Here is a 72,089-nt window from a genome sequence, read left to right as displayed (position 1 = left end):
GAAAATTATTAACTAGGTGAAAGAATAAATGAATTATCAATGCAAAAAATATACTGATACTATATTTGTTGCACTAAACTTTTCTTAGTATAAAAAATATAGCTTTTGATTGAGTACTTCTTAATAATAACCACGGTATAAAGTAGTTCAAAGGATTGTACAGAGATAAATGTTATAGATACATATATTGTTTTTATTTAACAGTCATTGGATATCAATCATACTTATGACATTTTAACAAGGCAATGCATTAATATGTTAAATCATTCTATTCTTGAATCTATAGAAAAATGTAAAAACAAACGTAATTGATTTATCCTTTGTTCTTAGTTAAAAGTATAATTATTTTTTATCATTATGAAAATTGCAAAATGAATGAAACAAAGATAATCATATTCTCCTTTTTTAAAAATGAGTTTATAGACTGCAAAAAGTAAAAAATGTACAAAAAAACATGACGACTCCATGCCTACACCATGCAATGTTGATTACTCTCTTCACCCTAGAGCACTGGTTTTCCAACCTGTCATCAGGCCTCCCGAACAGGCCAGGTTTTCAGGATTTCCTTGGGTGTCAGGGATTTTCTCTTCTAGGGTATATCCCTTTAAGCCATCTCTATAATCTCCCATAATCCTTCCTGATTATTTGTCAATTATTCTAGATGTGTAGCAACTCAGCAGGGTGTTACTTGCACTTATACTTTATTGACTCCCCATTGCTATTAAGAAGGTTTGCATTCTCAATGGTTCCTAAGCTGAACTTTATTGCTCTCCTACCCAGCTCAAGCAGGTTATCAGTAACCGGGACTTTACCTCTTTGCTTCAACCCAGACTTTCCGGTTTCAGCTTCCTACGGATTCTACCAGTGACTCCATCTGTTGCAGCTTATTTTCCTTACTGGGATTACATCTAACCGGAGAACCTTTACTACCCTGCCGCCTCTGCGGTCACAGCCGCAATAATATAAATCCTCCGGCTTAGGAACGCTTCGTTCAAGGAGCCGACTTTCCTCACACCTGATTGGTGCACTGTCTCACACCCCCTATCCTACGTCATAGCCGCAATTAACAAATGCACCCAGCTAAGCATCTAACTGCTCTTAAGCTATTGGTGCACGGAGCCACTCCTCCAGGATCACTTCATCCCCTACCGAAAACTACCAACCTCCGCAGAAACTGCACAACTGTTTCTACAGCACATAGTAAGGTTACACGGGCTTCCCTCCATCATCATTACTGACAGGGGGTCCCAATTCACCTCTAAGTTTTGGAAGGCGTTGTGTAAGGTTTTGCACGTTGAACAACGCTACAGCACAGCATTCCATCCTCAGACAAACGGGCAAACCAAAAGAGTCAACCAATGGCTGTAACAGTATATAAGATGTTACTGTTCTTTCCACCAGGATCAATGGTATGACAACATTCCAACAGCTGAATACGCCTACAATAACTCATATAATGCCTCCACCAAGACAACTCCGTTCTTATCCAATTATGGGTATCACCCTACCTTCCAAATATACCCACAACTTAATACCACATCACCCTTGGTTGATGAAACAAGCAATGCTTTAGCTGAATCTTTCTCCTCTCTGAGGGAACATATTAAAGAAGCCCAATTAAGACAGAAGAAATACTACGACGCCAAAAGAAGGATTCCATCCACTTACTCCGTAGGTGACAAGGTTTGGCTCTCCACAAGATATCTGAAACTTAAGACACCCTGTAAGAAATTCTCCCAACTTTTTATTGGCCTTTCCAAATTTCGAAGGTCGTGAATGAAAACGCTGTATCCCTTCATCTACCTCCCATATATCGGATACACCCGAAGTTCCATGTATCCCTACTAAAACCCTATACACCTACTAGAGCACAATCCGATCTCTCCCAGATACGTCCTACTCCGATTACGGAAGACATTTATGAGATAAGTTCTATCCATGATTCCAGGCTCCTGCATGGACAGCTCCAGTATTTAATCCACTGGAAAGTTTACAGTCCTGAAGATTTGTGGGAACCTGTTGCTAACATCAATGCTGCACGTCTGGTGGCAGCATTCCACCGAGCAAATCCGGACAGCTCCTTTGACTGGGGGACATGTCAGGGATTTTCTCTTCTAGGGTATATTCCCTTTAAGCCATCTCTATAAATTCCCATAATCCTCCCTGATTATTTGTAAATTATTCTTGATGTGTAGCAACTCAGCAGTGTGTTACTTGCACTTATACTTTATTGACTCTTCATTGCTATTAAGAAGGTTTGCATTCTCAAGGCTTCCTAAACTGAACTTTATTGCTTTCCTACCCAGCTCAAGCAGGTTATCAGTAACCGGGACTTTACCTGTTTGCTTCAACCCAGACTTTCTGATTTCAGCTTCCTACGGATTCTACCAGTGACTCCATCTGTTGCAGCTTATTTTCCTTACTTGGATTACATCTAACCGGAGAACCTTTACTACCCTGACGTCTCTGCGGTCACAGCCGCAATAATATAAATCCTCCAGCTTAGGAACACTTCGTTCAAGGAGCCGACTTTCCTCGCACCTTATTGGTGCACTATCTCACCCCCCCATCCTACGTCATAGCCGCAACGAACAAACGCACCCGGCTAAGCATCTAACTTCTCCTAAGCTGCCGACTTTCATCACACTTGATTGGTGCACGGAGCCACTCCTCCAGGATCACTTCAACCACAAACGAACTGTTACATTTGCCTGTTCTACCAGGAGTAAGGGTACATTTAAGAAATATTCTCAGTTTGCATTTCAATCCCCATATTTGCTACAGCTAAACCTGAATCTAATAAATACTGTCAGTTTGACTCCTTCCCACCGGATTCCCCACAGTAAGGCAACCTGCTCATTGCACTCTGATTCCTCCTACTGCAGCAACCTCTTACAGGAGTCTGAAAAACTCTCCTGTAACCAACTAAAAAAAAGAACACTCTTAAAGGGACATTCCATTTCTTACGTAACCAAGATTTGATCCATAGGTGTTAACCTGCAGTTTTGATCCAATACTTCACAGTAGCTTGAGTGAATTCCAGCTGCATTACATTGGGTGAGAGCAGGTAAAATAACCATGTTTACTAATTCGCTGATTATTTCACCTGTGCTCCAGTTCTCATATCCTCAAAATCTGGCCTGTTAGGGAGACTTGATGACAGGGTTGAAAGCCAGTGACCTAGAAAAATGCATTTTCTTGGACATTGCCACACTTTTTCGGACACCCTCGGATTTAAATAATTCAGCTAACACAAAATGTATGCTCATTATTGAAATATTGAAAAAGCTGGTACAATACATCTAAATGTTATTTATAAATGAAAAAAATAACATTATGTGCATTGAAGCTTAGCTTAGATGTATGCATTTATTTCTTAAAATATAAATTAAAAACAAAAAGTTTTATTTGTTGGTAAATGGACACTGTATCTATCTATCTATCTATCTATCTATCTATCTATCTATCTATCTATCTATCTATCTATCTATCTATCTATATACTGTATATATATATATATATATATATATATATATATATATATATATATATATATATATATATAGAATATATATATATATATATATATATATATATATATATATTAAATTTAGAAAAGCATACATTTCTAAACAATTCCAATTTACTTCTATTTTCAATTTTGCTTTATTCTCTTGGTTTCCTTTATCGAAGGAGCAGCAACATGCTACTGTGAGCTATCTGAAAACATTGGTTAGCCAATAAAATGAGGCATGTATGTGCTACCACCTATCAGCAGCTAGCTTCCAGCCCCTGAGTCTACTTAGATATACTTTTAAACAAAAGATAACAAGAAAACTGACCGCTAGATTTGGAGTGTTGTCGGTAACGACCCGAAAAACTAACGCCGGCTTTTTTCTGGCCGCACCATAAAAATAACTCTGGTATTGAGAGTCTACAGAATGGCTGCGTTAGGCTCCAAAAAAGGAGCGTAGAGCATATTTAACGCAGCTTCAACTCTCGATACCAGAGTTGCTTACGCAAACGGCCAGCCTCAAAAACGTGCTCATGCACGATTCCCCAATAGAAAACAATGGGGCTGTTTGAGCTGAAAAAAAACCAAACACCTGCAAAAAAGCCGCGTTCAGCTCCTAACGCAGCCCCATTGTTTGCTATGCGGTAACCCTTCCTACGTCTGCACTTAACACTCTAACATGTACCCCGAGTCTAAACACCCCTAACCTTACACTTATTAACCCCTAATCTGCCGCCCCCGCTATCGCTGACCCCTGCATATTATTATTAACCCCTAATCTGCCGCTCCGTAAAACGCTGCTACTTACATTATCCCTATGTACCCCTAATCTGCTTCCCTAACATTGCCGACCCCTATATTATATTTATTAACCCCTAATCTGCCCCCCACAACGTTGCCTCCACCTGCCTACACTTATTAACCCCTAATCTGCCGAGCGGACCTGAGCGCTACTATAATAAAGTTATTAACCCCTAATCCGCCTCACTAACCCTATAATAAATAGTATTAACCCCTAATCTGCCCTCCCTAACATCGCCGACACCTAACTTCAATTATTAACCCCTAATCTGCCGACTGGAGCTCACCGCTACTCTAATAAATGTATTAACCCCTAAAGCTAAGTCTAACCCTAACACTAACACCCCCCTAAGTTAAATATAATTTACATCTAACAAAATTAATTAACTCTTATTAAATAAATTATTCCTATTTAAAACTAAATACTTACCTGTAAAATAAATCCTAATATAGCTACAATATAAATTATAATTGTATTATAGCTATTTTAGGATTTATATTTATTTTACAGGTAACTTTGTATTTATTTTAACCAGGTACAATAGCTATTAAATAGTTAAGAACTATTTAATAGCTAAAATAGTTAAAATAATTACAAAATTACCTGTAAAATAAATACTAACCTAAGTTACAATTAAACCTAACACTACACTATCAATAAATTAATTAAATAAACTACCTACAATTACCTACAATTAACCTAACACTACACTATCAATAAATTAATTAAATACAATTCCTACAAATAAATACAATTAAATAAGCTAGCTAAAGTACAAAAAATAAAAAAGAACTAAGTTACAAAAAATAAAAAAATATTTACAAACATAAGAAAAATATTACAACAATTTTAAACTAATTACACCTACTCTAAGCCCCCTAATAAAATAACAAAGCCCCCCAAAATAAAAAAATGCCCTACCCTATTCTAAATTACTAAAGTTCAAAGCTCTTTAACCTTACCAGCCCTGAACAGGGCCCTTTGCGTGGCATGCCCCAAGAAGTTCAGCTCTTTTGCCTGTAAAAAAAAACATACAATACCCCCCCCAACATTACAACCCACCACCCACATACCCCTAATCTAACCCAAACCCCCCTTAAATAAATCTAACACTAAGCCCCTGAAGATCTTCCTACCTTATCTTCACCCTGCCAGGTTCACCGATCCGTCCTGAAGAGTTCCTCCGATGTCCTGATCCAAGCCCAAGCGGGGGGCTGAAGAGGTCCATGATCCGGCTGAAGTCTTCATCCAAGCGGGAGCTGAAGAGGTCCATGATCCGGATGAAGTCTTCTATCAACTGCATCTTCAATCTTCTTTCTTCCGGATCCATCTTGCAGACCTCAGACGCGGAACATCCTCTTCTCCCGACTCCTACTAGCCGAATGACGGTTCCTTTAAGGGACGTCATCCAAGATGGCGTCCCTCGAATTCCGATTGGCTGATAGGATTCTATCAGCCAATCGGAATTAAGGTAGGAATATTCTGATTGGCTGATGGAATCAGCCAATCAGAATCAAGTTCAATCCGATTGGCTGATCCAATCAGCCAATCAGATTGAGCTCGCATTCTATTGGCTGTTCCGATCAGCCAATAGAATGCGAGCTCAATCTGATTGGCTGATTGGATCAGCCAATCGGATTGAACTTGATTCTGATTGGCTAATTCCATCAGCCAATCAGAATATTCCTACCTTAATTCCGATTGGCTGATAGAATCCTATCAGCCAATCGGAATTCGAGGGACGCCATCTTGGATGACGTCCCTTAAAGGAACCGTCATTCGGCTAGTAGGCGTCGGGAGAAGAGGATGTTCCGCGTCGCAGGTCTGCAAGATGGATCCGGAAGAAAGAAGATTGAAGATGCAGTTGATAGAAGACTTCATCCGGATCATGGACTTCTTCAGCTCCCGCTTGGATGAAGACTTCATCCGGATCATGGACCTCTTCAGCCCCCCGCTTGGGCTTGGATCAGGACATCGGAGGAGCTCTTCAGGATGGATCGGTGAACCTGGCAGGGTGAAGATAAGGTAGGAAGATCTTCAGGGGCTTAGTGTTAGGTTTATTTAAGGGGGGTTTGGGTTAGATTAGGGGTATGTGGGTGGTGGGTTGTAATGTTGGGGGGGGTATTGTATGTTTTTTTTTACAGGCAAAAGAGCTGAACTTCTTGGGGCATGCCCCGCAAAGGGCCCTGTTCAGGGATGGTAAGGTTAAAGAGCTTTGAACTTTAGTAATTTAGAATAGGGTAGGGCATTTTTTTATTTTGGGGGGCTTTGTTATTTTATTAGGGGGCTTAGAGTAGGTGTAATTAGTTTAAAATTGTTGTAATATTTTTCTTATGTTTGTAAATATTTTTTTATTTTTTGTAACTTAGTTCTTTTTTATTTTTTGTACTTTAGCTAGTTTATTTAATTGTATTTATTTGTAGGAATTGTATTTAATTAATTTATTGATAGTGTAGTGTTAGGTTAATTGTAGGTAGTTTATTTAATTAATTTATTGATAGTGTAGTGTTAGGTTTTATTGTAACTTAGGTTAGTATTTATTTTACAGGTAATTTTGTAATTATTTTAACTATTTTAGCTATTAAATAGTTCTTAACTATTTAATAGCTATTGTACCTGGTTAAAATAAATATAAAGTTATCTGTAAAATAAATATAAATCCTAAAATAGCTATAATATAATTATAATTTATATTGTAGCTATATTAGGATTTATTTTACAGGTAAGTATTTATCTTTAAATAGGAATAATTTATTTAATAAGAGTTAATTAATTTTGTTAGATGTAAATTATATTTAACTTAGGGGGGTGTTAGTGTTAGGGTTAGACTTAGCTTTAGGGGTTAATACATTTATTAGAGTAGCGGTGAGCTCCAGTCGGCAGATTAGGGGTTAATAATTGAAGTTAGGTGTCGGCGATGTTAGGGAGGGCAGATTAGGGGTTAATACTATTTATTATAGGGATAGTGAGGCGGATTAGGGGTTAATAACTTTATTATAGTAGCGCTCAGGTCCGCTCGGCAGATTAGGGGTTAATAAGTGTAGGCAGGTGGATGCGACGTTGAGGGGGGCAGATTAGGGGTTAATAAATATAATATAGGGGTCGGCGGTGTTAGGGGGAGCAGATTAGGGGTACATAAGGATAACGTAGGTGGCGGTCGGCAGATTAGGGGTTAAAAAAAATTATTTGAGTGTCGGCGATGTGGGGGGACCTCGGTTTAGGGGTACATAGGTAGTTTATGGGTGTTAGTGTACTTTAGAGCACAGTAGTTAAGAGCTTTATAAACCGGCGTTAGCCCAGAAAGCTCTTAACTACTGACTTTTTTCCTGCGGCTGGAGTTTTGTCGTTAGATGTCTAACGCTCACTTCAGAAACGACTCTAAATACCGGAGTTAGAAAAATACCATTGAAAAGATAGGATACGCAATTGACGTAAGGGGATCTGCGGTATGGAAAAGTCGCGGCTGAAAAGTGAGCGTTAGACCCTATTTTGAGTGACTCCAAATACCGGCGGTAGCCTAAAACCAGCGTTAGGAGCCTCTAACCCTGGTTTTCACGGCTAACGCCAAACTCCAAATCTAGGTCTGAGCAAATTAGATAATAGAAGTAAATTGAAAAGTTGTTTAAAACTGTATTTTCTATCTGATTCATGAAATAAATTTTTTGGGGTTTCATATCTCTTTAATTGTATTCAAAGGTACTGCAGGAACACTCTTTCAAATTAATTGGGCTCTCTATCACCTTCTACTGATAGGATGAGATTTTTCTACTGCCTCTTGTTTACATGGATTTTCTTAATTGCAGTTTTCAGTATAGGTGGTGGTTTCAACAGACAAGACAGCTATTTCAGATAACAAAATAAAGGTAAAGGTAAACAATTTACAATATATTTTACTTAAAGGGAAAGTAAACTAAAAATGTAATTCCACATAGAAATTATCAAGTTGCCCTGCAAACAGCCTTGCTTACTGTATGTAGTGCAGTAGATGTGTAGGAGTAGCTTTATTACCCTGGTAAGCTCTGAATGGTTCCTTCTGTGTTGATATAAAATAGTTTTGTTTCCCTTTTCATTGCTAAAACGTACAATTCATCTACTGCGTCTGTGCATACTGTAATTATGGATGCATATCATCACAATGGTTATTTTAAATTCGCCTGAGATTTTGTAAGTTTCTTGAAACTGCTTTAGTTTTGTAAAAATAGCCTTGAATATATTGTATTGTGTTCCTTCTTTAAACACTTACTTATTAGTTTGGGCTTTTGAAATTGAGAAATTGCCTTAGGCTGTAAGAAATAAATAACAAAGTAATTATATAAATGGAACACAGTTCAGACCTACACACAAACTGCATACACAAAATTTAAATAAGCATTTTGCAGGGTGCTAATACTCTGGGTCTTCCCCAAACCCTGATATAATGCAGTAAAAAGTAGAGGTAACACTCCAATACTGTGACCAAAAGTGAAGAACTTTATTGTAGCATACATCAACGTTTCTGGGCTTCAAGCTTATAAACTGAGAGTTTATTTAAATTCTGAAGATTTTTGGGAGCGTGGAGGATCCTCTTCATACGATCTCCGCCATACACTGAATAGGAATTCAAGGTACGCGATTAAAAATGCTGTCCCTTGAATTCCTATTGGCTGATTTGAGCCTTCAAATTCAAATCAGCCAATCGGATGAGAACTACTGTAATTCTATTGGCTAATTTGAATAGCCAATAGAATAAGAGCTAATGACATTCTATTGGCTGATTTGAATAGCCAATAGAATTACCCCCTTGTGCCGAAACCTGCGCCGTATATAGGATCGCGCCCATGGTGTCTGTAATCAATGTGAACAATGTAGAGAATGCTTATCTTTCAACATCACTTTTGTAAAGAATATCATTCTTATTTTGTCAATGGCTAAAATCCATTAAAAGATGGACTACGGGGTAATATATATATATATACAGAGTATATATATATATATATATATATATATATATATATATATATATATATATATATATATATATATACACCATGTTTTGTTTTGTTTTTTTACTACTCCACTACTTATGTCGTTTTGGTTGCAAAATTTTGTTAAATCTGTAGTACCAATGCAGACAGTTATAATGATCACAGCATGGTTTTCAGATTAAAAAAAAAATCACCATTTTCTTTCTTTTATCTTATTTTAGGTAAAACTTTAAGAACACCTAATCAGATCCTTCATCTTTCTTTAATAATGCAATAAAAAGAATAGCATAGCTTCATTCACCTGAGGTTAATAAAACTGTCTGAATAAATTGGAATATGATAGCAAGTGAATGTAATTTCCTATAACTATGGTGTAAAAGGCAATATACAAAGGACTTAGTAGACAAAAAGGTGAAGTTAAAGTGAATACCATTTTACCACCAATTAATTTTTCAGCAAAATGTTTTTCTTCCATTTTTACAGTTGATAAAATGAAGTTCTGATTTTAGCTATGTGAAAATGTGAGTGTGTTATTAAACACGTTTTGTAAATGAGTCAGATATGAAGATGCTTTGTCCTCCTTGTTTAATACAATATATCATTTAGTGACGTATCAAAATATTCTTGAAGTACAAAGGGATAAATCTTAAAATACATACATAGGGATCAATTTATCAATTGCCGGATGGACATGATTCGCTGTAGCTGTAGCTTTAACGCTTGTGCAGTGTTGCCCCATGCACATTCGCGGCCAATCGTCCGCTAGTAGGGGGTGTCAATCATCCCGATCGGATCGGGATGATTGCAGTTCGCCACCTAAAAGGTTGCGGATAAGTTAAGGGGCAGCCGTCTTACGACCGTTGCTTCTTAACTTAGGTTTCAGGTGGATCTGAATCTTCAGGCGTAGAAAGCAGCATCTGCTGCTTAATAAATCTACCCCATAGAATGCACTAAAAAAGTGTTATTCTTTCTTAATGGGACATTAATTTACATGTTTTAAATACATTGTACATACCACCTATTAAACCTTGCATTACAAAATGTTCTGCATACAAAATAAATGTTGTTTAAAGTATTTACTATTCTGCAGTTAGGGGATGTCACGGATACCAGACCACCCTCTTACATGGCTCACTCCCTGTTACATTAGATGTAGCCATTTCATGGTTTATGGGATCTCCCAGATGCCTGGAATGTGTAGTTTTGCTGTGTACACTTGGTCATGGAAGAGCTGATATATGACCCGGAAAAACCCTCCTAGGATGGCCGGGCTCCTTGAACTCCTGGTCGGCCACCACCCAACGGACACCCGCTAACCCCTCTAAGACTGGCCGGTCTCCTGGAACTCCCAGTCAGCCACAGAACATCAGGGCACCCACTAACTTTACCCCTGGTTGCTCCAGTGACCCTTTGCTCCAGAGCTCCGTTCTTTTGGGGATTGGTAGCCCCTAAGGAGTAAAAGAGGTGGGGGAATTACTGGAGGGGAGCTCCTTTGGGAACCAGGGGTTTATGACACCCCTACCCCCATAATTTCAATGGACTGTATCTCTGGTCTCCAGTAACGAATCATGCAGCTTTTTGGACTGTGGCATCTGGGGACCGAGACCTTTCAAATGACACCCTGGAAGTGCCACTGCTCCACCAGGATCACCCCAAAACCATCACCCCTTGGTCCTAGGATTCTGTAGGACTATGGCTGCTATGGAGGCGCCAGGCTGTCTGGAGGGGTGGGAATGGTGGGAGAATTGTGGGATTGTCCAGTGTCTTATCAAGATAAGCTTTGTGTATAAAAGAAGAGTGTGCTTTCCAATAAAATCAGTTCCTGTTTCACCTGAATGCTAGTGTGTCTAGTTATTTGGGTGGGCTCCTGCTAAAAATACCTTTCCTGGGCTACATAGCAGCCTGTTCCAGGCAGAGGAAGGACATTCTGGCAGAGCTACCTAGTCTGGGTAGCCAGAGTCTGCCACAGGGTGGGACCCTGAATACTGATTTTTTTCGGGCATCAGGGGTGGCTACAGGCTGTGGTCACTTGCCAGCTACATAGCTGTAGTCGGCAGGAAGGAAGCAGGACCCATTTGGCGGAGCTACCCAGTCAGGGTAGCCAGGGTATCCGTCACATGGCTGGCAGTTGTGCGATCTACTTCTTTCACACAGTTTCTGCTAACAGAGGAGACGTGTCACAGTAGCTGGTAACTATGGGAACCGAGCTCCTAAGGAGAGTACTGGAGGAGCTGGCCCAGTAACAACCCTTCCCCCTGATGACAAAGATTACTAGCTCCAGGGGAAGTTATGAGTACCTTGCCTGGGAGGACAGCCCAGGGAGGAACGGCTGTCTGAATTGGATAGATTGGTCCAGGATGAGATGGTGCTGGATGACAGCTACAGGGCCCTCCGATGGTATGCTATGCAAGTGTGTCCATAGCTGTGTGATGGCATCCCCACAGTAGGCTTTGGCTACAGTGGCCCTGGATTACTATTTGAACTAATGGCAGAGGACCCAGATTTTGGGAATCCGGCGGAGTGGAGACTTAAGGACATTTGTGAGTACCGCGGGAACATGCTGAGTCTCTCAGGGGTACCCTGGCTGCAAGCCGATTTGGATTATATATGTGGCCAGGAATTGGAGATGGAACAGAGATACAAAAGACTGCTATATTGCGTTAAACAGCATGCCACAGAGCCTGCAGGGAGCTATGATACAGCAGTCTGGGAATCATGGAGGTTGGCCTCCGGGGAGTGGCAACAGAGCATAAGTGACAATGAGCTGCTAGATACAGATCAGCAGCCTGGACCTAAGCTTATGGACTTGGACAAGGGAGCCACCCCTGCAGAAGCACTGGCAACAGGGCAGAGAGCCGCCGGCCTCTGCCTAGCCCCTGCAGCAGCCCCGGGAAACCAGGGAGAGAAGGTAGTCGTCCTCTCTCCCCTTACACAGAACCTCTTCTTGGGAGAGGAGACAATCGGTCTCTCTCCCCAGTGGCAGAGCCAGGTACGGGGAGAGGAGACAGTTGGTCTCTCTCCTAGTGGCAGAGCCATCCCCTGGGAGCGGAGGTAGTCGTCCTCCCTCCCCGAAAGCAGAACCCCTTCCTGGGAGAGGAGAAAGTCGGTATCTCTCCCAGCGGCAGAGCCAGGAGCAGGGAGAGGAGACAGTTGATCTCTCTCCCAGCAGCAGAGCCATCCCCTGGGAGCAGAGGTAGTCGTCCTCCCTCCTCGAAAGCAGAACCCCTTCCTGGGAGAGGAGACAGTTAGTCTCTCTCCCTAGCGGCAGAGCCAGGAGCATGGAGAGGAGACAGTTGGTCTCTCTCACCAGTGGCAGAGCCATCCCATGGGAGCGGAGGTAGTCTTCCTCCCTCCCCTTACACAGAACCCCTTTCTGGGAGAGGAGACAGTCAGTCTATCTCCCCAGTGGTAGAGCCATCCCCTGGGAGTGAAGGTAGTCATCCTCCCTCCCCGTAGGCAGAACCCCTTGCCGGGTGAGACAGATATCGATATCTCTCCCCAGAGGCAGAACCCCTTGCAGGGAGCAGAGACAGCCAGTCTCCATCCCCAGCAGCAGTATCCCTTCCAGGGAGCGGAGACAGCCGGTCTCCCTCCCCAGTGGCAGCACAGTTTCTCAGGGAGGAAAGGTAGCCGGCTTCCCTCCCCAGCAGCAAATCCCCTTCCCAGGAGGAGAGACACCAAGGTACATTTGAAATCAAAAACTTTATTTTATAGTGCTTGATGTTATTATACTGATGCAGATACCACTGATCCTATAACCAGCCCTCCTCTGGCTATACCCATGAGCCAGTGTCACTACTGTGTCATTATAAAGTGCTTGATGTTATTATACTGATGCAGATACCACTGATCCTATAACCAGCCCTCCTCTGGCTATACCCATGAGCCAGTGTCACTACTGTGTCATTATATAGTGCTGGGTGTTATTATACTGATGCAGATACCACTGATCCTATAACAAGCCCTCCTCTGGCTATACCCATGTGCCAGTGTCACTACTGTGTCATTATATAGCGCTGGGTGTTATTATACTGATGCAGAAACCACTGATCCTATAACCAGCCCTCCTCTGGCTATACCCATGAGCCAGTGTCACTACTGTGTCATTATATAGTGCTGGGTGTTATTATACTGATGCAGAAACCACTGATCCTATAACCAGCCCTCCTCTGGCTATACCCATGAGCCAGTGTCACTACTGTGTCTTTGTATAGTAATTGGTGTTATTATATGAATACAGATACCACTGATCCTATAATTATTAACCAGCCCTCCTCTGGCTATACCCATGTGCCAGTGTCACTACTGTGTCATTATATAGCGCTGGTTTTTATTATACTGATGCAGATACCACTGACCCTATAACCAGAGCTTGTCTGGCTATATGCTTGTTCCAGTGTCACTACTGTGTCTTTGTTTAGAGCTGGGTGTTATTATACAGATGCTGATACACATCCAGTATTTCACTCAGGCTTTATTTATTCCATAACTTATCACCCAATATCGCTAGCAGTCTCTTGACAAGCCACTAACTTTATTCACACTACATATTTTTTTTTATTCCTATTATTTAATCAGAAAGAAAAAATATACTAAGATTGTGGCGGACACTGCAAGGGCTAGTAACGGACACCAGTGTCCGTGTATGGACACCTTGCCTATCCCTCAACACAATGCCAAACCTATAAATAATAGGAGAATATAATTAATCCTAATAAAAGACAGAACTCTATTTATCAAGCCTGTCCACCTGGGCTCAGGGCAAGCAGGCAGCATTTAACACTGCACAAGCAAATGCTTTTGCAGCTACACCCCTGCTCTCAGGCAAGCAATTATGCAAAATCAGAACTTAGTCATCCTGGATAAATCAGTCCAGGATGATTTCAAATCACCACCTCTGAAGTGAAGACCTATGACCGCTGTTTATACCTCATGGGCTCCAAGCTGCATCAGCAGGTTGATAAATAGAGTTCACAGTGTTATTGTACACATAGAAAAGGATATGAATATATTGATTTGTTAAAATAGAATACATTTTTTTTTATTCATCAGTCAAGCAACGGATTGGTATTGCTGCTCACACATATAAGGGGCAAACTTATATACACACACAGATTCACAATTCATTCAATTCACATGCATAAGCACACATCTCATCAAAACATACTCAGGGTTACATACAAAGGATTATACTTACATGCGATAACATAAAATCAGGTACTCACAATAAAATATGCAACCACTTACAGGGAAGCACACACACAGAATTACATTCATACAGAGACACTCAAAGTGAAATTCACTCACATATTGGGTAACTGTCAGCTCAGCACCATTTTAATTCTATAAAGCAAAAAAAAAAAAAAAAACCAGAAGAGAAGTAAATGCATAAAAATGGCTTAGGGTTATTGCACAATAAAGCCCCTGACACATTCCCTCTCTAGCTCTTTGCCATTTGCAGGACCCAGCTTTGTAAATCTAGCCCAAGGTCTGACCTCCTGATACTGTTGCAAAAAGTCAGTTTTCTGGTGATGAGGCAAGGCTGTGTAAATATACACACTAGTGGGTCAATTTATTATTGTGCGGACGGACATGATACGATTTAGCGTATCATGTCCGCCGCACATCGATAAATCTCTACAGCATACGCTGTCAGCATTTATCATTACACCAGCAGTTCTGGTGAACTGCTGGTGCAATACCACCCCCTGCAGATTCACCCTCGGCCGCTAGCAGGGGGTGTTAATCAACCCGATCTTATTTGATTGGGCTGATTGCTGTCGGCCACCTCAGAGGTGGCGGACAAGTTTAGGAGCAGTGGTCTTAGCTGATTCTTAACTTCCGCTGCTTCATAAATTGACCCCTAAGAGGCTGGGTAACAGGCTAATACTTCACTTACCTTTCTCTCCTGCTCTCTCTCGCTCCACATCAGATGTCACATGATCGCACAGGAATTTGGATGTTCGGCTGCATCAGGGAGTGGGGTTTGGTTTAAAAAGTACCTTTCTTGCTTAGTATCAACAGTTCAGCCTACATAATAAGATTCCTAGCAGGGTTTTTAAGTTCAGTGTTCAGCCCTTATGTTAGCCTTAACAATGCCCTGGGAGTGCCGCAGTCTTGCAGGGACACCCCTGCGGCCTCAGCTGGCTTCACAGACTTACAAAAGTTGAATGCCTAGGAAAGCCACTCTTTCAGACTCCCAGCGCAGAATAAGGGGACGGCTGCACAAGGAAAGAACCTGTGCAGTACAGGGTCATCATTTTTAGGTGTTTTTGCTTTTAAAGTACTCTATCTGCAGATCTTAAGGCAGTAAAAATGTAACTCTTCTGGGTGGCCCTGATTAAACCCCAGTGATGTCGGTCTTTTGAGCAATTGCCATCCTTCTCCCTGGCCCAGTCCGTCCTGGCAAAGTTACCCACTACTAGTAATCATGGGTGTTCAGTTTCCCTAATTTAAAACATGTTCACTCGCACATTGATAAATGTGGGCCATAGTGCCTATTTGTTTTAATTCACTTTTCAAAGAGGATGAAATAAATGTAATATTGTCAGCCAAATAACATTCCATGCTGAAAATACCAATTAGTCCTCCTCTGAATAGGGAAATCATTGTACTATATCAATCTAACCTTGTCTCAAAGAACCAGCCAGGAGTGACGTATCAGTCGATTCTTCTCTACACAAGGGAGCATAATATCATGTTGTATCACAGCAAAATCCCATATTAAAAAAAAACATATTCCCTTCTGAGTAATTCATACTTTGAACATATTTTAATGACAGATCAACCTAACCAATCTCTTTAGTGAAAAATCTTAGAAAAATTAAATTTTAAACTACATATTTGTTTCCATGGTGCACCCACTTACCCATTTTTTTAGATCAACACAGATAAGAGAAACTTTCATCTCTACCTGAGCAAGATAATCTTTATTGTCTCATATTTCAGCTTGTGAATGGGCATTATGAGGATGTGTTGAATTCATCTGAGCTGCATCCAAATATGGATGACATGACCATCGACTGCTACAGGATTCATAACTGACAAACAGGACAGAAAATTACTTTCTCTTGACAAAAAATCCATATAAACATCAGTCTGGAGATTAAAAAAGCTATCATTAATCTTATGTCTGTTTCATAAAAATGCTTAATCAGTTTGAAAATATAGCCATAGAAACCTTACAGAAAAAAATCATAACTATGGAAATCACTAAATGTAAGATATTTCTAAGATCTTTCTTGTTTTATCTGTCAACTTCTGTGTTTACCAATCTATCAATGTTATTGTCTTGTCTGTTTGTTTGTATTTGTTTTTGTTCTTTCTTTCTTTGGGACTTAAAACTAAAAATGTATTTATCCATTAAAAAAAAAACATATTTCACTATTCATTTTGCATACTTTTTTTGGTAATGTAGTTATGATTTCCTTCTTAACCCCTTAATGACCACATCACTTTTCCATTTTCTGTCCGTTTGGGACCAAGGCTATTTTTACATTTTTGCGGTGTTTGTGTTTGGCTGTAATTTTCCTCTTACTCATTTACTGTACCCACACATATTATATACTTTTTTCTCGCCATTAAATGGACTTTCTAAAGATACCATTATTTTCATCATATCTTATAATTTACTATAAAAAATTATAAAATATCAGAAAAAAATGGAAAAAAACACACTTTTTCTAACTTTGACCCCCAAAATATGTTACACATCTAAAACCACCAAAAAACACCCATGCTAAATAGTTTCTAAATTTTGTCCTGAGTTTAGAAATACCCAATGTTTACATGTTCTTTGCTTTTTTTGCAAGTTATAGGGCCATAAATACAAGTAGCACTTTGCTATTTTCAAACCATTTTTTTTTTTCAAAATTAGCGCTAGTTATTTTTTTTTTAGTAGACATCCCAAAGTATTGATCTAGGCCAATTTTGGTATATTTCATGCCACCATTTCACCGCCAAATGCGATCAAATCCAAATTTTTTTTCACTTTTTCACAAATTTTTTCACAAACTTTCGGTTTCTCACTGAAATTATTTACAAACAGCTTGTGCAATTATGGCATAAATGATTGTAAATTTTTCTCTGGGATCCCCTTTGTTCAGAAATAGCAGACATATATGGCTTTGGCGTTGCTTTTTGGTAATTAGAAGGCCGCTAAATGCCACTGTGCACCACACGTGTATTATGCCCAGCACTGAAGGGGTTAATTAGGGAGCATGTAGGGAGCTTTTTGGGGTAATTTTAGCTTTAGTGTAGTGTAGTAGACAACCCCAAGTATTGATCTAGGCCCATTTTGGTATATTTCATGCCACCATTTCACCGCCAAATGCGATCAAATAAAAACAGACGTTAAATTTTTCACAATTTTAGGTTTCTCACTGAAATCATTTACAAACAACTTGTGCAATTATGGCACAAATGGTTGTAAATGCTTCTCTGGGATCCCCTTTGTTCAGAAATAGCAGACATATATGGCTTTGGCGTTGCTTTTTGGTACTTAGAAGGCCGCTAAATGCCGCTGCGCATCACACGTGTATTATGGCTAGCAGTGAAGGGGTTAATTAGGTAGCTTGTAGGGAGCTTGCAGGGTTAATTTTAGCTTTAGTTTAGAGCTCAGCCTCCCACCTGAAACATCAGATCCTCTGATCCCTCCCAAACAGCTCTCTTCCATCCCCCACCCCACAATTGTCCCCGCCATCTTAAGTACTGGCAGCAACTCTGCCAGTACTAAAATAAAAGGTATATTTAGGCTTTTTTTTGGGGGGGGGGTTTAAGCATATTTACACATGCTGCTGTTTAGGACCCCCCTTAGCCCCCAACTTGACTGATTCCCCCACCAAAACAGCTCTCTAACCCTCCCCCTCTGCCTTAATGGGCGCCATCTTGGGTACTGGCAGCTGTCTGCCAGTACCCAGTTTAGAATAAAATTGTTGCTTTTTTAATTTTTCCCCTTTTCTTTAGTGTAGCTCCCCCCCACCAAAGACCAACCCCCCACCCCCTCCTAGATACCTTCGATTTATTTTTAAAAAAAAATTAAAATACCCCTTTCTCCCACTTTTACAACAAAATATTTTCTGTAGTGTAGCAGTTCCCACCCGCTCCCGCCCCGTGCACGCGCCCGCTGCCCCCGTGCGAGCCCCCATCGGCCCGCTCCGATCCCGCCCCCCTCAACATTACCCGGCCCATCGATGGCAGCCCACCCGCCTCCCAAGTCGGCTCCCACCCACCAACGATACCGGCCATCGATGTCCGGTGCAGAGAGGGCCACAGAGTGGCTCTCTCTGCATCGGATGGCCAAGGGGTGTTATTGCAGGATGCCTCGATATCGAGGAGGATCACTTCTAGCCGCTTTAAACTCCTAATTTCGTACAGGGTACGTCTCTGGTCTTTTAAGACCAGGTTGTGTGCGACGTACCCTGTATGACATGCGTCGTTAAGGGGTTAATATGAGGAGAGTCCACGGCTTCATTCCTTACTTGTGGGAATACAGAACCTGACCAACAAGGAGGAGGCAAAGACACCCCAGCCGAAGGCTTAAATACCTTTGCCTTTCATCACAGGAGGTTGGCAGAGAAGTGTCAGAAGATTCGGGGTAGTTCCTTATGAAGGGTATCTACCCTTTCGAAATGGGACTGGAATTTTAAGTAGTCTTGTCAGCCTCTCAGTGAGAGCATTAACAAAAGTTAGAGTCTGGAGATGCAGGGAGAGTCTTTCTGTGAACCCATCCAGACTTGTATTAACAGCTCCTAAGCAATCAGTGTTGACGAGTTTCACTGCCTGCTTCCATCACTCAAGTCCATGTCAGGAGTGATGCTACAAGACTGTCAAACTTGAGAGGCTGTGTTTCTGTTCCACGGCATAGATTCCGGTAAGATTGTTTAATTTATTTATACGCACATGATAACACAAGGGTCACAGTGTGGCTCCTTTTATCTGTATGGAATCAAGGGTTAATATCTCTTAAAGGGGGGGGATTATTGAACAGTGGGGATTAATCTCATACATTTTTATTTCATTATACTACGTTATGTGTGAGATGTTTTCTGAGGCTCATAGGCTGAGGTTAGAACATACAGGTTACTTTAAAGGTGCAGCTTTACAAGCTTGGCACACTTTTCCTTAGCGGAGGCAGTCCTAGGTTGCGCTCCATGTGACTGGGTGTGGTCGTAGCTTCACTTCCTACTCTCTGACCGCGCTGGTTATCGGAGAGAATCATTTTTCGACATGTTATATTAGGACATAGAAAAAGTATTTTTCCAGCCACCAGTTAAACTTTAAAAAGACCTTTATTCGTTTCTTACAGGGTCCATCATATCAACAACAACGTTTCAAACCTATGCCAGGTTCTTAATCATGTCTACTGAATAGTATACAGGTGTGTCTTTTATACCTGTCCAATTTTTATCAGATTGCACAATAGTGCCATCTTGTGGTTAAAATTTAAAATTACATGTGACAAATTATCTAAAGGAATTTACTATTAATTCTTATATTTTAAGTTGGTTTCTTCATTACTTATATATGTTTGTCACATGGAAATTTAAAACCAAATTTATATACATATAATTAAAACCTATACACATTATAGTATCAGAATCAAACATGCTGCTACAGGTATATGCTATCATAGTCAAAAAAATAATGACCATTCAAAATCTTTATTTAAGCCTTCAGGTATCATTGTGTTTAATCTGTTTATCCAAAACATCTCCCTTCTTTTAAGCATCTGGTCTCTGTCACCTCCCCTCCTGGGTCTGTCAACTTGTTCAATGACTTGAAATCTAAGTTGACTGATGTTGTGACCCATGGAGAGGAAGTGACAGGAAACAGGAGCCTCCATATTTTTGTTTCTAATGTTAGATTTATGTTCTGTGATTCTTGTTCTTACTTCCCTACTCGTTTCTCCTATATAAATCCTGGCACACGGACATTTGATGAGATAAATAGCATATGTGCTTCTACATGTTAGATATTTCTTTATAGGGTATTTGGTTCCCTTAATGGGGTGAAAAAAATCTTTCCCTTTTATTATTGAACTACAGTGACTGCAATGAAGGCAGGGATAACACCCTCTATTATCAGATCCCATTGTTGTTTGTAAAGTCTTCCTATTACTACCTATATCTGCCCTTACTAATTCATCTCTCAAATTTTTGGTTTTCTTATAAGCTACCATAGGAATATGTTTGAAGTCCTCCACTTGGGGATTACAGTCTCTCAGTATGTGCCAGTGTCTATTTATGATATGTGATATTTTTGTTCCTAGGGAGTTGTATTGGGTAACAAATATCATTCTGTTTTCTTTTGTTTTGTTTTTAGTGTTATCAGTTTCTTTATTTTTGAAGTATTCCAACTGTTTTGTAATTAGATCTTCTGGATACCCTCTTCTTTTGAATTTATCTGCCATTTCATTTAGTCTTATGTCACATCTCCTTTCATCAGTCACTATTCTTTTTACTCTTTTAAATTGACCTTGGGGTATTGCTTCTATTGTTCTTTTTGAATGGAAACTGTCATATTGTAATACTTTATTTTTATCTGTGGGTTTCACATACAAGTCAGTTTTTAAGAAGCCTTGTTCTTTATATACAAAAGTGTCTAAGAATGCTACTCCTGTTTCCTCCATATTGAGTGTAAATTTGAGCCCAGCTACTGATGTGTTAAGGTGTTGAACAAATTGCAGTAGGCTACCAGTGTCTCCCCACCATATGCCAAATATGTCATCCACAAATCTCCACCATGCTGCACCATATTTTAAAAATAATGGATGTGAATATATGAATTTGTACACATTACCGGAAGAATGGCGACAGAGAAACAGCAGCCAAAGACCCCCTAACGCAGAAATCAGAGATCGGAGGAGAGAGTCAAGGAAACGCCCGGCTCAGGATGACATCAGCGGTAGTGGTTCAGAATCGTCTGCCGGTTTTTTAACCGAGGATTCAGACGTAGATCACACCGCGCCGGGCGCAAGCATCGGAAGAGGCGCACGTCATTTGACGTCACAACCAGAGCGCCAGAGAGCCCGACGAACGGGAGGATACCAGCGGGGGCAATACCACTATTGAGCGGAGCGGAGCCATACAACACATTAGAGAAAGAGGACGAAGAGAAAGAGCAGGAAAAACTTACAAGACAGCATAATAAAGGTGGAGAAACGGGATCCGAAAATCTAAGACTTTTTTCGTTACCTATCGACAAACAGCAAATAGAACACAGTACCAACAGGACACAAGATGAAGCAGCAAATCTGGGTAAAGTAAATGTACTTAAACAGACTGTGCATAGACTTTCAAAAGGTACAATTCACCAGAGAGATGATGGACAAAATAGCGAAATGGACAATGTAATTAAAGATTCACAATATTGTACAACTTTAAAAACTAGTAGTAGTAACAAGGGCACCAAAATGCAAAATTCCCTCTTGAATGTTAATAATGAAATAAGTATTGCAAACCATAGCACTTTGGAAAGTAATGAAATGAGTACTGCAAACTATAGCACCTTGGGAAGTAATGAAGTAGAAAACACATGCACTTTAGAATTAAATAACACTTCAGTCAACGATAGTATTAATATGGTAAAAGGAAGCACTTTAAATATTGAACACTTATGCACTTTACAATTGGACACCATGATGATTTATGAAGATATTTACAAAAGAAACAGTGCCACAAACACATGCACTTTAGAAACGAATAGCACTTTAGTGAATTACACTAGCACTTTAAATAAAGAAAACACCACCAATTTGAGTTCAAGAGAAAGCAAATCAACAACAAATACTACACATAAAACTAACCATTTTCAATCCAATGAAATACATACTAATTCTAATACCTTTGTAAGCAAAAATACTGAATTACATTGTAATACAGAAAATAAAGAAGATGATTTAGTCCACAACATCTCTAATTACACCTTATCAGAAACAGAATATATGATATTGAATAAAGGTTTATCATACTGCCTACCTAACACACATGATGAATTCATCATAGAACAAGACTTAGAGAGATTTTTTAGGAAATTGAAACTTAAGGTTCATTTCTCCACACTAAAAGGCATGACAGAGACACCAGTAACAAGCAAGACTGATGCTAAGAAAAAGGACATTAAGTTTAATGATCCTAAAACATTTGGTATTAAAGGCAAAAGTAAATTCAGCCCACCAACACAACATAGTGTAGCTACATTTGCAAAATTAGTCCAAAAAGAAGTAAAAAATCTTTTAAAGAGAAACAAAAAGAGAGAACTAGTGCACATTGATAGGAAGCAACAAGATACCATTAACAAGCTAAAAAATAACAATGAAATCATAATAAAGGAAGCGGATAAGGGCGGAGCAGTGGTGCTATTAAATAAAATTGATTATGTGAAAGAGATACAGAGGCAACTCAATGACACCACAGTATATGAAGCCTTGATTAGAGATCCCACAATTCAAATAGGGAAAGAAATAGAACACATCACCAATGCAGCAGTCAAAAATGGTATTATTACAAATGAATTCAAAGAATGTCTCATTGAAAAAAACCCAGTAAGACCAGTTATATACATCTCACCAAAAATACACAAAGATAAATATCAACCACCAGGACGCCCAATAGTGGCAGGAGTTAATTCCATTTTTTCAAAAATTGCAATATTTTTAGACAAAGTATTACAGCCATATCTATTAGACACTTCTTCATATTTGAAAGACACTAATGACTTTCTTGCTAAATTAAAAGACATTGGACAGATTGGAGATAAATGCATATTGTATACATTAGATGTCACTAGCTTATATACATCAATCAAACACACCAGTGGCATTGAAGCAGTAACTAACACATTGAAAACTAACAACAAATATAATGAAGATGAAATACAATTCCTAATAGATCTATTATCCGTTATATTATACCACAATTATTTTTTATTTCAAGACACTTTTTTTCTACAAAAGCAAGGCACTGCAATGGGCTCCAGTGTAGCCCCAACATATGCCAACATTTTTATGTCCCACATAGAAGAGAAATTCATATATTCACATCCATTATTTTTAAAATATGGTGCAGCATGGTGGAGATTTGTGGATGACATATTTGGCATATGGTGGGGAGACACTGGTAGCCTACTGCAATTTGTTCAACACCTTAACACATCAGTAGCTGGGCTCAAATTTACACTCAATATGGAGGAAACAGGAGTAGCATTCTTAGACACTTTTGTATATAAAGAACAAGGCTTCTTAAAAACTGACTTGTATGTGAAACCCACAGATAAAAATAAAGTATTACAATATGACAGTTTCCATTCAAAAAGAACAATAGAAGCAATACCCCAAGGTCAATTTAAAAGAGTAAAAAGAATAGTGACTGATGAAAGGAGATGTGACATAAGACTAAATGAAATGGCAGATAAATTCAAAAGAAGAGGGTATCCAGAAGATCTAATTACAAAACAGTTGGAATACTTCAAAAATAAAGAAACTGATAACACTAAAAACAAAACAAAAGAAAACAGAATGATATTTGTTACCCAATACAACTCCCTAGGAACAAAAATATCACATATCATAAATAGACACTGGCACATACTGAGAGACTGTAATCCCCAAGTGGAGGACTTCAAACATATTCCTATGGTAGCTTATAAGAAAACCAAAAATTTGAGAGATGAATTAGTAAGGGCAGATATAGGTAGTAATAGGAAGACTTTACAAACAACAATGGGATCTGATAATAGAGGGTGTTATCCCTGCCTTCATTGCAGTCACTGTAGTTCAATAATAAAAGGGAAAGATTTTTTTCACCCCATTAAGGGAACCAAATACCCTATAAAGAAATATCTAACATGTAGAAGCACATATGCTATTTATCTCATCAAATGTCCGTGTGCCAGGATTTATATAGGAGAAACGAGTAGGGAAGTAAGAACAAGAATCACAGAACATAAATCTAACATTAGAAACAAAAATATGGAGGCTCCTGTTTCCTGTCACTTCCTCTCCATGGGTCACAACATCAGTCAACTTAGATTTCAAGTCATTGAACAAGTTGACAGACCCAGGAGGGGAGGTGACAGAGACCAGATGCTTAAAAGAAGGGAGATGTTTTGGATAAACAGATTAAACACAATGATACCTGAAGGCTTAAATAAAGATTTTGAATGGTCATTATTTTTTTGACTATGATAGCATATACCTGTAGCAGCATGTTTGATTCTGATACTATAATGTGTATAGGTTTTAATTATATGTATATAAATTTGGTTTTAAATTTCCATGTGACAAACATATATAAGTAATGAAGAAACCAACTTAAAATATAAGAATTAATAGTAAATTCCTTTAGATAATTTGTCACATGTAATTTTAAATTTTAACCACAAGATGGCACTATTGTGCAATCTGATAAAAATTGGACAGGTATAAAAGACACACCTGTATACTATTCAGTAGACATGATTAAGAACCTGGCATAGGTTTGAAACGTTGTTGTTGATATGATGGACCCTGTAAGAAACGAATAAAGGTCTTTTTAAAGTTTAACTGGTGGCTGGAAAAATACTTTTTCTTGGATATATATTGGGGTCTGGCTAACCCTTTTCCCGTGCCCCAAAAAGGAAAATAGGTGCTGTCTTTCACTATCATATTAGGACATAGCCCATACCTATGGAGGACTCTGACGTTTTAGAGGGTACTCCCTCTATTCCTAAGACTAATGTGAGGAGGCAGAGGTATACCCGCCCTCTCAATTATGTTCCACATGTCTAGAAAAAGTGATTATGTCAAAAAAGGTTAACATGTTTGATACCACTGAGCCTTCCACCTCTGAGGGGTCCCTGTCCTGTGAGGTGTGCACCCTGCTTTCATCTCCTAATACACTACAGTTTCCCATACAATGCCTGATCCTCCATCTGGAGGAGGCCTTTTCCCTTCAGACTTCACTACTATGGCTGTGACTGCGGCCATTAGTGCTTTACCTCGCCCTACTAAGGGCAAGCGAAAGGTCAAATATTGCTATCCTTCCCAGGGGTCATCATCCAGTTTATTGGCTATAGCTGATAGATGGTTATCTGAATATGAAGTTCTTTCTGATACTTCAGAGTGTGAACTTTCTGGGTCGGAATCGGCTGCCTCTAAGCCTCCAATTGTGGAGGAACCAGATTTTTGATTTAGGATGGAGCACTTGCTTTTTTTTTTTAACTGAAATTCTTGCTACCTTAGAGGTTCCAGAGGCCAAATTCGCCTGAAGAACCTTTAATTCCTAAACTGGATAGAGTTTACGAAGACAGGGTTGTTCCTCAGACTTTCCCTGTTCCTGTAAAGATGGCAAACATTATTAAGAACGAATGGGAGAGGATTGGTTCTTCACCCCTTCATCTGCCTTTAAGAAACTGTTCCTTGTTCCGGACTCTTAATTAAAGTTGTGGGGTTCCGTCCTTAAAGTGCATGTAAAGTCAATGGTATCGCACAATCTGAAAATGTTTATCAATAAAAATTAACTTAAGTTTAAGTCATCGTTTATTTCAAAAAGTTCAATTATATCGATCTATATACTTATTTAATGTGAATCTTCTTGCTCGCTTCCTCCGCCCGCCATTTTGGACCGCGTTTATAACCTTGATTGACACTGTAGTCAACTAATAATCAGTCATACCCCGTGGCGTCCAGCCCCTTTTCGTGTACGTCACTATTTATTTATGCGCATGCGTCTTTCTGTATGCGCATGCGTAAACAAACTGCTCTTTGATTTAGAAGCGCTGCGCGTCCACGATTAGGCAGTGGATTAGATTAGGCAGTTAGGCAGTGGATGTTAAACGCATGCGCAAAAGAACAATACATCTTGAACGAGCATTTCAAATACGTCATAGAGCGGGTGGGACCGCTCTATACGTTATGAGGAATAAATAGAGGAAGTAATGGATGGGAGGAGCTACAAGGGAAAACGGAGATAAGTTTTAAAATAAAATATATAGTGATATTTTGCAAATTTGGTAAAAAAAAATAATGCGTTTTGACTAATACACTGACTATGAATAAATATATGTTCTTTAAAACTGCAAAATTTACATTCACTTTAAGGTTGATGGTGCTGTCTCCATGCTTGCAAAACGTACTATTATCCCACTAGAAGATAGTTCGCCATTCAAAGAGCCCATGGATAAAAAGATGGAAACTCTGTTATGAAAGATGTTTCAACATTCGGGGTATTTTCAACCAGCGGTGGCAGTTTCCGCGGTTGCAGGGGCAGCTACCTACTGGTGTGACTCCTTATTGAAATTGATCGAGGTGGAAGGTACCCTCAATATTATTCTTGATAGAATTAAGGCTTAAAGGGTCACTATTTCTTTTATTTGTGATGCAAATATGCAAATTATTCGTTCAATGCTAAAACTGCTGGGTTTTCTGTTCAGGCCCGCCGGGCTCTGTGGCTGAAGTCTTGGTCTGCAGACTTGACTTTCAAGTCCAGACTCCTTTCCCTTCCATTCAAGGGTAAGATTTTGTTTGGTCCAGGCCTGGACTCCATTATTTACACGGTTACAGGGGGTAAGGGTGCCTTCCTACTGCACAATAAAAAGAACAGATCTAAGGAACAACCTAATAATTTTTGTTCCTTTCGTTCTGACAAATCCCAGTGCCAGCAATCCTACGCTAAATCTGAGCAACCTAAGACTTGGAAGCCAGCTCAGTCCTGGAATAAGTTCAAGCAGAGGAAGAAGCCCGCTGAGACTAAATTAGCATGAAGGGGTTGCCTCCGATCCATCTATGGATCAGGTAGGGGGCAGACTTTCGCTCTTCTCAGAAGCTTGGTTCAGTGATGTGCAGGATCCTTGGGTCCTAGAGGTCATAGCTCAGCGTTAAATAATTAAGTTCAACTCTCTTTCACACAAGGGCAGATTTCTTCTCTCAAATCTGTCATCAAAACCAGAGAAAAGGGAGGCCTTTCTGTGGTGCTTTTGGGAACTGTCCTCCTTAGGAGTCATTGTACTGGTTCCCCTAGAAGAACAAGGCTTGGGATAATACTCAAAGCTTTTCGGGGTCCCAAAAAAGGAAGGAACTTTCCGCCCGATTCTGGACCTAAAGTGCTTAAACAAGTTTCTTAACGTCCCTTTGTTCAAGATGGAGACAATAAGGTGTATCCTTCCCTTAGTCCATAAGGGACAGTTCATGACCACTATAGATCTGAAGGATGCTTACCTTCACGTCCCTATCCACAGGGAACACTTTCAGTTCCTAAGGTTTTTCACAAAGTTTCTGAGGGCTCTCTTGGCCATGGCCAGAACCCATGGCATTGCAGTAGCACCTTACTTGTACGATATTCTGGTACAAGCACCATCCTTTTGTCTAGTGGAAGAACATTCGGAATCTCTTCTCTCTCTTCTTAGATCCCATGGATGGAAGATAAACTTAGAAAATAGTTCTCTTATTCCAAGCCCCAGGGTAGAATTCCTGGGCACTATAATAGACTCACTAGTCATGAGGATATTTCTTTCAGACCAGAGATGCTGCAAGCTGGCTTCGGCATGTCTTGCCCTCTGGACCTCCTCAAGGCACTCTGCGGCACAGTGTATGGAGGTGATTGGTCTCATGGTGTCCAGCATGGACATAATTTCCTTTGCCAGGTTCCGTCTCATGCATGCATGTGCATGCTAAGACAGTGGAATGGCCTCTGGACAACCGGTCGAGAGAATCACTCTCTTGGTGGCTCTGTACAGATCATCTGTCCCGAGGGACATCCTTTTTAAGACCATCCTGGGAGATTGTGACTACAGATGTGAGTCTCTCAGGTAGGGAGCAGTTTAGGGAGCCAAGAAGGCTCAGGGCCTTTGGTCTCGAGAGGAGAGCTCTCTTCCAATCAACATTCTGGAACTTCGAGCAATCTTCAATGCTCTGAAGACTTGGCCCCGTCTGGGTTCGTCTCAGTTTATCAGATTCCAATCAGACAATATCACCTCGTTGGCTTACATCAACCACCAGGGAGAACGAGGAGCTCCCTAGCAATAACGGAGGTATCTTAGATTCTGGAGTGTGTGGAGGCCCACAACTGTTCGCTGTCAGTGATCCACATTCTGGGTGTTGACAACTGGGAAGCGGATTTTCTCAGCAGACAATCCTTTCATCTAGGGGAATGGTCTCTCCATCCCGAGGTGTTTGCAGAGATATGCAACAGGTGGGGGACTCTGGAGATAGATATCATGGCATCCCGTCTCAATACCAAGCTACCCAGGTTTGGGTCGAGATCCAGGGATCCTCAGGCGGAGCTAATAGATGCATTAGTGGTGCCTAGGAGATTCAGTCTTGTATACCTTTTTCCGCCATTACCTCTCCTTCCTCCAGTAGTGGCCCGCATCAAGCAGGAGCGGGCATCAGTAATACTGATTGCTACATCATGGCCGCGAAGGATGTGGTTCGTGGATCTAGTGGGGATGTCGTCATCTCCTCAATGGAAGTTACCTTGTCGCAGGGATCTGCTGGAACAAGGTCCTTTTGTTCATTAAAATCTAGATTCTCTGAGGCTGACTGTGTGGAGATTGAACGCTTAGACCTAGCCAAGAGAGGTTTCTCTGAGAGAGTTATTGATATTCTAATGCAAGTTTATAAGCCGGTTACTCGTCGCATCTAACATAATGTGTGGAGAACCGACTTATTCTGGTGTAAAGAAAATAGATTCCCCTGGCATAAGGTCAGGGTTTCCAGGATTCTTTCCTTTCTCCAGGATGGTCTGGAGAAGGGCCTTTCTGCTAGCTCCCTTAAGGGACAGATTTCAGACCTATCTGTTTTACTGCACAAGAGGCTTGCTGCTAAGCTTCCAGATGTTCAGTCTTTTGTTCAGGCTCTGGCTAGAATCAGGCCTGTGTTTAGATCTAGCGCACATCAGAGTTTAAATCTCGTTCTTAAGGTTTTGCAGAAGGCTCCGTTTGTGCCTATGCATGTAGTTGACCTTAAATTACTGTCTTGGAAGGTTATTTTCCTACTGGCCATTGCTTCGGCGCACAGAGTCTCTGAAATGGCTGCCTTGCAATGTGAGCCTCCTTACCTAGCATTTATGCTGATAAGACTGTTCTTTGTACTGGGTTAGGTTTTCTTCCTAAGGTTGTTTCAGATCGCAACATCAATCAGGAGATTGTGGTTCCTTCCTGTCCTAATCCTTTTTCTTCAAAGGAACAGTTACTTCATAATTTGGATGTGGTTCTGGCCTTGAAGGTCTATCTTCAGGCTACAAAGGAGTTTAGACAGACTTCTTCTTTCTTTGTTGTCTATTCTGGGAAGCGTAGGGGGCAGAAGGCCTCATCCACTTCCTTATCTTTTCGTTTGAGGAGCATTATTCGCTTAGCTTATAAGACTGCAGGACATAAACCTACTAAAAGGATTAAGGCTCATTCAACTAGAGCAGTGGCTTCATCTTGGGCCTTCAAGAATAAGGCCTCTATGGATCAGATTTGTATGGCGGCTACTTGGTCCTCCTTACATACCTTTTCTAAATTTTACAATTTTAACATTTTTGCTTTGGCTGAAGCAGCTTTTGGGAGAAGGGTTTTGCAGACTGTGGTGCCTTCAGAATAGGGTCTGCCTTCTTTTTTGCCCTCCCATTCATTCAGTGTCCTCTGGAGCTTGGGTATATGTTTCCCACAAGTAAGGAATGAAGCTGTGGACTCTCCTCATAATAAGAAGGAAAACATAAATTATGCTTACCAGATAATTTCCTTTCTTTCTGTGTGAGGAGAGTCCACGGCCCCCACCCGTATTCTCTGAAGGGCAGACCTAAATTTTGTTTTGTTCTTCTGGCACCATATATACCCTGATATTTTTCCCACTGTTCCTTGTTCCCTTGGCAGAATGACTGGAAGTGGGGGATGTAGTTAATCTTTTAACTGGGGTGTCTTTGCCTCCTCCTGGTGGCCAGATTCTGTATTCCCACAAGTAAGGAATGAAGGAAAGGAAATTATCTGATAATTTATCTCACATAAAGGGGCCGATTTATCAAATCATGTCTGGTTGACATTGCTAAATGCCGACAGCATACTCTGCTTGTGCAATGCCCCCCCCCCCCTGCACATTTGCAGCCAATCGGCCTCTAGCAGGGGGAGTCAATCATCCTGATCGTATCTGATCAAGTTGACGAGTTAAGAAGCAGCGGTCTTAAGACGGCTGCCTCTTAAATCCTGTTTCTGGTGAGCCAGAAGGCTCGTATGGAATAAGCAGCATCTGCTGCTTGATAAATCGGCCCCAAAGACTGGATCAGACCCTGCAGGATTCAAAATGTTGACTTTGCAAGAAATTACAAAGTGATTGCTTGATAAGTGTAAGAGTTTATTACACCTGTCCTCAACTTGCGACAACAATTGAAATAAATAAAAAAAAAACATGAAATGTTCAACAATTATGTTGTGGAATCGCAAATCATCTAAATGCTTATAAATCATTCATTTGTATACAGATTTTTTTAAATTCTTTGTTGCTGATACATACTTTATTAATAGACAAAATTACTTGTATGTCACTTTAAATTTATACTAGTTAGCTGGCTATTGGTGGCTATGCATATATGCCTATTAAAAATGGCATTGTTGCTGTCGGGGTGACTTTAACTGTCTGTTTAACCCATTGACAGGTGTTAAACATATACTTATATGCAATCAATAGTGCAGTAATAACACATTAAAACATTTTATTTTTAGATGAAGCCTAAAACAAGAAACAAACATATCAGTGGGTACTAATAGACATACCCCCTCAAACAACAACAACACAAGAGCTGCTGTATTTTACATTTACACCAATCTATATAGAATATAAAATGTATGTGCATACTGGATATGCATTTATAGCAGATATATTATGATTGTGCATTCTAGATATATATTATTCTTGTACATACTGGATGTATTATGTTTGTATATACTGGATGTATTATGTTTTTGAATACTGGTTATATTTTATTTGTGCATACTGGATATTTTATGTTTGTTCATAATGGGTATATTATGTTTGTGCATACTGGATATTTTATATTTGTGCATACTGGATATATTATGTTTGTACATACTGGATATATTATATTTATAAGTACTGAATATATTATGTTTGTTCATACTGGATATATTATGTTTGTACATACTGGATATATTATATTTGTAAGTACTGGATATATTATGTTTGTTCATACTGGATATATTATATTTGTACATACTGGATATATTATTTTTGTACATACTGGATATATTATATTTGTACATACTGGATATATTATATTTGTACATACTGGATATATTATATTTGTGCATACTGGATATATTATTTTTGTACATACTAGATATATTATATTTGTACATACTGGATATATTATTTTTGTACATATTGGATATATTATATTTGTACATACTGGATATATTATTTTTGTACATACTGGATATATTATATTTGTGCATACTGGATATACCTGTATTATTTTTGTGCATACTGGATATATTATATTTGTGCATACTGGATATATTATATTTGTGCATACTGGGTATATTATATTTGTGCATACTGGATATATTATGTTTGTGCATACTGGATATATTATATTTGTGCGTACTGGATATATTATATTTGTGCATACTGGATATATTATATTTGTGCATACTGGATATATTATATTTTTGCATACTGGATATACCTATATTATGTTTGTGCATAATGGATATATTATGTTTGTGCATACTAGAGCAGATTAGGGGTTCATAAGTATAATGTAGGTAGCGGCAGTGTATAATGTAGGTGGCGACGATGTCAGGGGCAGCAGATTAGGGGTTAATAAGTGTAAGATTAGGGCTGTTTAGACTCAGGGTTCAGGTTAGAGTGTTAGGTGTAGACATAAAATGTATTTTCCCATAGGAATCAATGGGGCTGCGTTAGGAGCTGAACGCTGCTTTTTTTCCAGCCGATTTTGCCCCATTGATACCTATGGGGAAATCGTGCACGAGCACGCTTAGCCAGCTCACTGCTACCGTAAGCAACGCTGGTATTGAGGTGAGATGTGGAGATAAATTTTGCTTTACGCTCACCTATTTGCGGCTAACGCCGCGTTTAAAAAAACCTGTAATACCAGCATTGTCTTAAGTGAGCGGTGAGAAAAAAATGCTCGTTAGCAATGCACCCCTGTTACCGCAAAACTCGTAATCTCGGTGCTAGTATTTTTTTTTTCATCGACACACCTCATACCTCCTAACATGAATCCAAATATGACCATACTGTTATTCGTGATAACCCTTTTCTCAATCCAATTTTGTTCACATCACTACCGCCATAAGCACACACCTCAAACTGGAAAACAAATTATCATACACATACATACATGGCATGCTCTGTTGCGGTAACTTATCTGCTGAGTGCTAGTGGAGGATTATAAAAAAGAACCCTCCTACCCCCACCTCACACAATTATAAAGTATCCCATTCACTATATGACCAAACAAAAATGATTTCCAAATTCCTATTCCTTATGTTACTTGCCCTTGCAAATGATGTAGAGTCTAACCCTGGTCCCCCAACAAATTCCATTCCTAGCCTTCCAGCTAAAAAAGGCCTCTCCTTTGTGTACTGTAATATGCACAGCTTACTACCAAAAATTAATGCACTGCAAGCATGGTGTTTACAATACAAGCCAAAAATCATTGTGATCTCTGAATCGTGGCTAACTGCAAAAACACCTGACTCTGCCATTGCTATACATGGGTATTCATGCCATAGAAATGATAGAGCAAAGAGAGGAGGCGGCATTGTAATATATGTTGACAATTCCACAAAGTACACCCCCTTACAAAAATATAGCTCTACTGCCACCTTTGATTTCCTTTCTGGCACAATTGACATCCCATGCAGTAAATAAAAAATTGTTGCTGGAATCTACCACCCACCTAGCTCCCCTGTGCATTCCCTTTCTGACATAGCACATCTCCTTAGTGAAACCATAGCTCGAAACCCAAAAAGTGAAATTTTGTTTTTTTGGAGATTTTAATATTGATTGGCTGAATCCAAAAAATAATAGTTGTCACTCGCTGTTTAAATCTTTGCAGCTAACGCAATTAATCTCCTCCCCAACGCACATAAACATCAAAAGCCATAATCACACCCTGCTCGACTGGATTCTCTCCACTTCTCCTGACCGAATCCAGGAGGAAGGTGTTCTCTCTAACAATTTCAGTGACCACTGCTTAGTGTACTGCGTGCGCAAAATAAAGGCAACTAAATCCTCTCCCAAGGTTAAAATCACCAGGTCCTTCAAAAAAATTAATCTTTAATCATTTCTAAATGACATCAAGAACATCCCCTGGCACAGAGTAAACCTAATCCCAGATCTAGACTCTGCAGTTGAATTCTTTCAATCTGAACTCCTACAAGTTTGGAATTTACATGCCCTGTGGCGTAAGGTGAGAATAAAAGGAGCACACTTGAATTGGATCACAGCTGACCTTATTATAATGTGCCAGTTTCGGGATTCATTGTGGTCAAAGTTCAAGCATACAGGCTCTATGAATGATCACTGTGTATATAGACAATGGCGAAATATATGCACTAAACAAACAAAATTGGCCAAGGCCCAATATTTCTGTGAAAATCTGAATAATAACATAGCAAACCCTAGAAAGTTTTGGAAACTCATAAACAACTTACAAAATCCACTAATCCACTCCCAACCCCCCACTGTCAATGTGGACAACCAAACCCTGCAACTCCCCTTAGAAGTAGCAAATGCCTTTAATAGTTATTTTGTCAGATGCTCCACCACCCTGATTAACAAACTAATAAATTACATGCATCCTGAAACTACAAATGGGGATCTGTACCCATCAATTTAATTAAGAAACACCTTAATAATCTAAAAATGAAAAACCAGTCTGGACCTGATCAAATCCCAGCAATGCTGTTGAAACTCAGTGCGCCGGTAATTGCTAAACCTGTCACAACCCTAATTAACGAATCCTTGGTGTCTGGATACATACCCAAACTTTGGAAAACTGCAAGAGTAGTGCCTAGCCATAAAAGTGGGGAGTTAACCTTGGTGTTTAATTATCGCCCTATATTTTTGCTCCCAGTGTTGTCAAAAATCGTCCATACGCAACTATGTGAGTATTATCAACAATCTAACTATCTGACCCCTGATCAATCAGGTTTTCGCCCAAATCACTCCACTACAACTGCCCTCCTAAAAGTTTGCAACGACATCCAAACTGGCATGGAACAAGGAGACCTAACTGGAGCTATTTTCCTTGATTTTGCAAAGGCCTTTGACACAGTAGACCCCGACATACTACTGCTCAAACTAAAAAACTCTGGTATTGCTGATCGTCCGTTAACCTGATTTCGATCATATGTATCAGATCGATCACAATATGTCTCCATTTCTGACAGCGACTCCCTCCCTCTCCCAGTCACGTGTGGTGTTCCCCAAGGTTCCATTCTCGGCCCCCTATTATTCACATTATTTATAAATGATCTGCCTAATGTCTGCAAATCCTCAACTGTACACATGTACGCAGATGACATGGTAATCTATGCAAACAATTCCAATCTGCCGCAGCTTGAAGCAGTGCTCCAAGACCAGTTCACAGAGGTAGAAAAGTGGGTCTCAAAAAACAAACTCTTCCTAAACACTGACAAAACTGTCACAATGATCTTTGGAATGGGACCTAAATTACGCAAATTACAAAATTCCCATCTACGCATCAAAACAAAATCCAATTGCACGCTGACCGCAGTCCACTCTTTCAAATACTTAGATATGTTGTTAGACCCCAATCTATCTTTTGGCCTCTACATAGAAAAACTTGCATCTAAACTTTATCCAAAACTAGGTGCCCTGTACAGAAACAAATTCTGCCTCAGCCCTACAGTAAAGGAAAAGATTGTATAGCAAATGCTGATGCCTATTATGGATTACGGGGACGTAGTATATGCACCTGCACCACAAACTCACCTTAATAAACTTAATAATTGTATAACTCATTCTGCCACTTTGTGCTACAATGTAACTACAGGACCCACCATTGTGACATGCTAAAATAACTAAACTGGCTGTCGCTGGAATCCAGTTGCACCCTCCATCTTTCCTGCCTTGTGTTTAAGAGCCTTTCTGGGAAGCTCCCACCCTACCTGAGCAGAATGCTCTCCCCAGCTATTCCCACCTCCTATAACCTCCGATCCAGTACCAGCACATTATTTAGCTTGCCTCAATACAAAAAGAAAGCAGCTCGATCCTCCTTTTCCTACAGAGCACCACAATTATGGAACAACCTCCCGCACACTTTCAAACCTTCCCCAAGCCTAATATCCTTTAAGAGATCCCTCTCTACATATCTCAAAACAGAATGCACCTCTCATGGTTGATTAAATATTTCCTACCTGTTCTATGTTAAAGTTTTGCATATATTTTGTGTATTATTATTGTTTTTGTATTTTATTGTACCCTATTGTATCAATGCAATGTTTTGTGGACCCAGGACATACTTGAAAATGAGAGAAATCTCAATGTATTCTTCCTGGTAAAATATTTTATAAATAAATACATTTGTCAAAATCAACATTTTTATGTTTGGGTTATTTTACTTTTTTTTCATTCCTTGAAAATGAAGGTTAATACTTAAGGACCTTTGGTATACAAAGATGAAATACAGGTCTAGATTATCAAGCTCTTCTCCTATCTTCGACTGGAGGTTCTCACAAGAGAACCTGCAGTCAGGATTTATCAAGCAACGGTCATCAGACTGCTGCTTACCTACCCTCTTCTCCACCTCTTAGGTAGAGAATTTCAATGTCCCCAGTCTCGTCAGACAGATTGACAGCTCCTGCCCCCGCATGATTGGCTGTGCATGGGCAGGTGGCAGGATTGCACAGGAGTGCAAAATAGCGCTCATGTACAATGTTAAATTCAGGCAGTGGATTGCTGCCCACCAGAAGAGAGATGAGGTAGACTGGAGCGAATATGACCGCCCCAGTCTGCCCTTGATTGATAAATCGAGCCTAAAATGCTGAGTTATCTTTACTTTCTAATCTAAATTGTGCCAGTTTATCTTAACTATTTCTGTGTTAAAAAAAACAAACGTAAAATAATTGCTTTAAATTGTAGTTTAACAATGTATTTTTTTAAATAATCTACTTCACATAAATAGTCTTACATTTTACTGCACACTGAATAGCAGCAGAATTACAAAAGCATTCATTCTTTACCAAAAAATGCAAGTTTGCATTATTAAAATTCATTTTTATGATGCATTCAGAAACATTAGTTTCAATAAGTGTAGATGTTTTTATTTCTTTTCCATTCCACTGAACTAACTTCCTTAATTTATATCTAAGTTAATGGTGTGTTCCAGGTTGACTTTCTGCTGAGAATATATCTTGACATGGCCTCATTATATCATGTCAGTGAGGCCTGCAGGCATTCTTACTTTGCCTACTGCCAGGTTATGACCCATCGGTAGAACAATACTCTGCATACACCAGCTGACAGTTACATGAACACAAAGCCAATTCAAGGGAAAATGTAAAATATTTTCAAGATATGTCTGGGCTTTGTTAAGTGTAAAAAAAAAAATATATATTCTTTAACAAAGTCAAAGGATACATTTCACATCATTAATATTATATTACTCCTTGTAATAATGGCCAAGTTTATGAAAGAATATAAAGAATAAAACTGACAAAATTAAAATTGCTAACATTTCATTCCTAGCATACTCACTATAATTAAATGGATAAATCAAAGATGATGGTAGCATCTGATAATTATAACCATTATTGACATAGAAAATTCAGTTGAAATGCTGTTTTTTTACTTAATCAGACAAAATGCAAATAAATAGTGCCAGATAGGTGTTTGTATAGAAAGTTGTAATATGCCCTTAAATCTTGTATGACATTTGAATTTCTGTCTTCACTAATTTAGACATCAATCTAAAAAGAAAACTACTGTTAACTAGGTTTAATGTCCTGGAGTATGATCCATTCTAGTTAGCCTTTCAAATGATTTACACCCTGCACTCTAAAGTTTTGCTCCTCAACAAAAAAAAAAAAAAAAAAAAAAAAAAAAAAAAAGAATCAAAACTCTATATTTACAGTATGTACACTGCATCTCCAATGAAAGGATGAATAGTGATAATACAGATATAAATGTAGTGTTTCTAGAAAGTTAGAAGAATGTTTCATCTTTTGAAATGTTGAAAAATGAAACCAGAAAGATGAGGGTCAAACAAAGTTGAAGGAGAAAAAATGTGACTTGAAAATGCATTCTAAATAATTTGATATTGTGGAAGCAATACACCAAATATCACTGTGATATTGAGTACATCTAACCTATAGTAATCCAGTGAACCTCAACAATAGCATTGATAGTGAACCCATGACTTTAAACCCCAAGGTGACACTTATAACAAATTAGTTGGCACTTTTCCTCTTGGTTTCATTGACTGAAATCATAATGCTTAATTATTTTCTTATACATCCATGCTACAGGATATTTCTTTAAAGGTTACCATGGATCACAGAGGTATTTTTAGATTATCAATAATTTAGGCACCCATTCTTACAAAAAGGTCCACAACCCCACTCTACAGTGTAATAGTAAGCCATAATCTTCTAAACAAACCCTGTTCCATCAAAACAATATAGCCTCCATTCCATTCAATAAATTCTTGTGCAAAATGCATAAAAGGGCTTTCAAATTCAAAGCCAATACAATCCATTTAAAAACCAAATAATGGCCCATTTATTGCAAACTTTCAAATTTCTTGTAGTACGATCATAACCCTTTTTCCTTACATGGAGATATATATAGTATTCTTTTCTATCATAAAAAACTTTTACAGCAGGAATTTTGACTTCAAGTTCAATAGCTCTGATCACTTGAAAATCCATTAAACTTGTTTTTGAGTGATATATGTTGTCTGATTGTGGAGTTTTTTATGTTAAAGTTTTACAATATTGTGTTGTTGTTAAATACAATGTTTAAAATACAATACAGAACAGCATTTTAAACAATGTACTCTGATTGTGAATGTTCAGTTATGATTGTAGTATGTGTGTGGATGTTTTTAAAAATGTAGTTCTACCATTACATAAAATTATTTTAAATATATAGGAGCTGATTTTTCAATGGCTGGCAGACATGATATGATGTAGCGTATCATATTCGCCAGATATCGCTGAATGCCAACAGCATACGCTGTCGGCATTTAACATTGCACAAGCAGTTCTGGTGAACTGCTTATGCAATGCAGTCCCCTGCAGATTCACGGCCAATCAGCTGCTAGCAAGGGGTGTCAATCAACCCAATCGTATTCGCTCGGGCGGATTGATGTCCGCAGCCTCAGAGGTGGCAGACAGTTAAGGAGCAGCAGTCTTAAGACAGCTGATTCTTAACTGCTGTTTCCGGCGAGCTTGAAGGCTCCCGCGGAAACAGGGGGATCAGGAGCCGTTCGGCCCTTAGTTATTCAACCCAATAGGGTCAGATTACAAATTGTGCACAAAATATTGCTTCTGCAAAAGTAATACAAGCACACTCAAAAAAAAAAAGGGACATCACACATTTTATTGTGGGACATTTAAAAAATGAACTTGTAGTCTTACTTCTGCTTAAAATTTTTAGCACTAATTGTAATTCTGAGCTTGTAGTAAAAAAACAACTGCCACTTGTAAGGACTGGGGGGAATTTGCCCGTTTGCGGTCGCGTGATAAATTAGCGCTCCACTTGTATTCTAGCCCATAATTGGACACATCATGAATTGATATTGGCTACATGAAAAACATGCATTCAAACTTATTAGACAGAGATTAATAATATTAAATCTGTTATCCACCATATTTTAATTTTGCAGTATAGTAGTTGTAGAATTAGCAACTGGTCGCAACAATTAAGTGAAAAATAATAGATGAGGTATGTTGCAACCTAAATATTCTGTATATATGTTTATATATACATATTGGATTTGGGTTTCCTCTATTATAATTTTCTTTGCCAACATTTTATACAACCTCCTAGTTTTATTAAATACTGTTTAGGTTGGCAGACAGTACTCTTTGAATCCATAGTATTAAAGTCTAAAAACTATGTATAGCTGCTATGCAAACCTCTTTCAAACTCTTTAGGAAGCAAACTGCAGGGTAATATGATTTCCATTCCATCCATAAGAATTTATATGGGGAATTATTATATGGGAGCTTGAGTTATGTATGAGTTTGTTTTCTAAGCCATATTAACCCATAAGAAGAGCTACTATTTGTATAGAAGGGAAACAATGCTCATATTAGTAAATTAAAAAAGAGCAACATGTAATTTAACATATAAAAAGCAAACAAAAAATAATATAAGAGATAGGGTAACACTCAAGGGATTTTTACAAACTTTCCCATAGAACCAAACGATGTGTCGACAAAGAGAAAGTAAAATGAAGCAGCTAATTAATCCAATAATATTTGTGGTTAACCACAATATCTTTGGATATAAAATGTGCAATAACCCATAAAGTTGACTTAACATACAAAACTCTTGTGACATTGCAATGAGTTGGGCTATATAGTTTATAAGCACCAATAAATGAAAAAAAATAAAAAAATAAATAAATATATATATAAATATATATATATATATATATATATATATATATATATATATATATATATATATATATATATATATATGGTGTTAGAATGTTTAAAGGGACACTGAACCCAATTTTTTTTCTATTGTGATTCAGATAGAGCATGCAATTTTAAGCAACTTTCTAATTTACTCCTATTATCAATTTTCCTTCTTTCTCTTGCTATCATTACAGGGAGTGCAGAATTATTAGGCAAATTAGTATTTTGACCACATCATCCTCTTTATGCATGTTGTCTTACTCCAAGCTGTATAGGCTCGAAAGCCTACTACCAATTAAGCATATTAGGTGATGTGCATCTCTGTAATGAGAAGGGGTGTGGTCTAATGACATCAACACCCTATATCAGGTGTGCATAATTATTAGGCAACTTCCTTTCCTTTGGCAAAATGGGTCAAAAGAAGGACTTGACAGGCTCAGAAAAGTAAAAAATAGTGAGATATCTTGCAGAGGGATGCAGCACTCTTAAAATTGCAAAGCTTCTGAAGCGTGATCATCGAACAATCAAGCGTTTCATTCAAAATAGTCAACAGGGTCGCCAGAAGCGTGTGGAAAAACCAAGGCGCAAAATAACTGCCCATGAACTGAGAAAAGTCAAGCGTGCAGCTGCCAAGATGCCACTTGCCACCAGTTTGGCCATATTTCAGAACTGCAACATCACTGGAGTGCCCAAAAGCACAAGGTGTGCAATACTCAGAGACATGGCCAAGGTAAGAAAGGCTGAAAGACAACCACCACTGAACAAGACACACAAGCTGAAACATCAAGACTGGGCCAAGAAATATCTCAAGACTGATTTTTCTAAGGTTTTATGGACTGATGAAATGAGAGTGAGTCTTGATGGGCCAGATGGATGGGCCCGTGGCTGGATTGGTAAAGGGCAGAGAGCTCCAGTCTGACTCAGACGCCAGCAAGGTGGAGGTGGAGTACTGGTTTGGGCTGGTATCATCAAAGATGAGCTTGTGGGGCTTTTTCGGGTTGAGGATGGAGTCAAGCTCAACTCCCAGTCCTACTGCTAGTTTCTGGAAGACACCTTCTTCAAGCAGTGGTACAGGAAGAAGTCTGCATCCTTCAAGAAAAACATGATTTTCATGCAGGACAATGCTCCATCACACACGTCCAAGTACTCCACAGCGTGGCTGGCAAGAAAGGGTATAAAAGAAGAAAATCTAATGACATGGCCTCCTTGTTCACCTGATCTGAACCCCATTGAGAACCTGTGGTCCATCATCAAATGTGAAATTTACAAGGAGGGAAAACAGTACACCTCTCTGAACAGTGTCTGGGAGGCTGTGGTTGCTGCTGCACGCAATGTTGATGGTGAACAGATCAAAACACTGACAGAATCCATGGATGGCAGACTTTTGAGTGTCCTTGCAAAGAAGGTGGCTATATTGGTCACTGATTTGTTTTTGTTTTGTTTTTGAATGTCAGAAATGTATATTTGTGAATGTTGAGATGTTATATTGGTTTCACTGGTAAAAATAAATAATTGAAATGGGTATATATTTGTTTTTTGTTAAGTTGCCTAATAATTATGCACAGTAATAGTCACCTGCACACACAGATATCCCCCTAAAATAGCTAAAACTAAAAACAAACTAAAAACTACTTCCAAAAATATTCAGCTTTGATATTAATGAGTTTTTTGGGTTCATTGAGAACATGGTTGTTGTTCAATAATAAAATTAATCCTCAAAAATACAACTTGCCTAATAATTCTGCACTCCCTGTATTTGAAAAAGAAGGCATCTAAGCTTTATTCTGGCTTCAGTACTCTGGACAGCACTTTTTTATTGGTGGATGAATTTATCCACCAATAAGCAAGGACAACCCAGGTTGTTCACCAAAAATGGGCCGGCATCTAAACTTACATTCTTGCATTTCAAATAAAGATACCAAGAGAATGAAGAAAATTTGATAATAGGAGTAAATTAGAAAGTTGCTTAAAATTTCATGTTCAATCTGAATCACGAAAGAAAATGTTTGGGTACAGTGTCCCTTTAATGTACTTAGATAAAAAGTACATACACAAATTACAGATTTATACTATCAAGACAGACTACTGTCATTATCCAGTTCTTAAAAGCATGTTTTATTATTGTATCTTTGCTAAAAGCATGTAATAATTAGACAGTTTAAGTAAATTATCAATATGGAAATGTTTTTGCCATGTATCTTGCTTTTATTTGCTTGTCTCAGTGCTTGTTTTTGTCAGCCTTTGAAGTGTGTAGGAAGCTAAGGATGTATGGCTTCTATGACATCAGCTGCAAAAATAGCACTGAGGTTTCTAATCAACAAATGAATCTACCAATAAAAATAACTTGAACCTATTAGTCTTTAATGTAGCCCCCTCATATGCCTCAGACGCTGTTTTCACTGTAGGAATTTGAAGCTGGCTTCTGTCTCAGTCATTTTAATTGGTTCAATACACATTCAGGCATGCAAATTTTTTAACAACCAGGGTCTAAAGAAATAGTGCTAATTGCCATGCTGTGTGCTTATCAGTAAGTTTGATCAGACTTCCCATAACCTACATTAAGTTATAGGTATACTGCATATGAAAGCTGAACTTTTGGTCTAAATTTCCTCAGTCACCTAATATATTTTGCGTAAGACTTAGCTTGTGACTGCATTATCTTTAAGTAAGTTAATATGTTTTTAATTTGACTTTTTAATTAAGTTACAGTACTTTCCCATTATAATGTAACTTATTATCAGACAACGGTATCTCTTAGTGGACATACAGTATATCTAGTATTTAATAAAAAAAAATTTTTATATACAGTAGATGGTTTAATTAATGGCCTAAATGCAAAGAAGATTGTGAGTTTGCCAAGGAGTTTAATTGTAAATCTCTTTACCCATCTTCTAGAGGACTTTGTTAATGGGCTTTTCTTCAGGGTCCTTTGCCAGAAAGTAATCATGGGTGGGGTACTTGGAGACCTTTTGGTGTTTTGGAGTAAGGCTTCAACAGGAGAGGTGGAACCAAGCGCAGACAGAGACACAAGTAGAGGGACTGAACGGGACCAGGCATTTCATGGGTGGAGTATTCAGTGGGTGTGGCTAGTGGGGTATGGTCAAGAGCAAGTGGGCCTGGGAAAAACAATGGCTGAACAAGTTGGGAAAAGCAAGGGGGATCAGTGTTGGAGGGCATACTGGGGGTGATGACACTTTGTTTTTTGCATTAACATACACAGTGGCATGAGGTGCCCAATAGATGATACCTCAAACATCAAATGAGAACCACTAGTAATGTGGAAAAACAATACTTAAGACCACTTAGGAAACATGCATGCAAAATGTTTTGTGTATATGTATTTTATAATTTAATTGGATAGAACAAAAAGGGCTGCACATGGTGGTTTTATAGCATTCCAGAAGTGTTAGTAATCTCTATCTTAACAACTTCCTTTATTCATTGTATTTCTCTTTACTGAATGTTTAATATTTGTGCAGTATCCATTTAGAGAAGTGATATCCAATATGCCTTATTGTTGGTGAGGGTGGATTAAATTTAAAACAAATTGATTTAAATCAAGATATAAATTAAAATTTAAATCACTAGTCAGTAAGATCGATTTAAATCATTTTAATATTTTTTTTATTTAGGTAAAGAACAATAACCATTACCTTAATAATAACAATTTCAATCGTTATTTCATTTTTATACTTGCCCCTCTATCCTTCTTGAAACCATGCTAAACTTTATTACACTTTTTTTTTGGGGGGGGGGGGGGGGGGTAATAAAAATGAATGTCTTTATCCAGACTCCTAACTTATCCAGACTTCTAACTTATAAATGAAAATAAAAGTAGCATATAGTTATATATATTATTTAGTGCTTTGTTTATTTAATCAGTTGCATTATACAGTTAATCAAAATGTTCTTCGGAAAAAGCTAACTCCTCACCACTGAACTATGCATACTGGGTATTAAAGTCCAGAACTGCAGTGGCACAAGTGACACATAGTTATTTTTCTCTTTTCTATCCATTAACTATTTATCATGTTCAAGAAAATAGGTCTAATGTCCCATTTGAGACTTAGGTAGAGGAAAGTAATGGCTAAGGGTGTTCTAGCAAACATCTGCATTGCCCCAGAATTACTGATTCTTTTAATATCATATTCATCAACACTATGAGTTCTTTTCCCCTGTTTTGCCACAAAGATGTCTTGCATATTTGCATATGCTAGCATACACTTTTGTTTACTATTATTTATAAAGCTATAATGACCCTCAATTCTAAAATTACAAATGAGTTAAATTCTTAAAAGGTATTTACTTTGTCTCTTGTCAACTAAAATTTAATTTTGCTAATTGAGAGAGTTTGAATAGATTATATAGAAATATTTTCAAGGCTGTGGGGGGGGGTGTTGTGCAACAATTAGATGTCAAACTCACTGAGAGAAGATGGTTGAACAAGGTCCCTATATGGACCACAGTAAAGTGACCCTTAAAGGGACATTCAGGTTAAATTAAATTTTCATGATTCAGATACAGCATGCCATTTTAATCAACTTTCCAATTTACTTCCATTAAAAAAAATGTGCACAGTCTATTATATTTACAATTTTTGAGTCCCCAGATCTTACTGAGCATGTGCAATAATTCACAAACTATACGTATATGCATTTGTGATTGGCTGATTGCTATCATATGGTACAAGGGGTACAAGGGGATTGGAAATATACATAACTTTGTGTTATAAAAAATCTACTACTCATTTGAAGTTTAGACTAAGTGCTATTGCATTGTCTTGTTATCTTGCATTTGTTGATTATGCAAATCTAATGTGTTGACTGGTCCTTTAAAGAAATATTAAAGAGGTATGGGCAGACTATAAGTGGGAAGCAAGCATGGGCTCTTTGTTATCAGTGTTGAAGCAAACTGAAGCAACTTGTATGGTGGTCAAGGCAGGATCGGGTGCTGAGATAAGTAGACATTTTCATTCATCAGGATGGCACTTTCTCATTAACAGTCTGTATGGGAAAACGTTTCTGAGAACAAAAGATTATAGGAATTCTTGGACACTGCACTAGACTTGGGACTTACCAACGATCTGGAATGTGCGCTAAGTGAGCCAATAGATCACTTGGTGGATCTTATGCTGGGCCTCTACAATGCAACTTTTGATACAATTTGCTGGATGCCATACATTTTAATGAAGTTGTATAGTTTTGTTCAGAAAGGAGTTTTACCCTTTATAAAGCCTCTAGTCACTACCAAACAGTTTTCAGGGTCTACTTTTTGAGAGATCCAAGAAGAGTCTTAAACTACTAGATTCTGAAGATATCCTGGGTAAGGATGCCCTAGTCTTCTATGACAACTGGGGTACACTCTGGAGTAATGTTCTCAATGAGCTGCATTTAGGAGCTGAACTATGAAAGGCTAAAGAACAACCATTCCAAGGGTTACGAGTTGAGTACACCTTTTCCACATATGAGCTTCTGATGAATGACATCAGACAAAAGTGCTACATCCTTAGAGAAGTAGAGGATAATGAAATGACTAAAAGAACCAACAGTGAAGGCAACTTCATTAAAGAGTTCATTCAATCACAACCCCTTAGACCAGCATCTGCAAGAAAGTTAAAGGAAAGGTCCCAAGAAGAGCGTTCTTTACATGAGATGCTAATGACAAATAAAATCTGTGCAGAAGCTCAGACAATCATCAAAAGGAATGAAACATTCAATAAAAGAAGATGAAGACTCTTGGACTCCAAGCAGCTTGCAATCTAACCAAAAAATGTCTTCCTTTCCACTTTGGATTACCCAGTGAAGAGCAGTCGAGGGCACCTTCAGACAGTTGATCACGTGGATATCAAAAGTGATAGAGAAAACAGCTAGAGATCAAAGTATAGCTCTGAATCTTCATCAGACAGCAAATTCTCAGACCTGACCTCAAGCATAACAGACTTGATGTTTGTTCCAGTACTGATATTCCAAGTCGACCTAAAAACAGGAGGCTTCTAAGTAATGACAAACTGAAATACTCTGGTCATAGATGCTCCATGTCCTATCAGAGCTCTTTTCAGAAAAATGGCTGTATATAGAGTCCTCAGTTTCCCAGAATATGCACACCACCTAAAAGTACAGAGCTGATCTCTGCATGGAGAGAGATAATTTAAACAGACGCTGTGGACTTCCTGCAGTGCAATGGTTACTCTACATTATCTGGGAGCAATGTTTGCTTTAACTGTCACAATAAGAGATTGTTCTTTACTTGCACATTTTGAGAAAGGCTGATGTGCCTAGAATGTTGCGTTGAGATGTTGATACCATTTAAACAATGCATGCACTTACCAGTCAGCTTCTTCAATACACTGGTACTTACTCAGGAGAACAATCCAGCTTGTTAGCAGCAGAAGACACAGGTGTTTTTCAGGGAAACCATGCACTGGGATTGTTCACGTGTCCCTCTGGTGTTTGAACCCCAAGACCTAGTAGGTGCTGATTATTTTCACAAAAAGGAGGCAATGAAGAACTGGCCTTCTATGGACATATGCATTACATTTGAAGAGTACATCTTGGAGATGGTGGATGTGAGCAATGTATGCATAATTCCCATTGAGAGGTGGAGGTTACGGAGCAGCTGTGAATCGTTTTAGTATCTTCATGAAGTCTGCCCACTGAATGAGAACATAAATATTGGGCTATAGACCAATGAAGCATTAACATGACTGCTATCTACTCGGATAATCTTAAACTCTTTGCATATGAATAAAATAGGGCAAAGGGATAATATAAAATAGCTTTTATTATATGTTGTATTGTGTGGATTTTGGTGTCTGTCTGTCTTTGTGTGTCATGTCTTGCTGACTAGGCTTATGATTAACATTACAATTCTGTTGTCCAAATCACATCCAGGTTTTCTATTGTGTAGCCTTTCTCTTCTAGCAAAAAAATAATTCTTTATTTTGTTCCATATAGAGGTTTGCACTTTTTTGCTACTCCTGATTTCACAATCTGTCTTTTTGAAATTGTAATGGGATTTTAAGATAAAATGCACTATATTTTTAAATTTGTAATATTTTATTTTATTTATATTCTTGCATGGATTTCTAGATGATTTCACTTATTATATGGTACTACACATCTGGGGGCCAATTTATCATTGCGTCAATCTTGACACATTCACTGGAGTCAATACGCTTGCCAGACATTGCCAGACATCGCTGCCATGAATCTACATACGACGCCATTATTTATTAAAAAGTCTGTCAAAAACATGCGCATCAAGTACGGAGCGACAAGCATCGGACTGTTGATAAATAAGAGTCATCAATGTCGCGGATATTCTGTTTTTTTTTTCCAACTTTATTTATACCATTTCATTATTGTCCATGAACAAGCACATTTCTCTAAAGCTAATCTTTTATTTTTCATCTGTTAATGTCCAAGAAATAGCTATATTTATATTTGAACAAAAAATAATATCTCATTGAAAGTTATTTTCTATGTATTTGTTATACAAAAAACTGATATATGATATTTCTACATAAATTAATGTGTATTTGTATTTCTATAAATCATGATATGCCTCTCATGTTTTTTTTTTTTTTAAATGATTATTAATGCTAGAATTTGTACATATATTTTTGCACATACTTTGATATATGTGTTATGTCAGAAATCGTTTGCAAACATATTTACATGTCCCTAAATTCCTTTTTTTGTTCTAAACAATGTTGTCTTTCATATCTCTGTGTTTATTTATACCACTATATGTATATAGTGTAAATGTATTATTATTCTGAGCAGAAATAATTGTGAATATAGCAGGGTATCATGAAATCAGGGTATCATATGTATTTATTTGAAATCAATGGATATTTTAAGAGTTGGGCTAGTTTTCTCTCTGCACCTGTGTAACCCTTCCTGATTGTAGTCTAGTTTTAAACACCACCCCTACACAGGTGTTATAAAATGGGCTGGCATATAAGATGACATTTCTTCATGAAAATGAAATTCAAGAGAAGGAAGAAAAACACTGAAAATATCATGACAGTAAATAGGTAATTTCTGCTGTATCTGAATCATGACAGTTTAATGTTAGGTAAACTATCCCTTTGAGCTATCAGTTTAAGATTATATTGAATCAAACATCATTTGAATTTTAAAATCATTGTCTAAAATATTACACAGTGTGTCCTAATGTCATCATCAATGTTTAACTTTAATACTAATTTTACATATACATACTTTCAAAGTATAATACAGAATGTAACAAATGGCACCTACAAGTTCTGATGAGTGATCAATGACACAAGTATCAAGCAATTTGATTCGTTAGTGATAGTAGAAAATGTATATTTAAATCAGATTGGCTGTTGTCATAAGCCATGTGATTATGCATTTCCCAATCAAAAGTGATGGAACATTTTACTAGTTTGTGGGTTGTTTAGGTGTATTGTGTCAAATTTGGTGCGAAAAGTGTTGCGTCAAATTTGGTGCAAAGTTGAGAGTGGGACTTGTATTACATGCCTTAAACATGGTGAAAATAGATTTATAAAAAAAAAAAAAAAAGGAAGTTAGCTATATTATGTTATGTATTTATTTAAGTTGCATCTCTATATCTACTACTGCACCAAGTTTGGAGCAATACTGTGCACCAAATTTGGAGCAATACTTTGCACCACGTTTGGAGCAATACTTGCACCAAATTTAGAGCAATAATATTGTTTGATTTAGAAAGAGTATACAATTTTGATAAAGTTTCTAATTTACTTTTATTATCTAATATGCTTCATTGTCTTGCAGCATCAAACATAACCTTTCTGTGTTTTAAGACTCCCATTGATTTCTATGGCATTTGCGGCCTCAAGGGTGGCGGTTTGAATGATAGGTATGCTGTGTCGGAAGTGACGCGAGAGTACCTTTTGAATGTTTGATAAATTAGGAAACGGGTCAAATAGAGTTGAATGTGATTTTGAAACATCTGGTAGGACGCAACCATCGATCTGCTTCGGATCGATATTGCGGGAGCGTATATTATTTCACACATTTCAACATTTGATGATCTTGATGCTTTGTTAACTACGGCGGATCAATCTCGCGTCGAATTTGACGCAGGATTTCAGCGTATTATCAGTTGAAGCTTTGATAAATCTACCCATTAATTTTAATTCAAACAATTAACTTTTTATATGGAAGTTGACGCACACGTTACACAAATATTTTCTTTTATTCATTTCGTTGATTTGCAGACTTTCTAAAATATATCCTTAATGTTTTGTAAAAAGTTTTTCTTCATATATTTTTTTTCTGGCGTTCTCTTATCAGATGTTAAGTTACTAAGATGTTGGCTCTGTAAAAAAAACAAGACTATGATGCTAAAGATGTCTAAAAAATTAATAGAGATTAGAGTCAATCTTATTCAAAATGATTAGGATGTGAATGTTATCAAATTAGCAATAAATTTGAAACCTTGAACGACACTAAATTGACACCTGCCATGATGTGAATAACTACAAGGAAATCATCTATTCAGCATAAAATGCAGCACTAATTTAAAGTGTTTTCCTTTTTACATAGAAACACTATGCATATTTTGTATCTTACTCTTGCACCCTTTCATTTTCAGTATTTTTTGTGACACCAGCTTAATTTTCTGGTTTTCATTAAGACAGGAATAAGTCATGCAACGTCAGCATTCCATGGTTTAAATGAGCTAACACTGCTCAGCAGCTGGCACAAAATGTAGGAGATTACTTGTCTCCTGAGTCTTTTCTGTAAACAAAGACTCAAATGTTTCTTCCAATGAAGTTAGTATCAGAGGCTGTAAATTAAAATTGCTGTCCAGAGCTTCATTTTGTTAAAGTGGGTGAAATGATAAATCTTAAAAATAGGTAATATTGTTGGACCATGGGCCAAAAAAAATCACCATTTTCTTAGTTTCTATTAGAGAAGTTTTTACATCATTTCAAATGTATTTGGGTGCATTTAAAAAAAATGCAATCAATATGTTATATTCTTTGTTTGCTACATTTGGGTTGATGTATTTTGTTTCTGTAAACTGACCCCCCTACTAGTAATTTAAAAGCCCCTCCAACCTTATTTTCATTCCTTTCCCAGAACATCCGTCCCCTTTTCATTTAGGTGAAATATCCTATTATTTAATATGTAGCATAAAGGTAATTTTACATATTCTAATACTCATTTTCCAGAATAAAATGACAATATACAATTAAAATAATATAAATTTGCATTGGTATACATAAGAATTTTCTTCTCTATTCAGACATGGCCAAAACACATTTGTTTCCTATGTAACTATATTAAGTTAGGAAGATACTGAGCGTATATAGTAGTACCATCTAGAGAAAAAGAATTTAAACATATCATTATTTTTCTTATTCTTTTGTAAAAATATATCATTGCTTTTTGGTTCAGTATTTCTTAGCTTGGTGTTACTTTCTGTTTCAAGGTCAACAAATAATTCTAGCTGTAATCCAAATAGTATGTTCCGCGTGCCACTCTTATTCACATCACAGACCAATGCTCCGCAAGATAAGATTTCTATGGATACACAGATATTGTCATCCTTCAATGCAGTTTTTATTTAAGCTCTTTGCTGACAGAGAGACTTGTAGCTAATCGCTTCCTTAAGGTTTTGTTTGGTCAAAAAAAGGTTTAACAATGCTTAAAAAATATTCTTTAGGCACATAGTCTAGAATATAACATTTACAATATATAATTACTAATATTTAATATGCATACCAATGCAGAGATTATTAGTGTAGCTGTGCTAATTCTGTAATAGTTCAGAATAGTTAAGACTTAAATTTGTAAAAGAGAAGCAAAAGAGAGCATTTAGCATTTCTGAGTTTAACCCTTTTTGTGAAGACAATTATTTTACTTTAATAAATGTTTTCTACACATTCAAATAATTTAAACCCATCAAATTTTACTGATAACATTTTCACAAACATTACAGAATGACATAGACAAAATGTAAACATAACTACATTTCAACAGAAAATGAAATATTTTCCCATAATATTTATCTATAGATGTTTATATATCAAAAGTTTTGACCTAATTAAACATTAGATGAACACACAAGGTGAAAAAAGGGAAACTACTCACTTGTCTTTGCAGCGAGCAGCCAGCAGGTACAATTAAGTCAGATTTCACAAGAAAATTATTTTGAGGCACCCCCACTCATTAGCAACCAATTGTTCAAGTGCAGGGCCTGTCAGTCACCCTGAACAAATTAGTTAGGGGGGATTTATTTCTTCCATTTTTGAGGTGGAGGAGAGGTTAAGAAGTAGTGATCATATGAACTTTTCTTCTTAACTTCCTGTAAGGGGACTCCTTGTATAATAAATGTAGTCATTTGTTTGTGATCATGGCTTTTTAAAATGAATGTATTATTTACTGTTGAATTAAACATGGTAACATTTGGTGATATGAACCACAATGCTGGTTGTTTCTTGACTTGAATTCATCCACAGTTTCATTCAAGTTATCTGTGTTAAATGGACATTGTACACTAAATTTTTTCTTTGCATACATGTTTTGTAGACGATACATTTATTTAGACCATCTGGGAGTTTTTTTGTAAAAATGTATAGTTTTGCTTATTTTTAAATAACATTGTACTGATTTTCAGACTCCTAACCAAGCCCCAAAGTTTTAGATGTATACTGATGTGTGCAGACTCCTGGTTGTGTAATGGGTCTTTCATATGCAGGGGATGGGGATAGTTTCTGCCCTTCCTGCTTTTCCAGCCCCTTTCAGTGGGCATCCCAGCCTAACCTCGTCAACAGTACTAAACTGGGAGCTTCTAAGTAAGTTTTTAAAAGGTTTTATACTTGATTTTTATATCCATATCTGTGCATATTCTTCTTTATAAAATTGTCTATTGCATGCAGTTAAATGAAAATTGGTGTATACTGTCCCTTTAAGGGACCAAATATAACTCCTGCTTTTGCAATTAAAGCCTTAGTAAAATAGTATTTCATGTTATAGTAAATATTGAAAATTGACTTTTTGTTTTCTTTATTGTGGTAGAGCCTTCACTTTATATGACAACATGCATGAATGAATGCACGTTCAAATTGATCAAATAATTTCCATAGAAAATAAACTTGCATTCACGCATAAACATGGATGAATGATCATTATTCATGTCATTTTTATATTAGCATATTTTCAAATGGTTCTCAGCCTATGCAACAAGAAGATTGACTATATTCAGCTACCATGATGATGCTCTGAAAAGCAATTCCCATTTGCCTCCCCAGAGGTCAAGCACTCACATATTTTTTTACAGTTTAGACATCTAGTAGACAAACTCATCACAACAGCATTCTAGTTCCTAAACAATGTTAGATTATTTTTTTATTTTTTTTATTATTATTATTATTATTATTTTTATTGTTAAATATTTTTATTGAGGCAATACATTTAAAAATATAGACAGAAGGTAGATCAGTGCATTAAATAATACTGCCAATATAGATACTAGCAATGAGATTAATACTATCTCTCAAAAGGTATATACATAAACACGTTTATATAAACATTATGATCTAGAACAAAGTATCTACCAATTTCTACCATTAGATCTACAGATGATGTGAGCCTCTATTTTTAACAACTTTTTGTCACTGAAGGTTTCTTGCAAGAAAAGGAATATAGAGGACCTATTTAAGGTCCATAACTGGGGAGAGTTTGGAAACCATATCAACAAGTGGAATTAAGATATTTTACATTTGTAATATAACAAGTGTGAGACCTCCATTAGTTATTATGGCCATGTTTGTGCGTTCAACTAAGTGCAAAGGGAAAGGTGGAGAAGGAGTGGGGGCAGATCTGTGGGACACTTTTGGACCCATATAAGCAATTGGGTTTATTAAGAGAGATATCTGCACTATGATAAAATACAAAAACTTAGCGCTACACAAAATACAACATTAAATAGATTATCACAGTTCTAATTGCTGAAAATCCTGTTACTTGAAATGGGGATAAAATCTGGTTGGATAATACATAGGCAATATTAGGGATGTTAGTGTACAACCAAGCTGATCTGACCCTGCGATCTTCAAAAGTCCACTATGTGTGATAACAATGCAGATATTTTGAGCTATAACATTAGAGTGGAGAGTGACTTTCACAAGACATAGTTCAACAGTTGCATGTCAGAATTAATATAAATTTCTACTGTGAATATATATCAGCCAATGCCAGTCTTGATAAGACACAAAAATGTAGCAGTACCCCTGTAGATGCCTAGAGTGGTATGATGCTTGTACAGTTAAATATTGAGTTTGCAGACAGCGCTTTGTTATCTGAGGACGCTGGTTGCATATTACTGGGGGAGAAAAAGTTTGATAGATTAGAACCTTCTTAGGTAATAAGGATGTTCTAGAAGATCCGATGCTTCTGTGTCTCTGAGCGATAGTGTCAGTTGTGACAAAAGTGTTAGTGATGGCACCATCTTGTGTAGTATCTAAGGCCTTCACCAGGATCGGATGGAGTAAGTAGCAATAGTGGTTCTTTTGTAGCTCTGCTTCGATGGGAAGGTCAGGCTGATTAAGTGGAGATGATAGCTGCCATGGCCCCAAGGCTTCATCATCTGCAAGGAGAGGAGAAGCAGGATCCAGGTTAAGTGTTGTGGGAGGCAGGGCTTTAACAGGAGCTGAACATGCTGCTCATAGATCATCTTTAATGGCTTCTTTAAGACAGTCATTGTAGCAAGTTATGGAGTTTAGTGTAGCTCTTAGCAGAATGCAATACCCAGATAATTGGGGGGGTGGGGGGTACCAGAATCTCCTTTAGGCCACCACTAGGTGTTATGGTGGTCCTGCATAGATATACTGGATCATTGAAACAGCAAACGAGTCCACAACTTTTGGAGAAAAGCGTTATTGCATTTAAAGTGTTGGATGCTGTGTAGGATCTCTTATATACAGCGGATTTCAAGAGCTTCTGAGTATGCAGCCGTTCATGGCCGCTGCCAGGACATGCCCCGCAATGTTAGCTTATTTAAACCATAAAGTGATGACTATTCATACATTTTACAGCTATCACAATGAAAACAGGAGATTGGTGAAGCATTAAGACACTATCAAAACTAAAAATGTGCAAGTTGAGAAAAGAGACAGAGAATTGTCATTTTGGGCGATATTATGCTCATCAAATACATTCTCCTTTAAATAATTCCAGATTTGGTAAACTTGGGCCATATAGTTTAAGTAAATATTATTTCTATGTTGAATAAAGTCTTTTTTTTTAATAATGCTAACTTTTTAATAGATATATAGAATTTGAGCAAATCAATGATTGCAACTTTTCCAACTTATTTGTATATGTCTAACAGTTTTAAGTACATAGAAACAAATTAACTAAAAAAACAAAAGACAAACAAACCAATATTGCATAATTTCCACAAGTTTAAACTACATAACAAGTATGTAAAGTATTTAGTCCAATCCATATAGGTAACTTTCTTTGGTAAATAATGCCACTAAATATACATGGCAAGATTACAAGCGGAGATCAAAATTTCACTTTTGCGAGCACGATATTTGCGCTGAACTCGTTATACTAGCACAACAAGTATATAATAAAAAGACAGTGCAGTAACACTTACTATGACACTGCTTTGGAGCCTTTTAAGTGCAGGCTCACTCATGCTCATAGGACCGCTGCATCTTAACCTCTCTGCTACCTATGAGGTGGAAGAGAAAAATCACCCTGAAAATGTTTGTTCAAAGTGATTGACAGGAAGTCCTGTGCAAGAGCAGGGGTCACTGTTGCACATGACAATCCTTGTGCTCCAAGTTGGGAGCCTTGTCTGTCTGTCACTTTTTACATGGGGCCCTATGTGTATGGATATATGTATATATACATATACACACACAAATATATATATATATATATATATATGTATGTATATATATATATATATATATATATATATATATCTTTAATGACCCCTTTAAGATTAACCAAGATCAAATTAACCTGCATAAAAAGTAAAATAAAGTTATGCAATGCTTAAGCATGTAAACTGATTTTGAAATATATTTAATACAAGCACTAAAACAACTTTTGAAGACTATAAACAAAAGTAATAATATTTCTTATGTAAAAATAAAATATTTGTAGTTTTTTTGTAACAGTAATCATGGTTTTGTTGTAGTTTAGTTTATTACATCACATTGATTGAGGTTATGACGATTGAAAACTCAATGGGTTAAAAAAAATCCAAGGGTAAATATGTATTCAGTGAGTTAGAACATTGAGCTTTTCTGGAAGGTTGAGAATCTATAGAAAAGCAAATTGCCTTGCAAATGTATTTTGCAAACTTTGTACCTCTAGAGACATACAGGAAAAAAGATAGGCTTTCCAGGACACTAGTCACTTCCTTGTGTGCAAATAAAAACATATGGTTTTGCTCTAAATCTTCTCAGCTTTTAAACAGTCCTTTTTGTTAATCACTTTATAATTTTCATGTCACAATTACAAAAAAATTAAAGTACATTATAAGCTCTTATTACCAAGCTCATACAATCATCATTATCATTGTGAGATTTGGGATTTCCAACAATGGAATAAATTGCTGCCAAAGGAACCCATGGTGACAACTGTTGTTCCCCATAGACTCATTCTCTGCAACAGTAAACGTAACAGTTAGCTCATCCGAGACTGAATGTCTGTAACGCTGACAGCTGTGCACTTTAAATATTGTTTTAAATCTACTTCTTATAGAGATTAGATCTGCAAATATAAGTTGTTTCATTTCTTAATTGACTTAAAAAGTTGCGTTCATGGCATAGAGGTCACTGAAAAATAATATTAATACTTGACTTTCAAGATTATCATCCAATAAAGCATATTGATAAAACACGTTAGCTTTGACTCTGTTAGACAAATGTTTATATGTATGGGCTTTTATGCCTTGGTTTTAGGGAATCATTAAGGAAAAACTAAAAAGTATTAATATCTGTAAGTGTTATCCTTATACACTGTCTTAACAACTGTATGGGCACTTCATGTGGTACTTACTGATGATACTGTTGTTGCATTGAGGAGCTTTTTCATTGGTTGTTGTTTTTGATGTATACTATGTGCTGTGTAATATAGTTTAATTGTTGTTTTTTCCCCCCATACTTTAGGATCCAAAGCAGTTGGGCCCTTTTTCTGTTGCTTACGTCTTAATGTGTGTGTTAATAAACTTAAATATAATGTTTGATGTTTCTTTTTATTTTGGAGTACCTTAATTTATTATTTGTAATAGTTATTTATTATTTGTAATAATGACTAACTAGGAATACATTATTGCTGGTTTCAGTCTTACAAGAACTGAGAGCAAGGGCATCATTTATGAAGCTGTGGACACGCAAATGGTACTGAAATGCAAGTTAAATATCTGTTGTCTTAAAAGGGACATGAAACCCCCAAAAAATCGTATATGATTTAGTTAGGGCTTGAGACACCTACCTAGGTATCTCTTCAACAAGGAACACAATGGGAACTATGCAAATTTGATCATTATTATTTTTATCGGTTATTTGTAGAGCGCCAACAGATTCCGCAGCACTGATAATAGAAGTATATTGGAAACTTTTTTTAAATTGTATGCTCTGTCTAAATCACAAAAAATTTTTTGGGGATTTCATATCCCTTAAAGACTGCTGCAGTGTGGGAGTTAAAGGGCCATTATACACTCATTTTTTCTTTGCATAAATGTTTTGTAGATGATCTATTTATATAGCCCATAAAGTTTTTTGTTTTTTTTTAAAAATGTATAGTTTTGATTATTTTTAAATAACATTGCTCTGATTTTCAGACTCCTAACCAAGCCCCAAAGTTTTATGTGAATACCGTCAGCTACCTTCTCCAGCTTGCTCCTGTTTGTGTAAAGGGTCTTTTCATATGCAAAAGAAGGGGGGAGTGTCTTATTTCCCACTTGCAGTGGGCTTTCCAACTACCTTTTCAACAGAGCTAAACTGAGAGCTTCTAAGTAAGTTTTTAAACAGGTTTATACTGGGTTTTTATATCAGTATCTGTGCATCTTATTCTTTATAGTATTGTCTATTACATGCAGTTATATGAAAATGAGTGTATACTGTCCCTTTAACCTCTTCTCCACCTCAAGGGTAACAGCATTAAATAATCCTAGCCAGGATCAAATGGGATGACTAACAAGCCCTGGTCTTGTGCAATTGGTTGCGAGAGAGCAATGGGCGTGGCTACACAAACAATGGGAACCTTGTCTGAATAAAGTTTAATAAATGGGGCCAGGAGTCAAGAATTTGTAAGAAAAAAATAATAAACTTTTAAGCAACAAAATAGATAGAAACTTTTTAATTCTGTAGTATTCTGCCTGGATTCAACTCTGCATTATTCATAATAGGCTTTCTCTATAATGGAACACATAGAACTGAACCCAAACAAGTTAATATTATTATTGTTTGTATAGAGCCATATTTTGGCTAATAATATTTCTTCTAAAGTTTTAAACAAGGTTTTTGGATATATTTATCTCCCATGAATATAAAGAAAGTTCTTGTAGATTAACATTCCTGTTACTGTCATGTACAGTAACATCTGTTGCTAAAAATTATAATTCAGTAAATATCTTTAAATAAGTTTCATAATCTATTGTGTGTCTGAAGGGTTGGTTAATTTTTAATTAGTATCTATATAAATTGAGAAAGATTAATGTAAAGCAAATGTTAGCTCTACAAATATGCAGCATTGGAACATGTGATGTAGACTGCTTAACAAGCAGAAATAGCTCTGTTTATTATTAGAAGTTGGAATTAAATATAAAAGTCCAAATTACTAGTGTAGCGTTAATTAATGCACCCACTCGAGCGTTAACTGCGCTAGAAGTAAGCAAAAAGCCGAAGTTAGAATATCGCATACACATTAACATATTCCCCCATAGAAGTCAAAGGAGCAAAAAAAGTGGGGGGAAAAAACTAACACCCTACTCGTGCGCAAACACGATAGCATATTCTCAAGTTTTCTAACCCAACATGAAAATATGAATATTTCGCATTCCAATGTTTTTCAAATAACAGAATATGTTCTATTTATTAATAAATAAATATTTCTATATATAGCTGATTGTTTTTTGGTACAATATATATCTATATCTTTATATATAGATTATTATATATAGGTTTAAAAATACATAAAAAATATTTTGCTTTGTACAGAACATAGGAATGTGAAATATTTACTGCAAATACAAAGTATGTACTCCATGTACAAAGGTGGCTTCTTACACCCTACGCCACCTCTGAGGTGCTGAGCGAAAATCACAGAGAGCTCGCTCCTTCAGTCATGCAATTGGTCGCGCAAATCAAGGGGCGGGGATTACAGACTGTGATGAGTATGACGAACAGATCTGCTGCCCATATGTAGCAAAGGCGGGCGGATAGCTTTGCAAGTGGAGAAACTGTCCGCACGCCTCTTACTACATGGGGCCCATAACACTTTATTAAATATGAATATTGTTTTTATTGCTCCCACTTGCGCACTAACAGCGATCGACTTCAGATTTTTGCCTGCGTCGGGTACCGCTTGTATTACAAGTTGAAAGTAAAAAGGTTTCTTTGCGCGCTAACGTGACACAGAATATTGCAACTGTGTTAATGTGTTCCCCCAAAGACTTAAATAGAGTGTGAAAAGGGGAAAAAAACTAACACGCTTACCTATGCACAAACCTGATCGTATTTTCTCAAGTGCGCTAACACAACATTAAAGGGACAGTATACACCAATTTTCATATAACTGCATGTAATAGACGCTACTATAAAACAATAAGATGCACAGATACTGATATAAAAATCCAGTATAAAACTGTTTAAAAACTTTCTTAGAAGCTCTCAGTTTAGCTCTGTTGAAAAGGTAGCAGGAAAGCCCACTGCAAATGGTAAATAAGACACTCCCCCTCCCCCCTTCTTTTGCATATGAAAAGACCCTTTACACAAACAGGAGCAAGCTGTAGGTAGCTCACGGTATTCTCCAAAATCTTTGGGGCTTGGTTAGGAGTCTGAAAATCAGAGCAATGTTATTTAAAAATAAGCAAAACTATACATTTAAAAAAAAAAAAAAAAATGAATGGGCTATATAAATAGATCATCTGCAAAACAATTATGCAAAAAAATGAGTGTATAATGTCCCTTTAAATATGAATACTTCACATTCTAATGTACTTCACATAGAAGAAAATATTCTATTTATTCTTAAATACACACACACATATATATAAATATCTAAAATGTTTTTTTTTATCTATCTATCTATCTATCTATCTATCTATCTATCTATCTATCTATCTATCTATCTATCTATCTATCTAAGTACACAGCTAAACACTTAATTAAATATGAATATTGCATAATAATGTATTTCATGTTTCTAGCTCCTTGACTGCAAAGGGCTCCAAAGCACTTTTTTGTGCAACTTTTTCTTTTTACTCAAGCATAACAGTTAACCAGAACGCTGAGATCTTGCTAACAAGCCAACAAGCGATAAACTCAATTATGATCAAGCAAATGTGTTTACTTTCAAATTGTAATATGTTCTACTTCCGACATGTGCAAACACTGGCGATAAACCCCTTATTGCTCTTGCGCAAAAATTAGCTTGCCACTTGTATTCCAGCCCTTTATCTGAAGTGGTTATAAAAAGATGTTAAACATGTTTAAACACTATCTATCTATCTATCTATCTATCTATCTATCTATCTATCTATCTATCTATCTATCTATCTATATTTACAAACACACACACACAGTTTAGGTGTCTATTTTGTACTGAGTATTTGTGTGGTTTAAAAAGAATAAATAAAATAAACCACTGTAGCACAGCATATGACTAAGGCAGCTTAATATGGTTCAGTAGACTTAGAGTTGCTATAGCCATTTAAGATCAGTTGGGTAAAGATAAATCTTGTAGGTATGCAAGGACTCACTGGAGCTGAGCTTTCAAATCCTACTGTATCAGTCGGTCTGCTTAAGTTTTGTTTCATGTATCATGTATTTTGACTCATGGACAGTTATTTTGAAATATGGCTGTCTAGTAAAAAAAAGAAGTATAGTAGTAATAATCTTAATTGTCTTAATCTTAATATATATATAAGTATAATGTAACAGGTCAGAGAACTGATCTGTAAACAAGCAGCACCAAAGGTTGCACTGATTGGGGGGGTGAATATTTAGCAACCGTTAAAAAACAAGTACATTAGAGGGTAGTACAAAGTCACCAACAAGTTAACAATAGGTACAAGGGGAAAACACCGCTCAAAAATTCATTATCTAAAGCATAAAATGATAAGTAAGTAAATATGAAAGATCAGTAAATGAATATTAAAAGAATATAAAATCTGTGAATCATCAAGTGCAAAATAATGCAAAATGGTGCACGTCCACTGAAATATTATCTTGTAATGTGAATCCCCTTACCAGAATTTACCTCAATCTAATTAGGTAAGTTGCCGCACTGCAAGGGGTAATCGGGTACTGGTACAGGTAAGTCCGGTACGGCGAGGAATGTCTTTATGATCTCATCCACCTTTTGAAGTATGTAGTAACAAAGTAATTCACATCCAGTTGTTTCCTCCCAGGATATTCAAATATGCCATACACCTTTTGGAGTATGTAGCTTTAATTTTGCCTCCTCCCTTTCCTTCCAAAAAAGCTCCAAACATTGCAGTGGAACTCCAAAAGGTGGATGAGATGATAAAGACATCCCTCGCCATATCGGACTTACCCAGTACACTTGCAGTGCGGCAACTTAGCTCATTAGATTGAAGTAAATTCTTGTAAGGGGATTCACATTACAAGATAATATTTGAGTGGATTTGCAACATTTTGCATTATTTGCACCTGATGATTCACAGATTTTATATTCGTTTAATATTCAAATATTCATTTACTGATCTTTCATATTTATTTACTTATCATTTTATGTTTTATGTTTTAGATAACTAATTTTTGAGCACTGTTTTCCCCTTGTACCTATATATATATATATATATATATATATATATATATATATATATATATATATATATATATATATATACACACACCAAAATAACCACACACACAAATACAAAGTTTTATTCGGTAGAATTCATGAATCTGTCATATGCTGAAGAGCAGTATTATATTATTTTTATTATTATTATTATTATTAGTTATTTATAGAGCATCAACATACTCTGCAGCACTACAAATATTGCAGTCAATTGAATGTTATTCATTAAAAATGGATACTTTAAGCAAAAAAGAAGGGGCATTTATAAGCTCATTTACATATCATTTTCTAGATTCTTCTGCTTGATTACAGAAACTGGTAGTTCATTTTTTCTGTCTGTCTGTCTATCTATCTGTTATAATTATTTTACCTCTTCTTTTATTGTTGGAACATATTTACCCTTAATGGTACCTTATAATCCTGTAGACCTATGTAATATATCGACAGTAAGTCAGTAACTTCTTAGTCGGTCAATTCAGCTCTTAGATAGTGAGATGAATTGCTCTGGGACCACTCCAAAGTGCTGAATCCATACCTCCCACTCTCTTTGCAACTGTTATTATTTTTTTAATAAGATTGTTTTATGTAGGAAGAAGCGTGAAGGCATAAGACTGAGTATGTTATTGTGCTTTGGAAAAAAAAAAAAAATACTGGCTAATAAATTGATTTCATAAATATTTTTACCAGAACAATTTAGGTAGAAAGATGCATATTTGTTAACTGCTGCTTTGCTGCAGAAAGAAACAATTAAGGGCATTTTACAGAATATTATTCCTTTGTCGTGTCTAATAAAATATCATTTTTTACTATTCATGCTGTGATAAAAATTGGTATATTATCCCTAGAGAAAAATTGTCCATTTATTCAAAGTGATTCTTGTGTGTTGCACTCTCTATCTAGATATCAAATTTATAAAAATGAATTCTCCTAAGTCATTTTGACTGTAATGGATCAGATTCTAACTCTTCATGCACCAACACTAATGGCAATAGATGAGAAGAAAAATAAAAACAATTAGGTTTTCCCTTGATATTTTAGTATGGATATCAAGTTTCACATTTTTTCTTCTATTTCACTTTTCTATGCAAGTCTAGGTAGGAAAGACATTAATATATTAGATGCTTTGCAAACACTATTGAAACAATTATGTTACTTCAAGGTTTATATGAACTGAACTGAGTTTTAAATTTGAACTGTCAAAGGAAATCTTGCATGCATTAAGCTCCCAGTAAAATGTATCATAGGTATTTAATTATAAACTCTATCCCAAGTTACACTGAAGGCAGTGTACAAAATATGTTTTTTTTTCTGATTACAATCTGTTGAAAGAAACCTCTGATATATTTGGACCAACTCAATATAGCAACAGAAAACATTCCTCTCTGTGTATGTAATGTGAATATTTTAAGGAATAAAGCCACATTATTGGCCGTGGTGAATATGGTCATGGAATAAATGTTGTTTTGTAACTATCCCCAGTTCTTGATGAGAATATGCATTATAAAAACATGATTTTTATTCAATATATTTAGAATTTACAGCAATGTACATGGTTTAGATTAGATAAAAAATAAGGGCCTAATAATGATGAAACCTTTTTCTATGAATAAATTAATCCAACATGAAATACATTATCATTTTAATTTAGTAGTGACAGCTTTAGGTTCTTGGCATTGCTACATTACTAATAATCCAAACTACTATTTACCAAAAAAGAGTTTCCAATATGATACACATTTGTTGTTTATTCCATTGATTATATCAAATATAGGACCAGATTTTGATTGGCGCTCTAACAATGATCCTCTCTGTTTGCATGCATCGGTTGTAGTACATGTATTACAAGTTGAAAGTAAAGACTATTGCTTGAGCAAAATTGAAGTTAACTCTCATCGGGATAGCGCATCCTCAGAGCTCTGGTTAACTGTTTTTGCAACAAAAGTGTCACAAAACACATCGAAAATGCATTATAAAGTAAATTTTTGAATTTCGAATGTAGAACAAATGTTATTACCGAAATTTGAATTATAAATCTGAATGTTGATAAGAACGAATATTCTTAAAAATTCTATAATCGAATGTTATTTACAGTTTTCGAATGTCACTTTCAAATTCGAATGTTTATAATTATATCGAATGTCCACATTCGAAATTTCGAATTTAACATTCTATTTAACAAATACTATTCAGAAGTTCAATAGTTCATGTGGTAGGGCGGGAATCTAGTAAATTGATACATAATAGATACAAATATATCATTTCGAATGTTTCTATATAGAATATTGCATTATTCAAATTTTACATTTAAAGAAAGCATTAGAAATACTATTACAAACATATAAATTCAAATTTTTCGAATTTGAATATTGCATAATTCGAATATTACATTTAAAGAAAAAGCATTAAAAATACTATTACTAAATAGGTGCACTAACTTATTTACCACAGCAGGCTTAAAGGAGAGGTAACCGCGCATTTGCTGTCCCAGGACATTAAGGCAACATGAACGCCAAGCGCTCAGCAAAGCCCCACAAATTATTAAAATCAACCAGTCAAAAAGACAGCTTGGTGGAACATTTTTTTTCCCCCTCAAGCTTAAAGACTTCAACAAGCGAAGAGATCAGAAGATAGCTCCCACAAAAGATGCCAACACCACAAAAAAACATGGAGGGATCAGAAGAGAGCACCTCTGTACCAAATACTATCCTCTCCACGTTAGCGTCCAAACAGGACATTGCAGATATTTTCCGCTCATGCATACGTGAAGAAATAGCCGAAATAAAAAAGGACCTGCACTCCATGAACAACAGAGTGGAGGCATTGGAGGAATTCTCAGACCACTTACAAGAAGAAATCAATGTGGTTCAAGATACTACAAATCATCACACAACAATCATAGCTGACCTTCACGACAAAATAGAGGACATCGAGAACCCAAGCCGACGAAAAAACCTTAGAATTTGAGGGGTCCCTGAGTCAGTGTTGCCCAAAGATTTCCCAACATATCTTCCGGCACTTTTGCCCATCTCAAGAATATTCCTCCTTCTACAGATATCCCTTGGGTAAGAGCACATAGGGCCCTTAGGCCAAAACCCCCAGATACGGCACCTCCAAGAGATATAATTATGAAGTTCAAAGACTTTGGGGCGAAAGAGGAGCTCCTAAACGTTTCACGCAAAAACCAACCTGTGAAATTTAGGGGGACAGTACTCCAATTCTACCAGGACCTGTCGTAACGGACACTTCAGAGGAGACGGTATCTAGCTCCTCTGACGGAACTCTTCCGTCAAAAGAAAATTCTCTACAGATGGGGATTTCCTTTTCACCTTTATGTTCTGCACGGCAATAGGAAATTGAACTGTAAATCCCTGGAAGATGTCAGCGATTTCTGCTCTGCATTGGAAATAGAACCGCCAGAAGGCCTATCTACTGAAGACCATGCTGAACCTCCCAAGTAAAGACCACTAAGAGCAGCTCCTGAAAATTGGCAAAAGGCTACCTCCAGATCAAAGACCCAAGCATCGGCAAGGCCCCGGGGCTCCCCGCCCCAATCCACAACCTAGAGAACTTTCCTTACACTGGGCTATTTCGAAAGTTTCACCCAAGAGCCACCACACAGACTGTGATCAAAAAAAAAGAACTGTTCCTTGGTAATGTATAGTGCTTGCTGTATGTACCTATGTACAACTTCATCAGTATTATTTTCAATATGCTGTTTCTTATAGTCCATAGTCAGGGGGATGGTTACCACCATCACCCCCTATGAATAGAGTCCTTTGTGTAGAAGCTAAGGGCGACGCAGTAATAAGCGTTGCATATACTCCCATGGTAATTCTCTGTTAAATTTTTTGTTAAAAGGGTTTGTTTTTTTCAGGCAACTGTTAGATTTAAAAATAAGCATTTTTGAAAGGGAGCTGGTCTATAACCCCCTTCGCACAAGTAAAGTCATATGACATTAAGTATTCTAAGATATTTCTCATCAAGAATTAATTTAGGCTACCTGTTTTTTTCCTTATTTTGTTTTATGTTCACAATGGTATTGCTACGCATTAGAGGCATGGGTACAGTGATATATTCAGGGTACCATACACAAACAGAGACTATCATGCAAGGAATTATTCATATTTCCATATACATTTCAATAGGCACAGTCACACGGACAAGCCATGGCCACTAACAACAGAATAATCACACTAATTAGTCAAAACACCAGAGGCCTGAACTCTGCACAGAAACGCTCCCTAGCTATGAAAGACCTCCGTAGGAAGGGAGGCGACATCCTTTTTCTACAGGAGACGCATTTTTTAAAGTCAAAAGAACCTAAATATTATGGAGGTTTTTATACACAGTGCTTCCATAGCTCATTTGACCATAAGCACAGTGGGGTAAGTATTCTGATAGGCAGAAATGTCTCCTTCACTCCAATACAAACACACACAGACGCAGAGGGCAGGTTCCTCTGTGTAACTGGCTTATTTTTTGGCACCCCGGTGACCCTGGTCAACCTGTATGCTCCCAACACCAAGCAGCTCCCCTTTTTCAAAAAGGCTTTCACACAGATACTAGACCACACAATAGGAACACTCTATATGGGAGGAGACTTTAATATCCCCATTCAACCCAACCTAGACACCACAAACCCCAAACCCACAACACCTAAACATGTAATTAAACAACTATGGAGGCTAATGTACGAACAGACTCTGTTTGATGTATGGAGATTTAAACACCCAGAGAGAAGGGACTATACCTTCTTCTCCTCCCCACATCGCACATACAGCAGAATCGACTACCAACTCACAAACCAAAAGGGACTCACTAATGTTTTATCATCAAGACTCTCACATACTGTTTGCTCAGACCACTCTGCGGTACTCACAAGACTTGACTGGCCATCTGCACCAAAAAGCACCTATCAGTGGAAACTAGAGGATAATTTATTAAATTGCCCTGACTTTAATAGCAAAATTGAGAAATTACTCCCAGAATATTTTCAATTTAATTCCCTCCCTGAAACAGACCCCCTGATAGTATGGGAGGCCCACAAGTGCTTTATAAGAGGGGAATTCATAAAGTATCAAGCACACGTTAGACAGAAACACGATTATTATACAAATCATCCACCGAGCTTTTATCCAAACTAGAATACGAACACAAGCGAAACCCCACTTCCTCACATACCTTAGCAGAGCTTGAAAAAGCTAGGAATGCAGTTTATGGTCAACTAGTTACAGAAGCTAACACTCTGGCTTTAAAAACTAAGCAAAAATTCTATTTTGAAAGTAATAGAGCAGGAAAGCTTCTTGCACGTTCACTTAAACTTAAAAGGCTCAAAACTTTAATCCATGAAGTAAAAACTCCCGCAAATCAGAAGGTACACACCACACCAGAAATCCTGCCTCAATTCTTGACATACTACTCCAAACTGTATGGCCTCCCAAAAAACAATCATCCTGTAGACATAGTACATTCAATTAATGCATATCTATCAGACACTCCCTTGCCCCAACTAACAGACATACAGGCAGCAGAGCTAGAAGTTCCCTTCTCAACATCGGGAATCCTTACTGCCCTTAAACAACTACCCACTGGTAAAAGCCCAGGCTCATATTACAAAAAGTATGGACCTTATTGTCACATTTTGCTCCATATTCAACACTGTAGACCAGAAGCACCCGTTTCTCTCTTCAATGTTGGAGGCTCACGTTAAAGTTATACCCAAACCCAGAAAACCAACAGATACCCCTTCTAACTTTTGCCCCATCTCATTACTAAACGTAGATATCAAACTCTATGCAAAACTTATAGCCACTAGGCTTAACAGGTTCCTACCCCAATTAATTCACTTAAATCAGGTGGGCTTCGTACCCCACAGTTAGGCGAGAGATAACACCATTAAGATTTTAAACTTACTCGAGTACACCCAAACCCACAATATCCCTACAATTTTTCTGGCTGTCGACGCTGAAAAGGCGTTCGACAGATTAGATTGGACATTTTTGAAACTCACTCTAGCTCGGTTTGGCATAGGCGAGAAACTTATAGAGAAAATCTTTGCTCTCTACCAATCACCAACAGCCCGCATTAAATTAAATGATTCCCTAAAAGACCCTTTTCCTATCTCGAACGGAACAAGGCAGGGCTGCCCTCTTTCCTCCTTGCTTTTTATCATGGCCATGGAGGTTTTAGCCTCTAAAGTTAGGGAAAACATAGATATACGGGGGATTCAAACAAATAACACACAATTCAAGTCAACGCTATACGCAGATGATATCCTTTTCTCACTAACCTCTCCTCTACAGTCCCTTTCGGCAATATTGCCGGAGATTGAGACATATAGTACATATTCCAACTTTAAAATAAATATGTCGAAATCGGAGTTCCTGGGCATAGGGATCACAGACCAAACAACTAATCAAATCACTGCACAATACCAATTTATGTCTAAAAGCACCTCCATAAAATACCTAGGGATACATATAACGAACTCCAGGGAATCCCTATATCAGTTAAATCATCACCACCTTTTAGAATCCGTTAGATCGGAATTAAAAACTTGGCAGGGTAAATGTCTTTCATGGCTGGGCAGGATACAGGCTTTCAAGATGAGTGTGTTGCCCAGATTCCTATATCTGTTCCAGACTATGCCCATTCAATCTCTTCCACAATACATCAACACTGCACAAACAGTAGTAAACACCTTTATCTGGGCCCACAAACACTCCAGAATAGCAAAGTCGATACTTTACAGAAATAGAGACAGAGGAGGCCTTGTTGTACCTAATCTCCTATTTTATCAGCAAGCAGAACAACTAACCAGAGTTATTGACTGGTGTAAAAACGCACAAAATAAGTAATGGGTGAAGCTGGAACATGAATTTGCAGGCTCAAAGAGTTTGGGGGCTACGTGCTGGACACATAGACAACACAGAAATAGTTTTTTATTCGCCTCCCTGCTGGTGAAAGATACACTAATTACATGGGACAGCCTGGTCAGACCTCAGAGGAGCATATCCACAATCCCCTCACCATTAACTCCCCTGTGCCATAATAGCGACTACCCCCCACTTAGACATTTGTGGGCGAGAGGCTCATACTCTATTGCAGCAGGCTTGCCCATATGCTCGGTGACAGACAAGGGGGCTATTCTGGCTAAAACGTCTTTAATGGACAAAAACATAACGTACTTCAATAGATGGTTTGAGTATCTCCAATTATCACACTTCCTTACCCATCATAAAGATAAGCCCAACTTGTTTAGGTGTCTTAGCCCCTTCGAACAATTATGCCACTCACCGCAAGTAATGAGGGGAACACTAGCAATGATACACATGATTTTAATAGCAACACACTCAAAACACCTACCATCTTACACCAGGGTATGGGAGTCAGAGATGGGTACCACAGTCCCCCTAGAAACATGGAACACTATCTTCCAACAAATGGGCAGGGCACCCTCATCAATGGGAATTACAGAGACAAATATGAAACTGTTAGGGAGATGGTACCTATATCCAAGCAGGTTAGCAAAGATTTTCCAACACTCTGACCCCCTGTGCTGGAGGAACTGTAAGCAGGCAGGCACGCTTAATCATATTTGGTGGGAATGTCCTATACTCCAGCCATACTGGCAGGAAGTACACGAGGAAATGCAGAAAGTTCTCACACAGAAGATCCCCTTTGACCCCTTAACAATATTATTTAATAAGCCTCCCAAGATCAGGTGCAAGTATAAATCTACTTTATTATATATTATGCTCAGCAGCGCAAAGCAACTAGTCCCAAGACTATGGAAACAGAGCAGGATCCCGTCCAAAAAGGAATGGTCCCAAAATGTTACACTCCTCTTGTCCCTAGAGAGATATCATTATCTCAATACTGACAGAATGGACTTTTATTGCGCAATGTCTCTATACTGGGAAACGTACACCCATACAGACGATATAAATCACCCCCAAACAAGTAATCCCAGCACAACGCTAACACATTAACCCATTCATCGGAACAGCGAGGACCTACGGGCCATGATCTGTACTTATGCCTTACCTCAGCACACCCTGTTTCATCTCACTTCGTCTCACTTCACCCCATCGTATGCCATATAATGTTTTGTATCATCTCATGCAACATTCTACTGTACCCTGATGTGTTCTGCCTTGTCATATGGAATGACCTAGATCCCCAACAGTTGAAATTGTATAGCACCTTATAATCTCATGTCTCTGTGAATTGTATTGAGTGATAGCTAAATATGTACAATATACCCTGCAATTGTAGAAAATCATGAAAAAAGAAATAACCTCACACTCAGCCTCTTTAAATGATGTTTTACATAGAGATCTTGATTTTGTACAATTCAATGAGCTAACAGCCAATGCAAATTTAAGTAATGCGTAGCATAGTTTATGTGTTTTTTTTTAAGTTGAATGTTTTGTTCCTGAAAAAAATGAAAAAACTCCGCAAGCTTTAACTATCAAGAGAGACCCATTTTATTTCAGATGATATGGACTAAGACATTTTAACATTGTGACAGAAGAGATTTTATCTCTATTTATCTCTATTCTATTCAGTTACATCTGAATTTCATATGTATCATTTATTTCTCCTTCGATTGAATGCCTCTCTTTGCACTTGTAAAACAACTATTATATTTTCCAATAAAGCTTGTTTGAAAAAAAAAAAACTATTACAATCTAAATTCGATTTTTTCTAAAAGAATATTTTCGAATGTAATCATAAAATTCGAAACCGAACATTTGAAAATCGAATGTTAGAATGTTATATATACATTCAAAATTCGATTCGAACGAACAAATGTGTTAAAATTCGTGCCGTTTTTCGAATGTTGCGAAACATTCGCCCATCCCTAATAATAACACTGTCAAATAAAAATTATTAAAAAAAGTAATGCACAAAAAAGTTATAAGGGCAGGTCTCAGATGTTTAAACATATCCACATCCCAATGTTTCAGTCCAGGCACTGGACCTTGACGAAGGTTCAGTGCCTATACCAAAACATTGGGATTTGGATAAAATATGAAGAAAATAAAAAACAAGTGACTTACTAAAGCTGTGTTGCGAGGTGTGTGAAGCTTCTATTTGATTTTGGATCTCTGCACCAGTATATAGCACTGAAGAGGCAGTGCAGTAGTAAGACAATGGGGCCTATTTATCAAAGGTCTTGCGGATCAACGATAGTAGAGCTATCCTATTGGCCAATAGAAGATATAAGAGTGTCCAATAAACTGTGAGATATAAGATCCTCCTCCAAATATCTGCTTTAAGTATTTTGCACAAGGAAATCTTAGAGACTCTGTTTATTTTTTAAGGTCGTTTTAGAATAGTGTGCTCAGAATAGTTGTGTTATTTTAAATTTTAAATTAATTTTGTATTTTAGAGTGGGCACTCTATTTTTTGCATGTGTGATTAATAAAATGTATTTGTCTTTAGCCTATGTGAGCGCTCCTTATATTTTTGTTTTTTAATCAATATTCAAATGACACAGGAATTTCTGAATTCTACATTCAAATATTGATGTTACATTCCATATTCAAATGTTAATTTTCACTATATACAAACTATTGAATTGTTAGTAAGTGTGCCGAACACAGAGTAAAAGGTGGCACAAAGTGCATTCTAACATTTTATAACTTGATCAGCAAGAAATGTGTCACTCAATTTGTATAATGTAAAATCCATCAGTTAAATTCAGCCCCTCTAGTAAATAATGTTTCAATGAAGATTTTAAATGATCTTCCAGCATGAGATGTAAAAACAATTATACAATAATAATTCATGCATGTGTGACATATTCATTAAGTTATTCAGAGGATTAGCTAAGCCCATTTTTTGTTTGATAATGTGCACACTAGAATAGCCAATAGGTTTTATCTGCATTCACAATTTAAGCTTCACTTATTAGATATTAGCATAACAACACATAAGATTGCCCCTTTAAATCTGACAAGAAGAGTTCAAGGAAAAATCTAGGAAAAAATGTCCCCACATTATGATTTTGCAACTTAAACTTGGAATACACAAGGGGGCTTCAAAACAAAAAAAAGCAATTTAATAATTAAATGTGTCAAATGGAGAAACAAGCTTTAGTATTCAGCCATTAAAATTGTTTTGACAAGTTTATCTCTTTTGCATGAAAAACTTAGAGGATACTTAACTCGGTTATTTTCAGTGCAAACAAAACATAAAGGAGTTTTATCTAAAGCTGCCACATTATGGATTTGTGTCAGCATGAAATTAGCATAAAACTTCTGTAACAGTATAATATTTTGATGTGTATAGAATTATCATTCTGTTATATGTGTGGTGAATTGATTACTTTGAAGCAGAGAGATATAATTATTTTTCATTAAGAGGTCATTGATATCAAGGTCACTCTCAATGTACCATCAGCCATGATCACATTACCATATTCCTTTTTTTTTCTTGCTAGTGATGTGTTAAAATGAAAAAAAAAAAAGAATTGTTCAGGTGATTATACATATATTTATTTTATTAAAATGTATACACTTCTTCTTAGTTAACCAATATGGCCTAGAGCCTATGCTTGCTGCTGTTGACAGCTAAATGTTGCTGTCCATAACTGCTGACCAATCATCACTTGAGTCAAATCAAAGTGGGCCTATCATGTTTTCTAAAAGCTCCTAAGAGATAGCAACAGTATGCTACACTTACTGCTGGGAACCTTGTCCATTTGCTATATGACATTTGGGGGCCATTGTGTTTTTTTAAATAAATAATAATTATAGTGTGATCCTGTCTCTGATATATTTTTATAACAGACTGATTGTAGAGAAAACCTTACTATCAATCCCTATTGTTGGCGGACTATAAACAGCAAGGACAAGATTTGTTTTTTAACATTGGATGTAGAGAAAACCTTATCATCAAGCCTTATAGTGGGTGGACAGTAAATAGCAAGGACGTATCTGTATTGAGTAGTATTTTATATTGCCAATATTTCCTTTTCAAACTTATCATATCACTTACTTTTTACTTTTTAACAAATTTACATTGCTACTGTTCAAAGTCTCTATTTTTCACTTTATAGTGATCAGAGTTCCTCACACTTTTCTAAAATAGGTAGATACCAGAATATATGAAAATCAGTATATGTTCCTGTCTTATCATCTCACTTACAT

General features: G+C 37.3%; 1 pseudogene; it reads left to right on the top strand.

Annotated features, from left to right (window-relative positions):
- Nucleotides 1–21,620: 21,620 nt before the first annotated feature.
- LOC128647495 (protein spire homolog 1-like) lies at nt 21,621–46,526 on the top strand (annotated as a pseudogene).
- The last annotated feature ends 25,563 nt before the right edge of the window (nt 46,527–72,089 follow it).

The sequence above is a fragment of the Bombina bombina genome, chromosome 2 (assembly GCF_027579735.1).
Source record: "Bombina bombina isolate aBomBom1 chromosome 2, aBomBom1.pri, whole genome shotgun sequence".
Classification (NCBI taxonomy): domain Eukaryota; kingdom Metazoa; phylum Chordata; class Amphibia; order Anura; family Bombinatoridae; genus Bombina; species Bombina bombina.
The sequence above is the reverse complement of the archived record's forward strand: the minus strand, read 5'-3'. Positions and strand labels throughout refer to the sequence as shown.